The sequence below is a fragment of the Malania oleifera genome, chromosome 11 (genome assembly GCF_029873635.1).
Source record: "Malania oleifera isolate guangnan ecotype guangnan chromosome 11, ASM2987363v1, whole genome shotgun sequence".
In the NCBI taxonomy this organism is placed as follows: Eukaryota; Viridiplantae; Streptophyta; class Magnoliopsida; order Santalales; family Ximeniaceae; genus Malania; species Malania oleifera.
This window is the reverse complement of record NC_080427.1, coordinates 69,791,024-69,863,112: the sequence shown is the minus strand read 5'-3', so window position 1 is coordinate 69,863,112 and position 72,089 is coordinate 69,791,024.

The following is a 72,089-nucleotide window of genomic DNA, read 5'->3' as shown; positions in this document are numbered from 1 at the left end:
AATCATCCACGCAGTTTAAATGTTTGCTGGAATTTAAAGAGAGTAAGGGAAAGAGAGCGACACTGGGTTTTTTATAAGGTTCGACTTATCCCCACCCTGCATCCTCGCCTTAGGCAAACCACCTAAGGATTCACTAAACCAGTTCCTTTCCGGGCAGAACAAAATCATTACCCACTACTTTAATGGGCTAAAGAACCACCTCTCCAAGTGATACCCCACACTTGGTCACTCCTTCAGTAGGCTAGAGATGCACCTCCCCAAGTGATACCCTACACTTCGTCAATGATCCAACAACCTGGAATCATCAAAGAAACAAGAAACAAGAGTTGCGTATAATAATGCTTTCACACAAAGCAGATTAGTACAATTTCAATCACTATGCACTTCAATATTCAAATACCAATATGAAATAGAATTAGAGCTCAAGATTAGATATCACAAATTCCTTCTCTAGATGAATATCAGCAATAGTTCAGTAGAATTCTCCTAGCAAGAGTGTGAGCAAGAGTGAGCTTTGTGAGAGATTGAAAGTAGGATGCTTGATTTCTTGATTTTTGCTTGGTTATTTGATTCCTTGGGGTTAAAGGAGTATTTATAGACTTTTTAGGGTGAGTTTCCTTGTTTCACTAGTTACTTGGAGTGTCCACCAAGTTTTTATAATGTTCACATTTGAAAAACTAAGTTTTAGGATTTTCCCATTGAAGTTCAAAATTTGAATTTCCGTAGGGTCAGTCGGCTGGATAAGCGATTAGGTAAGCATTTTATATAGGATCAGTCGACTGAACAGGCGGCTGAGACCTTTCTGTTTGCTAGAAATTAATTCCATTGAATTGTCAGTCGGTTGACTGAACACAATTCAAAAGTGTCAGGTTTGTCAGTTGGCTGACTGATCATAGGTCAAAACGGTCAGTCAGCTGGGTAGCTATTCAACTTGTTATATTTTTGTAATTTGGTTGAGAAATTTTAGAGCATTCTGGTCAATTTGTTAACCAGTTAATTTTTTTCAAAACTTCTATTTTTTAAAGCTTTTAAACCTTTTGTTATTTGAAAAACTTAGATGTGACTTTTCCAAAACATTTTTTAGGGTTTTAAAAACTGGTCTCTAAGTCTTTGTTGCACCCTAATGAGCTTCAACATATTTCAAAAGATATTTTAAATATGAAGCACTTACATAAAGACTTCTTAGGACATTTGACATTCCAAGTGCTTGAATCTTCATGCTTATTTTTCTTTGAGCTCTCTTGCTTTGCTTTTCTTTGGCTCTCTTGCTTTGCTGCAAGTTTTGATATATTTTAAGCTCTTTAACATCCATGCTTTAAGCTTCATATGATCATCATTCTTTGAAATATAAGTTTTCATGAATCCTTTTAAACACTTGACCTTACTTTCTCATGGTTGAGTTCTGAAATGTCATTACTTAACCAAATATGTTAAGTTTCTCTTATTTGTTAGCATTAAAACATGATGTTAAGGCTTGTAAGGCCAACAAAATGTGTACTCATAATCATTTATAGATGTAAAACATATTTTCAAAGTTCTCTTATTATTTTCATATTCATATACACACTTTCTCAATTCTCAAAATCATATTCTCATTTTCTTTCATACACTATTCTTTTTCATATTCATATTTCAATAGCTTTCATAAGCTTTTCTTTCTCATTCTCATTTTCACATTTCTTTGTTTTTCCATAAAATCATTTTGTATACCACTTTTCATCATTTTCATATAACAATCTCATTTCATCACAATTATGTATATAAAACATAATTAAATTTCCTTGACTTCATTTCTATGTAAAGCAGTTTAGTATATATATTTCATAACCTAATTTTCCTCAACTCAAATCATATATACATATATATATATATATATATATATATATATATATATATATATATATATTTCATAATCTTATTTTCCTCAACTCAAATCATATATCCCAATTTCAATTACATTCCCAGTATAAACCTGTTATATCATATTTCTCATGCCACACAATTTTTTTCTAATATTTATAACATATTAATCACACGTAAAATACCATATTTCATTTTTTTTCACATACTTTAAATTAGCAATTCATTTCACAAAAAAAGCTATTATAATTTATTCCCCTTACCTGACTTAGTAAGAGATCCACTAGCACCCTAAATACTACACTCCACAGTGTTCGCAGCTCAAGAGCCTAAAATTCACATTTCCCCAAAATAGTCAACTCAACTCCTAGAACAATTCTCATCTAACACTTCCTAGGTTCCAAGTACTCCAAATAACACATAAAACCCTTGAAAAGTAAGGTGTAGTCTCAAGAGGGAGGGGGGGGGGGGTGAATTGGATTATAAAAATTTCTTTTAATTTTTTAAGAATCCTTAGCCTTCTTTTATTTCTTTGAACTAATTCTTGACTTGTTTGTTTAATTCTTTAATCACTCAAGAACTTAGTTCTTTTAATTCAATCAATCAACACAACTATGTAAACAACCAAGCAACCAAACCAATCATTTAAGTAACCAAGCTAATCATCCACAATTTGAAAACAAACAACCAAATGATTTTCCAAGCACAAGTTACCTGCAGCACAATTTAGATTGATGGAAATTTGCAAGATTCAACACTCTTTGAAATGTAAACACAAACTACTCAATATCAAATTTTAAACCATTCAATCATAATATAAATTTTGTTGTCAGCCCTGTATATAAATTTGAATTAAGCCCTATAGTGAATGATAGCTTGTGTTTGTTGATGTGAAGCTTTGTATTAATTGATTTTCTTAATATGATATGTAATATAAAATCCAATCAACACAATATCCACACTCTTCCCAACATTCAGAATTTAAATAAACTCTCAATTAATTTATCTTTCGGATGTTAATCAAGTAACGTACTCCCGTATGGTTTCCGTAAGATATGATTTTAACCAACATACTCCCTTTTGGTTTCCGCAACCCAAATCAAAATTAAACTTTAAGTTTACTTGATTCCTAAATATACGTAGTATATATTATTTTCAATTTACACCATCCATGCAATTTAAATATGTACTGAAAATAAAGAGTAAAGGGAAAGAAAGGGTGAGACGGAGATTTTTATAAGGTTCGGCTTATACCCAGCCTACGTCCTTGCCTTTGGTAAGCCACCAAAGGATTCACTAAATCTGTTCCTTTAATGGGTGGAACAAACCTTTACAACACTCCTTGGTTAAGGCTAGAGCCCACCTTCTCCAAATGATGTCCCCTCGTTCGGTCACTCCTTAATTAGGTTAGAGCTCACCTCTCTAAGCAATATCCCATTGCTTAGCCAATGATCCAAAAAACCCTTGGAGTCGTCAATCTACAAGATACAAATCAAATATTTGTGTACAAAGAATTGGTCACACAAAGAGCTGATTAGTACAACAATTCAGAACTATAATATACTTCAAAGGAAATAACAATATGGAATTTAACTTTAAGCTCAATGAAGTATATCACTAATTAATTCTTTCAATGACTGAAAGATTTAGAATTTGTAGCACAATTTCGGTGGAAGAAGATTAGTAAAAACTCAGTTGAATTCGTGCAAGTTGGGAGCAAGAGAGCCTTGAGAATTTAAGAGCAATTTAAGAGAGATTTTGAATTTTTGCAGAGTTTAAATTCTTGGTTGCCATTGATTTAATGATATTTGAGGCCTATTTATAGACTTTAAAAGGTATGTAACTTGATCCCCAAGTGACTTGGAGTATTCCCCAAGTTTTCAAAAATTTTGAACCCCAAGCAACCTCATTTAAAAATTTGACCGTTATGAAAAAATTCAAAACAACCGCGTGACAGATGATTGTCTATTTTTGGTAGTCGTCTATCCAGTTAAACCAAAGGGACAATAAGGTGGCTGTCGGCTGTCCAAACACGAATAGACACCTCAAAGTACATTGGCAGTCAGCTATCCAGTTCTTGACAGTTGTCTATCAGGTTGTCAGCTTCGAGCACCCTTCAGTCGTTTGATCATAACTTTTCTGTGTAACTCCAAATTTGACGTTCTTGGTGTCAAATGAAAGCTAAGAGAAAATCCTAAAACTTTTGTGTTGAACACATTTTAAAATAAAGATTTTTTGATGGAGAAACATGTACAATAATGCGGATGTAGAAAAATTGACAACATTTGAGAAATCCTCTTTTTGGTGCTTTTCATTCCAAAAATAATTCTAATCTTTTTGAAACAATATTTGACTTTATAAAAATATTTTCCAAGTATGTTCAAAGGTATATAGGTTCAAGAAATTAATCTAAAAGTTTCATGCATCCATATTGAAATTCTTTTAAGTACTTACATGAAATTTCCTAGACTCTTTCAAATTTTCAATCCTTGAATTCCTTGAGGTCTTTATGCTTGCTTCATATTTCTTTAAGTTTTCCATGTTGATCGCTTGGGCTTTCATTCTTGAATCTTTTTCTTTAATATCAATGCTCTCATGATCTTCAAGTTTTAATCCATGCCTCAAGCTTTGATATAATCATCCTTCTTTGAAATACAAGCTTTCATGAATTCTTTAACCTTCCATTCATCATTAAGTCCTGAAAATACATCACTTAAACAAAGCATGTTAAGTTCTACTTATTTGTTAGCAACAAAACAAGATGTTAAGCCTTGTAAGGCCAACAACGCTAAAATGACTTACTTATCATGATTTTGGGGTGGTGCCCAAGAACTCCAAACCAACAATCTGCTCCAGTTAAGTTGTAGAGAATCTCCCCATGAGCCCCGTGGTAACTTCTGATCATCGATTTAGGTTAGAATCGGGCCAAAAATGAAGAGAGAAGGGGGAGAAACCGAACCTAGAGAGAGAGAGAGAGAGAGAGAGAAGAAAGAAACGATTTTCCATGCTGAAATCCGATTTTAGCATATTTATAGATCATTGGCCACATGGCTTCGTCGACGAGACATGTGGACTCAACGACAACCCACAGAAGGGCATTCATTGACGAAGGTTAAGGGTTCGTCGACGAAACCTTAATAGCCTGAATTCTCTGATCTTGGTATCTCTTCGTCGATGAGATACGTGTCCTTCGTCAATGAGGCCTAGAGGGACAAGACCGTTGGTTCATCGACGATCCCTTTTTCTTCCTTTTTCCTTCTCTTTCAATTCTTTTCTTTTATTATTTTTGCAACTTAAATTTTTCGAGTCTCTAAATTCTCCCCTCCTTATAAAATTTCGTTCTCGAAAATGTTATTTATCACCTTTCCATCCTTAAAGAAACATCCCAATTTTATTAATTACCCTCACTTATGGTAGAGGAATACCATGGTCATAGGAAAAAGGGTTTTGGGAGATTATAATCATGTATACCAAAAGAAAATTCCCCCAAAACCATTTAGAATCAAGACCAAAACACTACCTATCCTATTCTATACAAATGAAAATATATATACCTTGTTATTCACTTTCCTTTTTCCCAGTTCAACCCTTGGTCTCACTGAACAGGTGTGGGTATCTATGGCGCATTTGTTCCTTTAACTCCCACGAACCATCATGTACTACATGATTGCGCCATAACACTTTTACCAGTGGAATCTTCTTTGTTCGCAGCTTTTGTTCCTTCCAGTCTAAAATATGCACTAGCAACTCCTCATAAGATAACACATCATCAAGTTCCCGTACCTCATAAATTATCACATGGAAGGGATCTGGGACATATTTCCTTAACATGGAGATGTGAAATACATCGTGAATTCTAGCTAAAACCGATGGTAATGCCAATCTATAGGCAACTGGACCCACTCTTTCAAGAATCTCGAATGGTCCAATATACCTAGGGCTCAGTTTATCCTTCCTCCCAAATCTTATAACTCTTATCATTAGTGCCACTATTAGAAATACATGATCTCTTACGTCAAACTCCAACTCACGCCGGTGAGTATCAACATAACTCTTCTACCGACCCCATGCTATTCTGATCTTGTCTCTGATGAGTCCGACTTTATCATGAGTCTGTTGTATTAGCTCTGGCCCCAAAATTTGTCTTTCCTGAATCTCATCTCAGTATAATTGGGATTGGCATCTCCTACCATATAACGCTTCATATGGTGCCATCCCAATGTTGGCCTGATAGCTATTATTATACGCAAATTTGACCAATGGCATGAACTGTATCCAACTACTCCTGAAGTCCAACACACAAGCTCGCAGCATATCCTCTAATATTTGTATTGTCCTCTCCGTCTACCCATCTGTCTGAGGATGAAATGTTGTGTTGAATATCAACTGATAACCCAAGGCCTTCTACAAACTCCTTCAAAACTGAGATGTAAACTATGGGTCTCGGTCCAATACTATGGACACTGGCACGCCATGCAGTCTAACTATCTCTTAAATTTACAAATCCGCTAATCTTCTCATAGAGTAGTTAATTCTGATAAGTAGGAAATGGGCTGTCTTCGTAATTCGATCTATGACTACCCAGATGGCGTCATGTCCATGTAGTGACGACGGTAATCCTGTGACAAAATCCATCGCTATATATTCCCATGTCTACTTAGGGATGTGGAGTGGCTCCAATGATCCCGCCAGTCTCTGATCCTCAGCTTTCACCTACTGGCATGTCAAACATTGCACTACAAACTCAGCGATCTCTCTTTTCATATTGCTCCATCAAAAGACTCCCGAAGATCCCTATACATTTTAGTGCTACCAGGGTGTACAATATACAACGATCGGTGCACTTCCTTCAGAATAACATCTTAGGTTCTGTAGGTACACACAACCTGGTATGAAACCTCAGAGCCCCATCATTTGAGATACTGAAGTCTACCTCTTGACCATTCTATACTTTATCCATAACTTCTACTAACTCTGCATCACTCCTTTAAGCAGCTTTAATCATTTCCTGTAGGGTAGGCTATAATACCAGATTGGCAATAAATACCTAATGATCGCCCTCTACAAGTTCTACACTAAACCTTTTTAAATTCATCTGAATCGGATGCTGCATCACCACTGCAGATACTGATGAACTTACTGATTTCTAACTTAAAGCATCAACCACCACATTTGCTTTTCCTGGGTGGTAGCTAATGGTGTAGTCATAATCTTTTATCAGCTCCAGTCATCTCCTCTACCTCATGTTTAATTCTTTCTATGTAAATAAATATTTTAAACTCTTATGGTCAGTGAAAATATCACATCTACCCTCATACAGATAGTGTCTCCAAATTTTTAACGCATAAACCACCACTACTAACTTTAGATCATGGGTAGGGTAATTCTTCTCATATTCTTTCAATTGTTAAGAGACATTTTCTACCACTCTCCCCTTCTGCATCAGCAGAAATCTGAGCCCTTTATGTGATGCATCACTATAAATTACAAAACCCTCTTCTCCTGAAGGAATCGTTAACACTAGTGCAGTGAGCCATTACTTTAACGCCTAAAAGCTCCATTCACATTCATTAGTCCACTTGAATTTCACACCTTTCCTAGTCAATCTCGTCAAAGGACCTGAAAATTTACGAAAACCCTTAACAAATCTATGGTAGTACCCAGCCAAACCCAAGAAACTTCTGATTTCATGCACATTTTTCAATCGTACCCAGTCCACCATTGGCTCGACCTTGCTCGGATCCACCAAAATGCCACCCCTGGATATCATATGTCCAAGGAAGGTAACTTGCCTCAGCCAGAAATTGCACTTCTTGAATTTTGCATACAACTTTCTTTCTCTCAGTACTTGAAGCACTATCCTCAGATGTTCCTCGTGCTCCTTTGGGCTCTTTGAATACACTAGTACGTCATCAATAAATACCACCAAAAACTGGTCTAGATACTGGTGGAAGACCCCGTTCCTTAGATCCATAAACACTGCAGGAGCATTTGTCAATTCAAACGGCATAACCAAAAATTCATAATGGCCATAGAGAGTCCTGAATGCTGCCTTCGAAACATCTTCCGCTCTAACCTTCACCTAATGGTGCCAGACCGTAGATCTATCTTTGAGGAAATATGTGTCCCCTGTCACTGATAAAGAAAATCATTGATATGGGGAAGTAGGTACTTATTCTTGATGGTCACTTTATTAATTTCTCTGTAGTTGATGCACATTCTCATCGACCCATATTTCTTCTTCACAAACAATATCGGCGCTCTCCAGGACGACACGCTAGGCCGAATAAACCCTTTGTCTAACAGTTCATACAACTGTTTCTTTAATACTTTTAATTTTGCTGGTGCCATTTTGTACGGTGCTTTTGAAATCGATGTTGTCCACGAAATTATATCAATTGTAAACTCTACCTCATGATAAGGAGGTAGTCTTGACAAATCCTCGGGGAATACATCTAGAAAATCCCTCACTATCGGGATATCTTCTAACCTCAACTCCTCTTCCAACACCTCCTTCACACAGGCCAAATATCCTTGACAGCCTTCCAACAATAATCTTGTCTCCTGTATGGCAAATAGCAACTATGGTGGGGCGCGCATACATGATCCCAAAAATCTAAACTCTTGTCTCCCTGGAGGTCTGAACACCACTTCTCTTTGATGGCAGTCAATACTGGCATAGTGGGCAGCTAGCCAGTCCATCCCCAGAATCACTTTGAACCCATACATATTTGAGACCACCAAGTTAGCTGATAAAGACCCTACCTGAATGTAAACTAGAAAATTCTTGAGTACCTTCTTACATAACATTACAACCCTAGACGACATAGAAGTGGACAAACTGATATCTAGCGACTAAGTTTCTATCCCATAATATTCAATAAACTCCAGGGCGATAAAGGAGTGAGTCGCCCCTAAATCAAACAAAGCAGTAGTTGTACATGACATAATTGAATTAGTACATGTCACAACATCTCCTGCTATCTCACCATCTCCCGGTGTCAACGCATTAACTCGTGCTAGGGCGGTATTCCTCTGCTGACTGCCTCGGGTACCTGGTGACCTCCTCGATATGGTTTAAGAGTAGGCGTATTTACTGGCAGTGCTTGGCAATCTCTCACCATATGTCCAGGCTGATTACGTTAGTAACAAACCATCTCTCTAACTTGGCACTCTCCAAGGTGTCTTCTAAAGCATCTGGGACAGAGAGGAGGCATTGGTCTACCCTGAACCGCTCGATCTCCCATTCTCGGTCTCCCACCTCCTCTACTATTATGTCTCCTCCAAGGGTCTCGGCTGGACCCTACCTAAAAATTTGACGGCGCAGTTCTCTTTCTCTGATTCTACACTATAGCGCCCCTTTGCAAGCCACTCTCAATCACTGTGGCTCTATCAACAGTCTCTATAAAAGTCTAGGCTTGGAAACCTACAACCTACTCATATAATCCCTAGTTTAGGTCCTTATCAAATTTTCTTGCCTTCTTTTCCTCATTTGGCATTAAGTACAGGGCAAACCGGGATAGCTTAATAAATCTGGTTGCATATTGGTGTATTGTCATATGCCCCTGAGTCAAATACAAAAACTCTGCCACCTTTGCCTTTCTGATCGTAGTAGGGAGGTAACACTTGAAAAATAACTTACTGAAGTGGCTCTAGGTCACCGCTACAAGCTCAGGTCTCTACTTCTCTAATAGTCTCGCCTTTCCAGTTAATTTGAACGTAGCACAGGGCACTTTCTTTTCCTCTGTACAAGGAAGCACTGCCAATATGTCCTCAATATCCTAGACCCAATTCTCAGCTACTACTGGGTCGACCCCTCCAAAAAACAATGGAGACTTCATACATGTGAACTGCTCAATCGTGCAGCTCCTTTCCCCTGAACCTCTAGCCATCTGTGCCATCACCCGCTGGGCGACGTTACATAATACTGTATCAGGGTCCCTGCCTCCCATACTGGAAGGCCCTGCATCATCACCTTCAGGATGTGCACTACTACTTTTAAGCTCCATCCTGAAAAATGATACAAAACAATCTTAAAATTCTATCCTTATAATGCCGTTAATACACTTAACAAATTAAAATCCATAAAATATCCTGCCATAATCATTTAACATCCTCAATTCCAATTTAAGATTCAATTTTACCATATAGAAGCAAAAACCAGAGATAGTATCCATAGTTTTCCTGAAATCATCACCCTAGGAAAATCACAGAAACAACCACGAAACTCCTTCCTCCAGGTCACAAGATAGAACCCTAAATTCCAATCTTATCCTCCATAATGACTGACTCATATCCCGGTCCACCCATCCTCTATTCTCATCAAAAACCATCCCTATACTCTGGTATTGTATTCCGCTGTTTTACTAAAGTCTACAGAATCTAGCAACCTAGGTTCTGATACCAAACTGTCATGACCCAACTTTTTCATACCATTTTTCTTATAAATAATAAATAATCATCATCATTGTCATATCAAAACCCTGATACCATATATCATCAAGACTCAACTCGAAGTGGGATACCGGGTAATCAGTCCATCATATAAAAAAAAACATACCTAACAGTGGAAGTCCATATTTACATATCATTCAGAATACAAATAACCAGAACATTAAAATCCATAAACATCTCCAAAAGTCCATAACCTAATCTAGGGAATTACACAAACACATTCCCCTACACAAAATGCTTACCCTGTCTATCAAGGTACTAGCTCCCCTATATCTCGGAGGTCTATCTCCTGGCCTATTACGATTCCCTGAAATATTTAAATATTTGGGTGAGACAACTCTCAGTAAGACGGAATAAATTATTCACAGTGTGTGGCACTATGATTTCAATTACATCATAACACATTCGACTTTAATAAATATAATAGCTAGGAGAAAATATATAAATGTGTACTTATAATAATATATAGATGTAAAACATATTTTCAAAGCTCTCTTATTATTTTCATATTCATATACGTACTTTCTCATTTCTCAAATCATATTCTCATTTTCTTTCATACACTATTCTTTCTCATATTCATATTTCAACAACTTTCATAAGCTTTCCTTTCTCATTCTCATTTTCACATTCTAGCCCATGGGTATCCTCATATAAATATCTCAACGTGTCTGTAACCCATAAATATTCATTATCGTGTTTGTAATGAGTAATTATAATCCAGCACATGAGAATCTTCCAGTAACAAAATCCATAACGTGTTTGTAACTCATGGCTGCCCTGAGGATATTCTCCACGCCAAGCTTCCCCCCATGGTCAGGGTTGCGCAACCTGAAGGCTCGATCTAAACCGCGGTTGGCCTATTTGGTTAGATCAAAACAATGTAACCACATGTTTGTAGTACGATTGGCCTGCCTACTCCTGCTCTGGACGCCAGGTGGCAAAACTACCCTTCTCACTGGCCTAATCGACTGCCACGACACACTCTCCACGAGACTATGTGGTTGCACTAACACCTCGCTAGCAACGGTACCGTGCTCTCTATCAATAATATCCCATTAGGGTAAGCATTTCCACATTTTGAATTCACATTTCGTTATTCTTAGTTTAGTATTCACAATTCAGTAATCACCTTCAGTATTCACATTCATTTCATTACATCAGTGGTATTCTCATCATTTTCTGTACACATTCCATTCTCATAATAAATATCTCATTTCTCGTATTTCAATATTTCTCAGTAAAAACATATCAATACCACATTTCATTATTTCCTAGTAAATTGCACATCAATATATATCACATTTCTTAATTTTTCCATAAAATCATTCTTTATACCAGTTTTCATCATTCCATATAACAATCTCATTTCTGTGTAAAGTAGTTCAGTATATATATATACATAATCTTATTTTCCTCAACTCAAATCATATATTCCAATTTCAATTACATTCCTAGTATAAACCTTTTATATCATATTTCTTATGCCATACAATTTTTGTCTAATATTTATAACATATTAATCACAGGTAAAATACCATATTTCATTTTTTTCACATACTTTAAATCAATAATTCCTTTCCCAAAAATAGCTGCTATAATATATTCCCCTTACCTGACTTACTAAGAGATCCACTAACACCCTAAATCCTACGCTCCACGGCGTTCGCAACTCAAAAGCCTGAAATTCACATTTCCCCAAATTACTTAACTCAACTCCCAGAACAATTCTCATTTAGCACTTCCTAGGTTCCAAGTACTCCAAATAACCCAAAAAACCCTAAAATAACTTACTTACCTTGATTTTGGAGTTGTGCCCAAGAACTCCAAACTAAAAATCTGCTCCGGTTAAGTTATAGAGATTCTCCCCACGAGGCTCGTGGTAACTTCTGATCGTAGATTCGGAGAATCGAGCCAGAAGTGAAGAGAGAAGGGGGAGAAATTGAACTTAGAGAGAGAGAGAGAGAGAGAGAGAGAGAGAGATAGAGAAGAAAGAAACGATTTTCCATGCTGAAATCCGATTTTAGCATATTTATAGATCGTTGGCCATGTGGCTTCGTCGACGAGACACGTGGACTCGTCGACAAACCAAAAAAGGGCATTTGTCAATAAAGGTGATGGGTTCGTTGATGAACCCTTAGTAGCCTGAATTTCCCTGCTCTCAGCATCTCTTCATCGACGAGACACGTGTCCTTTGTCGATGAGGCCTAAAGGGACATTTGTCGATGAAGACTATTGGATCGTCGACGAACCCCTGCTGATCTCCCCTTTTCCCTTTTTCCTTCTCTTTCATTTCTTTTCTTTTATTATTTTTATAACTTAAATTTTCTAGGTCTCTACATTCTCCCCTCCTTATAAAATTTCATCCTCGAAATTGCTATTTATCACCTTTCCATCCTTAAAGAAACATCCCAATTTTATCAATTACCCTCACTTATGGCGGAGAAATACCGTGGTTACATAAAAAGGGTTCTGGGAGATTACAATCATGTATACCAAAATAAAATTCCTACAAAACCATTCAGAATCAAAACCAAAACACTACCTATCCTATTCTATACAAATCAAAATATATATACCTTGTTATTCACTTTCCTTTTTCCCAGTTCAATCTTGGGTCTCACTGAACAGGTGTTGGTATCTCTGGCGCATTTATTCCTCTAATTCCCACAAAACTTCCTCTAATGCATGATTGCGTCATAAAACTTTTACCAGTGGAATCTTCTTTGTTCGTAGCTCTTGTTCCTTCCAGTCCAAAATTTGCACTAGCACCTCTTCATAAGATAAGACATCATCAAGTTCCAGTGCCTCATGACTAATCACATGGGAGGGATCTAGGACATATTTCATTAACATGGAGATTTGAAATACATCACGATTTCTAGAAAAAACCAATGGTAACGCCAATCTATAGGCAACTGGACCCACTCTTTCAAGAATCTCGAATGGTCTAATATACCTAGGACTCAGTTTACCTTTCCTCCCAAATCTCATAACTCTTTTCATTGGTGCCACTTTTAGAAATACATGATCTCTTGCGTCAAACTCCAACTCACGCTGGCAAGTATCAGCATAACTTTTCTGCCAACACTGTGCTGTTCTCATCTTGTCTCTAATGAGTTTGACTTTATCATGTGTGGCATAAAGGCTAGATCTAAATTGCGGTTGGCCTACCTGGTTAGATCAAAACAATGTAACCACGTGTCTGTAGTATGATTGACTTGCCTACTCTTGGTCTGGATGCCAGGTGGAAAAACTACCCTTCTTACTGGCCCAATCGACTACCACGCCACACTCTTCCCAAGACCGTGTGGTTGCACTAACACCTCAATAGCAATGGTACCATGCTCTCTATCAACAGCAACCCATCAGGGTACTGATTTCCACATTTTGAATTCACATTTTCTTATTCTTAGTTCAGTATTCACAATTCAATAACCACCTTTAGTATTCACAATTCAGTATTCACATTCAATATTTAAAATTTAGTATTCACATTCATTTCATCACATCATTGGTATTCTCATCATTTTCTGTACACATTACATTCTCATAAGAAATATCTCATTTATCATATTTCAACATTTCTCAGTAAAAACATATGAATACCACATTTCATTATTTCCCAGTAAATATATATATATATATATATATATATTTATATATCACATTTCTTCATTTTTCCATAAAATCATTTTGTATACCACTTTTCATCATTTCCATTAATAATCTCATTTCATCACAATTACGTGTATAAAACATAATTAAATTTCCATAACTTCATTTCTTTATAAAGCAGTTCAATATATATATATATATATATATATATATATATATATATATGTTGGTCTTACAAGATTTAAAATCTTATTTTGATGATAACAAATCAAGAGAATTTAATATGCTTTTAAAAGTTGTGATGTTTCAGGAATCAAGTAATCACAAGAGTACATTGTAAACCTACAAACAAGTGATTCAAAGAAAGCTCAAATCAAAGTTTGACAAAGCTCAGATCAAAGTTTGACGAATACTATGAAAACTCAAGGAATGTTGAAGTTCAAGACAAGATGAACTCCAAGCAAAGACATACATGAAGATTTCAAGAATTGAAAGTTTTGGAGTCTTAAGGAAGTCTTATGTAAGTACTTCAATTTAAAGTTCAATATGAATGCATTGGAGCTCTTTGGGAATAATAAAGACCTAGAGACCTATTTTTAAGACCTTGAAAAATGTTTTTTCAAAGTTATAAATTAAAAGGCCCAAAGAGCAAAAAGCGTTTTTGAAATAAAAGTCTTAAAAAACAAGTTTTTGAAATGCTTAGGTGCCTAACTTAAAACAGACAGACAACTAACCTTTTTATCTTTTTTAAGATTGGCAGATAGAAGGGTGCCAGGCTCCTCAACTTACCCTGACAGGTGCCCGACCTTGACAATTGAGGCACATACCTTGTTTTGCTAGGCAATTGACTTTTTAAACAAAACTGGATTTGAACTAGACAAACGCCTGACCCTTTTAAGACAGGCAACTGCCATTTGAAACTTTTTTAAAAGTTCAGTGCGAAAAAGTTTCTAAATTTGGTTTCTTGGGCTCTAAACTTCATGCAAACTTGGGAAATACTCCAAGTAAACTTGGGGAACAAGGAATACAACTTTTAGCCTCTATATATAGCCCCTAAGGCAAAGATTTTAATATACCAAGAAATTATTCAACAATTAAATACTCTCAAGTGCTCTCAATTCTCAAAGGCTATCTTGCTCATATCTTGCCCACATCTTCCTGATATTTTCTATTGAATTTTTGCTGAAATTCTCACACCGAAATTGAGCATAAATTCTGAATCTTTCAATCATAGAAAGATCATACCGGTGATAAGTTTACTTTGAGCTTCAATTTCATTGCATATTGATATTTACTTTGAAGTATACTTTGTGCTTAAAATTATACTAATATACTCTTTTGAGAGTGTCATTGTAAACCAAATTTTTTTTTATTTCTCTTGTAGTTTTTGACGGTTCCAGGTTGGTTGAATCGTTGTACTGAGCGTGGGGTATCGCTTAAAGAGGGGGATCCACCCTAAAGGAAGGATTGTAACGGTTTGTTCCACCCGCAAAGGAACGTTATAGTGGAATCCTTGGTGATGTAGGATGGGAATTGTAATGGCTTGACCTACCACGTGGGCCTGTGGTGCCACTTAAGTGACGTTTGTGTACCTGGTATCATAATCATTATATAATTGCAGTGGAAATAGATCAAATAGTATCCAAAATCTTTTTCCAGATTTCTATACTATTAGTGTACACCAAAGTCTCTCTAAACTCACAATACAAACTATAGTACAATACAAGAACAAACTCAGTATCTATACACCCATAATACATACTCCGGGCTTCAACCCAACTCAATTACAAAACTGTTCTTACTAACACTCAAAAAAATTTAGCGGGTTATCAACCGCCTCGAAGTTCTGTAACCTCGACCTCAAGATGGTTCTGAAAAGATAATTTGTATAATGGGGTGAGACACCTCTTAGTAAGGAAGATTAAGTTAACATCAGTGTGTGGTCAGCATGCTACCGAGTTTATAGAAAATATTCCTCTTTCATTTAACCGAAAATAGCATTCATACATTATATTCACTCTATACTACTGAAAATATTCGTCTCATTTCCATGGTATAAAGAAGTTAGTAATTAAATAATATCATTTATATAAATGTACAGATATGCATAAAAGACACTCCTTGGGACTAACGCCATTTACTTCCCCCATGGCACAGGTTGTACGGCCTGAAGGCTAGACTTATGCCTTGAGGGATATCAACCTAGACTGAGTCAAAACATACATCTGCATCTAATCTCCGACTACGCAAGCATTTGCAACTTGCTTGCAGGAATCCGTTTGCCCTACCACATCCTGAAAGTCTAGACTTTTAGGGAAGGTACCCCCCTACTGAGGCTAATCAGTTGAGACTACCCTACACCTCCTCGCGAACAGTGTGGGTGTACATGGTCTAATACTGAATCTATTGAATTAGGTGTAATCCCAAGAGGGGAGGTGAATTGGGTATTTTAAAATTCTTTTAATCTATTTACCACTTAATCCCTACATGTATATTTAGCAATGAGTTCTTATTACCCAATTAATTGTGTGCAATAATATTCAACCTACACATGCAATACGAACAATTTAAATATAGTGCTAAAAGTAAATAATAAAGGGAAGAGAGAAGACAAACGCAGTTTTTACGAGGTTCAGCCAACTTGGCCTACGTCCTCGCCTTGAGCAACCACTCAAGGATTTCCTAAAATCCCTGCTCCTTAAATTAGGACGGAGCCTCCCTTACAATCTGCTGCTTGCAAGAGGCACAACTTCCTCCTACCCCGCTACTTGCAAGAGATACAACTCTCTTCTCAACCCCGGTTCACACACCGAACTGTGAATACAATATAATCTGTAAAAACACTCAAAAAATGCTTCCAAAAAAAGCTTGTGAGTACAGTTCAAATTCCTAATACATTAACATATGATAAAATCTAAGGCTCAGAATGTATGAAATGATATAATCATTTATGTATGATAGGATTTAACACACAAACTCCTTTTTATCAATTCTCCCAAAAATGATTGTATAAAAATAATGCTTTGGAGATCTTAGGTTAGATCTTTGAATATAAAGATAACTTTGTAGATTGCAAATATTTGACACATACTTTGTCAAAGCAATATTTCTCTCAAGAGTTCGATCTCAATGTGATCTTGGTAGTATTTGCCCTAATATATATATATATATATATATATATATATATATATATATATGTGATGAGAATACCAAGTATCAAATACTTAAAATATTATTTTCAGAAAATATCCTTCAATATGTATAAATCTAGTTATGCACTTCTTAGGATATCTAATCAACTAGTTTAGAAGTATCCCAAAAATCACGTCTTTAACTTTGAACACACTTGAACGATCACTCTTTAAACAATGGCCAAATAAAAACTTTCTTAAGTATTGATTTTGTCAAAAATGATCTTTATATGAATGTGAAAACTCAATGTCAAGTTTCTCTAAAGATATCAAAACAAATGGTGATATGAGATTCTCTAACAAAACTAAATGTAATAACCAAACCTCAAATCAAGTTGAAGTACAAGATGTATAATAGAGATCCCTTTAGATTTTCTAAGGTGATTTGCCCAAAGAAGATGTGTAGAAAGTAGAGCGTAGGCAAACATACAGCAATCAGCTCAAGTATCTCAGTTTTCTTTTCAACAAGATGTGTTCTTCACTTTACGTTGATCTTCTTGTGTTTAACCACCGTACTAGAGTTTAGATAATCAGTATTTATAGTGTCTTACCCTTAGAATTGATCTATACTGTTGGATCAAAAGATAGCTCACGTGTTTACACAATAAAAAATTAAATTTTTAATCTTTCCAGCAAGTTCAAACATTTGAGGTCTAGGGCCTAGACGACCGAAGTCACTTTTATCCTTAAAAAAAATAGACTGGACATAGGGTCACATGACTGAGGTCAAGGTTCAGATAACCAAAGTGTCGAGTTTAGACGACTGAGGTCAAGGTTTAGTCATCTGAGGTGCTTCTGCCAGTTAATGTTTTCCACCCAAAAATCTTCAAATGACTGAACTTATTCTTCAGACATCTAAGGAAATTCTTCAGCCAACCGAACTTAAAGTTCAGTCAACCGAAGTACCCATTTTCTGAATTTTTTGTTTCTAATTTAAAATTCTCCTCTCCTCTCCTTCTTGGGTCTTTTATAAAACATATTTTTCATGATTTTAAAAGTATTTCTAATTCCATGAAAGTCCCCTAATGATATACATGAAATGGATGAATCCTAAAGTCTTTTTAAGTTATGTTGAGCCTCAAATTAAATCATACAAAAATGTAAGTACATGAGATCTAAGTACCCATTCCCAAGATGTTCTTAAACTTTGCCGCTAGCATCTTGATTCTCATACTCTTTGAGTTCCATGGATTTTGCCGAGATTAGTGTGCTTTACTTTAAGGCTTCCATGACTCATTATCCTTCCATGCATGCTTAATATAGTTCTTGTTCACAAACTCAATGCACAGATCAAATACCAAATGATTTGTCATTATCAAAATTGGATTGGACTCAAAGAGTCAACAGAATCACTAGTAAAGGTACTGTGCCAATAACATAACTAGTCCTCAGGGTTCCTAAAGCATATCATGTAATTTAAGTAATAAAAACTGTATTTCAATTTATCTTGTCATCGACGATGCTCTAAACTTTGTCGACAAACCACAGAAGAATCTTCGTCGATGAAAATAGGGGATTCGTCATAGAAGTTCACTAAAATTCCTTTTTTTTTTTAAATTTCCTTTATTTTTTGGGTTCAGGTTTCTACATTCTCCCCCCTTATAAAAATTTTGTCCTTAAAACTTGCTAACTGATCATATTCTTCTCTCACCATCCACCTCTACCGAAGAGTCGGTAGCCACCAACATAGCGGCCCCGTCCCAAATCTTTTAACTACCCTAACTTATGGCAGAGGAATACCATGGTTACATATATTGTGTCAGAAGATTACAATATTCATACAAAACATTCCCAGAGACCATTCATAAATTAAAACCTTAAATAACTAATAAACTAAACAAACCCACCTTACCTGACCTGCAATTTAAACTAATACTTACCTGAGCAACTGAACTGGTCCAACTACCAGTGATCCTTATTGAAAAGCTGTGGGTATTTCTGATGTATTTCTGACTCTAACTCCTAAGAGGCCTCCTCCATTGCATGATTATGCTACAACAACTTTATTAACAGTATATCCTTGGTACGCAGTTCCTGTATTTTCCAATCCAGAATCTGAATTGGTACCTTCTCATATACTTGAGCCTCCTTGATCTCCAAAGATTTATAACTTATCACGTGTAAAGGATCTGATATGTACTTTCTCAGAACTGATACATGGAAAACACTATGAACCCTAGATAATGCTGGGGGTAACGCCACTCTATAGGCAACTGGCCCAATCATTTCCAGGCTCTCAAATGGCCTAATGTACCAAGGGCCCAGTTTGCCTTTCTTCCTGAACCTCATCACCCTTTTCATTGGAGCAATTCTCAAGAATATCATATCACCAATCTCGAATTCTAGCTCCCGTCAGTGAATATTCGTATAACTCTTCTGCCAACTTTGTGCTGCTTTAATCCTCTCTCTAATAATCTCAACTTTTGCAAAGGTCTGCTGAACTAACTTCGGCCCCAAAATCTACCGCTCGCCTACCTCATCCTAATACAACGGAGATTGACACTGGTGACCATACTAAGCTTTATATGGTGCCATCTCGATACTGAGCTGATAACTATTATTATATGCAAACTTTACGAGGAGTAAATACCAAATCCAACTATCCCCAAAATCTAGTACACGTGCCTGCAACATATCCTCCAGAATTTGAATGGTCCTCCCGGACTATCCATCTGTATGCGGGTGAAATGCGGTATTGAATATGAGTTGAGATCCCAAGGCATCCTGTAAACTCTTCTAGAACCGAGAAGTGAAACGTGGATCTTAATCTGAAATAATGGAAACCGAGGCAACATGGAGTCATACAATTTCTGGAACATAAATCTCCGCCAGCCTATGCATAAAGTAACTGATTCTGATCGGGATGAAGTGTGTAGTCTTAATTAGTCAATCCACAATAACCCATGTAGCATTCTGCCTATGCATCACCGAAGGCAACCCTGATACAAAATCCATTGAGATATGCTCCCACTTTCACTTAGGAACATCAAGTGGCTAAAGTGGTCTTGCTGGCCTCTGGTGCTTTGCTTTCACCTACTAGTATATTAGACACTACTCTACAAATTTGGCAATTTTCCTTTTCATGTTGCTCCACCAGAATGATTCCTGCAGATCTCTATACATTTTCGTACTTCCAAGATGCACAGTATAGAGAGCGATGAGCCTCTTCCAATATTGTTTTTTTAATATCTGGATCATCAGGCATGCATAACCTGGTGTGAAACCTCAACATCCCATCACCAGAGACATTGAAATCTACATTCAATCCCTCCAGTATCCCACTCACAATATCTACCAGCTCTGCTCTTTTATTTGAATTGTCCTGATCTTTTCCTGTAAGGTTGGTTGTACTACCACGCTTGCAATGATTGCCTGATCATTTCCTTCCACTAATTCGACACCTAACCTTTCTAGATCCATCCTAATCTCATGCTGAACCCCAACTATTGAAACCGATGGAGGCACTAACTTCCGACTCAAGGCATCAACTACCACATTAGCTTTTCCTGGGTGATAACTAATGGTACAGTCGTAGTCTTTAATGAGCTCAAGCCATCTGTGTTGCCTCATATTCAATTCTTTCTGAGTGAAGAAGTACTTTAGACTCTTGTGGTTGGTGAAGATCTTGCACTCTTCACCATATAAGTAGTGTATCCAGATCTTTAGCCCATACACTACTGTGGTGATCCCGGTACGTCCTCTGGAAAGATGTTGGAGAACTCCTTTATCACTGGAATATCCTCTAGCTTCAGTTCCTGCTCTCGTGCTTCTTTCACAAAGGCAAAATACCCCTAGCAGCCATCTCAAAGCAACCTCTTTGCCTGAATTGCTGAAAGGATCTGTGGTGTAGAGTGCACACATGATCCAACAAATTTAAATTCTTGCTCCCATAAAGGTTTGAACAATACCTCCCTTCTGCGGCAGTCAATGCTTGCGTAGCTGGATGCTAGCCAATCCATCCCCACAATAATATCAAATCCATGCATATCAAATACAAATGGACTAGCAGGTAGCTTTCTTCCCTGAATTTCGACTGGGTAATCTTTGATTACCTTGTTACACACTACCACTGACCCTGTCGGTGTGGCCACACCCAACAGAACATCTAACGGCCACGTTTCTATCCCACACAGTTTAATGAACCCCCGAGACATGAAAGAGTGCGTTGTACCTGAATAAAAAAGCACAACAACTTTATCTGAAAGCACATAAATGTTACCTATAACTACATCTCTTGTGTGCTCGGCGTCACTTGGAGACATAGAATACACCGGTGCCTGGGCAGTGCCCCTCTGGTGACCACCTCGGGGTGCCTGAGTACCTCTCCCATACTGATGCTATAGAGGTGTAGCTTGCGTACCTCTCCTATAATGATGTTGTGGAGGTGCGTAGTTTAGTGTCACCGAGTAGTCCCTCATGTGATGTCCTGCCCCACTGCACCGATAATAACCCGTCGATCCAATCCTACAATTGCCCCAATGTTTCTTATGGCACTTGGGACACGTAGGATATTGGAAACTCCCCTGAGAGCCTCGAGACCCCATCTTCTGTCGCTGGATCACAAAATTACCAGGCCGCCTCCATGAACTCTGACTAGAACCAAACAGAGAACCCTGAGACAAAGGCCTCTTCTTCTCATTTACTACTCTTTCTCCCTCCTAAATGCTAGCTTCGACTGCCATAGCCCTATCCACCAGCTTAGTAAAAATCTGCGCCAAAAACGCCACTACCTGAGCGTGTATACCTCGCCTCAGATCCTTCTCAAACAGCTAAGCCTTCTTTGGATAATCTGGGACCATATGCGGAGCGAAATGAGACAGCTCCACAAACTTGGCCGCATACTACTGCACAATCATAGGCCCCTAGGTCAAATAAAGAAACTCCTCTGCCTTTGCCTCGCGGGTGGCAGTAGGAAAGTATCTACTGAAAAAAACCTCTCTAAAGCAGCTCCAGGTAATAGATGTATACCCTGGGCACTGCTTATCCACCAGCTTGGACGACCTCCATTGCCTCTTTGCTTTCCTAACCAATTTAAAGGTGGCAAACTGAACCTTCCATTCCTCTATGCACTCTAGCACACCTAACAGCTCCTTTATCTTTTGAACCCAATTCTCGGCTGCAATTGAGTCCGCTCCTCCTAAAAATACCGATGGATTCACCTGGGTGAACTTTTGGAATGTACAGCCTCCATCAACCACTCGCTAATCCTGCTCTCGGGAATCCCTTTAGATTTCATTCCTAGCCTGACGTGCTAAACTACGCAACACTGTCGAGGCATCGACATCATCCTTACTAGAGGTATTCATATGATTTTCCCCTCCAGCCATAACATCCTTTCCCTTGGGTTCCATCCTAAACATAGGATAGAAACCGATTTAGAAATTCCACATTTATCAAGGTTGATGCAAGTATGGAATAACTAATAATTAAAGCTCACCAATATGCAGTTAAAAGAACATTTATACACTTTAGCTACAAAACTAGTAGGGTATCAGCCCCTACTCATAACACTGCCACTACGTACATACTCCTCCAACCCAATGCTCCCAAACTAAATTTTTGAGCTCCAATCTCTCTACTGAAAAATGAAACCAATGATGGATATGCCATGGTTTTCATGAAATTGTCACTCCAGGAAAAACATAGAAAACCATTGAAAGATCACTGTCTTTAAGCTTCTTGACTAAAACCCAACCTAACCTACTCGTTCTTTTCCTTAACTTATCTCAACTTATACTCTGGTAATTATTAATTGTCAAAGTCTGCAGAACCTAGAAAACCTAGGCTCTGATACCACCTGTAGCGCCCCGACCCGCCACGTGGGCGGCCCGGGGTGCTACTTAATTGATGTCTGAGTACCTAGTACCATAATCATTATATAACTGCAGCGAAAAAAAATGAAATAGTCTCCACAATATTTTACTAGAGTTCTATACTATTGGTATACATCAAAGTCTCTCTAAACTTATAATACAAACCATAGTACAATACAAGAACTAACTCGGTATATGTACATCCATAATACATACTTCAGGCTTCAACCTAACTTAATTACAAAAGTGTTCTTACTAACACTCAAAAAAATCTAACTAGCTATCAATCGCCCCGGAGTTCAGTAACATCGACGTCGAGATGGTTCTGAAAAGATAATTTGTGTAATGGGGTGGGACAACTCTCAGTAAGGAAAATTAAGTTAACGTCAGTGTGTGGTCAGCATGCTACCGTGTTTACAGAAAACATTCCTCTTTCATTTAACTGAAAATAGGATTTATACATTGTATTCACTCTATACTGCTGAAAATATTCATCTCATTTCCATGGTATAAACAAGTTAGTAATCAAATAATAGCATTTATATAAGTCTACAGATATGCATAAAAGACACTCTCTGGGACTAACACAATTTACTTCCTCCATGGCATGGGTTGTTCGGCCTGAAGGATGGACTTATGCTCTAGGGGATATCAACCTAGACTAAGTTAAAACAAACGTTTGCATCTAATTTCCCACTACGCAGGCATCTGCAACTTGCTTGCGGGAATCCGATTGCCCTATCACATCTTGAAAGTTTGAACTTCCAGGGAAGGTACCCCCCCACTGAGACTAATTGGCTGAGACCACCCTACACCTCCTCAAGAATAGTGTGGGCGCACATGGTCTACTACTAAATCACTAGCAATGGTACCGTGCACATAACATAACTGGTCCTTAGGGTTCCTAAAGCATCTAATGCAATTTAAGTAATAAAAACTGTATTTCAATTCAATTCATATAAAACCTTATTTATAAAACTAGGCCCTCGTGGCCATCATATAAAACTATGCCCTCGCAGCCATCATATAAAACTATGCCCTCATGGCCATCATATAAAACTAGGCCCTTGTGGCCATCATATAAAACTAGGCCCTCGCGGTCATCATATAAAACTAGCATTTTCAAAAACAGTTCCAGTATTTCACAAACATTTCAGTATTTCACAAACATTTCATAACCAAGTTTATCCATTTGCCACACAATTTTCCGTATACAGCATATCCTATTTATAGTATCAAACTATACTTTCCACCGTTCGTTTTTACTAAAAATACCATATCATATATCGTTGGTTTGAAAAGAGCATTTTGAATGATTGGTTTTTGAAATGAGAATTGAAAACATAAACATTCAAATATAGCATTTTATTATGCTCAATTTTAATAAAGCTTCTGACTTAATTTACTCCCCTTACCTGGATTACAGGAAAGCCTTCTAACACCCGTAATCCATGCCCTACGACGTTTAATGCTCAAAACCCTAAAACATATTTTCCACAAATTAATCATATCAACCACATAATACTTTACATTAAATGCTCCCTAGGCCTCCTTTACTCCAAAACAACCATGAAACTCCAAAATATCTACTTACCCTGGTTTTGGAGTGGTGCTTGGAAAGACCCCATTTAAGAATATACTCTGCTAGACTTGTAGAGAATTTCCCTCTAATCCTCGTGGTAGCTTTTGATTGTCGATCTGGGTAATAAACGGAGAAGAAACCAAAGAGAGAGAAAGGGTGAGGGGCTGACTAGAGAGAGAGAGAGAAAAAGAGAAATTTTGATTTCTTAACTCTTAAGCAACTAAAATATCTATTTATAGGCCATTGAGTCGGCCAACTTCGTCGATGAATTGGCACCTTCGTCGACAAATAGCAGAAAAATATACACTTAAACACTTTGACATAAGAATTTAATTATCCGAACATAAACACAATAAATCATGCTTTATTTCACATGTTCAAGGTTTTTAAAAAGGTGTATGACTTGTCTAGTAATTAAGTCTCAATTGGTTCTTTCACAAAGGAATTAAGTTATATGCTGAAAAGTTGCTATTTCAAAGATTCAAGAATAAAAGCTCTATGTTAGCAAACTAATATTCATACAATTGATTTTAACTAGCAAGTACCAATATTACAATCTATGGATCAAATGAACCATTCAAAGATGTGATTTTAATCTACTAGCAAGGGTTCACAAGATCTAGAAAATGATTCAAATACAAGTACTGAAGTTACCAAGGGATTGATTTGGATGACATAACGTTGTTCCACACGTAGTTAGGTCACATCGTAGGTTCTTCGTACAAACTTTGAATCACAAGATGAACGCAACAATGAAGTGTAGATGATGATCTTTGTGTGGGTGTATGAAGGTGCTAGTCGTGTGGTGTTGATGGGGGCCGTGAGAGTATTAGATGAAGGAGGGGTTGATGGAGTCATTGGATAGTTTAGTGGTCTCTCACCACTTGATCTCTGGAGAGAACACCGTAGCCTCACACTACTCACTCACAAGGAGAAGGACAAGCTTTACAAGCTCATGCAAAGAAATGTTTCTTCTATATTCAACTTCAACTTCATAGCTTGTTTTTACAATAAGAAAGCTCTTTATAGGCATAGCCTGAGAGACAATGCATTAAACACTCAACAAATCTCGACAACTTTCAACAACTATTAACCTAACACAACTAATACTTACTGAAAAATAAGGAACTCCAACACATAAGCACACAAGTCAAGCCTAGTTATCTTGCATTATTACAATTCAAATTTGAAATTTAAACATATTCCAAAAGGAAGGCCAAAACTGTGTGGGGTCCATTAGAGCTGTGTGGGGCCCATTAGGCTATATAGACCCCCCATGAATCTCGGACATGAACTTGCTTTGGCATATGAACTGGGGTGTTCATGCACCGAAGGTCCCCAAGTAGACTTCAAACAACCAATCTGCGAGGGACCCATGAAGTTGTGTGGGGCCAACAAGACTGTGTGGGGTCCACATGGGTCTTATATTGGACTGTGCTTCAATACTTTACTTAGGTCTTTAAATACAATCTTCAAGCACCTAATAGTCTTGCAATAACATATCCAAGAAAATTTATAAAGTCAACATAATAATAACAAAGTCTTCAAGTCTTCCATCCAAATAGTTAGATGGTCTTCAAGTAAGATCTTCAATTAATCTCATGTGTTCCTGCAAAACTGATATAAACAGAAGTGGACATTTGGAGGTCGTCCACATGTCACCATGTCAGCAAAAGAGTGGACATCGGGAGGTCGTCCATGTGTCACCAAATTAGCAAAAGAAAGGGGTATGGTATATTGATCCCCATCACTTGGGTTGCTGCCTAAGGCAAGGACATAAGCTGGGTATAAGCCGAATCTCATAAAAAAACTCGGTCTCACTCTATTTCCCTAAACTATCTTTAATTTTATGCATATATATAACTGCGTGGTTGTTAATTTCAAATCTATAAATTGTGTGGATTGGATATTAAATAAACCAAAAATTAATTTGACTTTGGGATTGCTAAAATGAAACGGGAGTATGTTGGTTGATCAATACTTTTTGCGGAAATCATAAAGGAGTATGTTGATTGATTAACACCCAAGACTCATTAATTGAAAGTTTATTTAAAATCTGAGTTTTGGAAGAGTGTTGGAATTTTCAATTGTGCTTCATTAAAACATGGCTTTTATCAAACTCTACTTTGAGTTACTCAATCACTAAATCTTGGAAGCTTTGACGAATTCATTCTTTAGTGTGGATCTTATTTTGGTAATCTTGTTGAGAGGATTGAATTATTCAAAAGCTGAAAGCAATACATTGTGAATCATTGGTTTATGTTGATTAAATCAATGTATTGGTTGGGTGTTAATTGACATTACTACAAGATCAAATTGATTTACTCATTCTTAAAGTTTTAATAGTGAATATTGATTTCTAGCTGATATAAGAATTCAAATTATCCTTGTTTGAGTACTAAACTTACAATAAGTTGAGAGCCTATAAAAGGAGTTAAACAAAACTTTTAAAACCCAATTCACCCCCTCATTACGTGCCTAAATTGCGTAATTAAGTATTTTAATTTATGCATTGAGGCTTATATTATTAATTAAATAACTAATTACTCTCAATAATTTAACAATGTATCCTATTTATAATATTTGGGTTTTATTGAGTAATTTGTGAATTTTTGGTATTTTTTTTTTTATTGCAAGGCAACAATTGGAAGTTAAAAATAGTTAGTACTTCGTAATCTGTGCGTAACTCTCTCATCTAACCTTTGATTCAAATGATTAAAGATGCTGTAGAAATATAAGAAAAACTCTACAATTTTCATTTTTTGAGTTTTGAGAGATACTAGCTGCATCAAGGTCAAAATCGGACGTGAATTTATCATATGCTATTTTTATGGACTATTTCGGCATTGTTTCGTAATCTGGGTGTAACTTTCTCGTCCGAGCTCCAATTGAAATGATTCAAAGTTCTAGAAAAATATGGGAAAGATCTCTACAACTTTTGTGTTTTAAACTTTGAGAGCTACGAGTTCTAAGATAGTCAAAATCTGGGTTGAAAGTGAAAAACCGACCATGTGTTAACAAAAGAAAAAAAAAATGAATAAAGGCCCATTAAATGATGTGACCACATGAGAGTGCTGCATGGCCCATGTGCTCGTGTTTCCTTGGGGTGTGGAATTGGAGCTAAAGGGCTGGGGAGTTCCTTTTTATTGGGGTTGATTTTGAAAAGTCAAGGGAAGAGTAGGTTAGGTAGGGTTTGGAAAAAAGTTTTTTTTAGTTTTTCTTTAGGTGGGCTTGACAAGAGGCAGCAAGGGGTAGCCACAGAAGATAAGCAACTCCACGGATAGCTCTCCTTTCCTCTCTCTCTCTCTCTCTCTCTCTCTCTCTCTCTCTCTTTCTTCCTTTCATTTCCTTCTCCTCTTGTTCTCTAGTTTTTTCTTGCATTTAAATACTTGGTTGTTCATTGTTAATTTTCAGTTACATTTTAATTAAAGTTTTGAACTTTTAAAATTCTTGTTGGGTTCTTAGTTTAGATTCAATTTTTTTTTTTCTCTTCTTATTTAATATCATTATTAGAATTAATTTTGGTTGGGTAATTTTTCATTGTTAAAGTTCAGTTTGGTCTCTTAAAAAAAAATTCTTTTGAATTAAATTTTGTTTGGTTCTATTTATTTTAAGTTCAGTTTAATTAAAGTCTAAGTTGTTATTGCATTTTAGTTTATTAAGTTCGATAAGTTTTTCTAATCCGTTATTTAAGTTTAGGTTAATTTATTTTTGTTTAAATCTATTATAAGATTAAGTTTAATTTTGTTTACGTTAATTAATTGGGTTAGGTTCAATTGTTTAGTTTGTGTTTAATTTAATGGTTGAATGCTTTAGTTAATTAATAAAGTTTTGATCTTTAGGCTTTTGTCCGAAATTTCATATGTAGGATTTATTTATTGTCTAAATAGGATTTAATTACCATCATTCGTTTCTTGTTATTCTAAGTGTATTAGGTTCTTATGTTATGTTTTAATTTTAAGTTCATAAATAAAAGTTCACGTTGTTTTAATTTCGTCACAAAATATCAAACGTCCTAGGAAATCGAATCTGAACTATGTTCAGTAAAATTTTCTTTTCTTAATTTCTTTTGGAATTACACGAGTTTGGAATTAAAATGCATTCATTGAGGAGACAATCTAGCCCCTGGGCTAATTATTACATGACTGAACTCTTATACTTGGGATAACTTTTGAGCTGCTCATTTTTCGAGTGAGTCAAGTTTTTGGCGCCGTTACCGGAAAATGTCAGTTTTAGTTTCAAACTAGTGTTTTTTCCATTTTTTTAATTTTTTTCATGAAAAAGAAAAAGAAAAAGAAAAAAAAGAAAAAAAATTAAGTTTTGAAAATATATATATATATATATGTATATATATATATATATATATATGTATATGGCTGCTTCTGCACCACGCACGCTTATGGATTTTTTGCACCTCACACGAACCACACAACCATCTTGCATCATATTGCCTGAGAATACACAGAACTTTAACATTAACCTTGGAATGATATCTATGATACCTCAATTTTATGGGATGGAGTGTGAAAATTTGTATCAATATTTAATTGATTTTGAGCTTGCATGTGTTACATTCATAGATGGGGTTGCTACTAATCAAGCAATTAGATTGCGTTTATTTTATTTTACATTGAAAGACAAGGTTAAGACATGGTTTAATTCTCTTAGGCCTAATTCTATCTCTTGTTGGGCTGATATGCAAAACAAATTTCTGCATAAATTTTTTTGTTTACAGAGAACTCAATTTTTACTAGAACAGATCAGTCGATTCATGCAAGGAGTTGATGAGACATTTTATGAAAGCTGTGAGAGATTTAGAGATGTGGTTAACATGTGTCCCCACCATGGATTTGAATCATGGCGTCTGGTCAACTATTTATACACTGCATTGACTCTTGAATTGAAATAGTTCGTTCATACTATGGGTTCAGGATATTTCTTCGACAAGGAGTCTGATGAGGCATGAGATTTTATGGATCACTTAGCTGACTATGCTCAGCAGTGGAACACTTGGATTGACAGAAGACTAATTGCAGTTCAACCATTGAGAGCAATACATGGGTGGAGAGTGGTATGAACTCAAATATGATTTTTATGTTGAGGCACATATGGCTGAACTCACCAAAAGAGTAGAGGCTATGCAGATGGAAAAGGGGAATAGTACAGAATAACTTTGGAATCAACCTTCCTAGTCCTATGCACCCGTTTATTAATCGTCATATCATCAGGCTGCCTTTCAGCATCAGTATTAGCGACAACAGATATCTTAGAGCTATGCACCTTCAGGATTTCAATCTGATGCAACACCTGCTCCACCGGAGAAGTCTCTTGAGGATGCCTTCCAGCAATTCATGCAGATTCAAGTAACAACTAACAATCAGTACACTTAAGCCATAAATGAATTTTGGTACACCATTAATGAGATGAGTACGCAGTTGAATATTTCAGAAAAAAGGGAATTTCTGTTAGAACCTCAACCTAATCCTCAAGAATACTAGCACCAACAACAATAAATACATAATGTTTCTCTTGAGACAATGGAGACTGTTATTACTTCGAGAAGTGGAAAAGAAGTTCCCCAACCTAAGATACTCATTGACAGACCAACAGTTGTCTCAACACCTAAAGTTACAACTGAGATAGATGAGGTCAAAGAAAAATCAAAGGAAGCAAACCCAGAATTGAAGAAGTCAGCTAACGTGGAGACCGAGACCAGTAAGGAGTACACACCTATGGTACCTTACCCTCATAGAGTGATAGTCGTGGAACCATCATTCCCTACTTGACTAAATGTCAAGGAGTGCAATGTTGAAGCAAACCCCCGCAGTGATAAGGTGATGGGTACACCCGATAAAGAGGGTGAATAGACTAGTGAGAATTTAACTTTCAAAGAATCAGGTAAAATTTTTAATATTGATACTTCTGAAGAACCAAAGGTAACTATTCTGATAACTTTGCCTCAAAGACCGGTTCTTAAAGAAGTAAAATTCCTGGAAAATATACTGAATAAAGATCCTTTCTTGTTAAAACAAAGAAGACAGTCTGCACATGTTTTATCTGGTACCTTAGTACGTATTGATTTATTTGAGGCCAACTTTTGTGTAAGTAACAAGATTGATTCATTGTGGCGACTCAAATTTGGAGACTCTCCAGTTCAATTTATAGACCTGCAGCCACCAGATAAAATTCCTCCAGAGCTTCTGCTAGACAAACTATGATGCTTTTCTTTCCCTTCTTTTCATTTTGTTTTACCTTGCTTTATTTTTGGTTTATTTTCAGGTACATTTTTTAGTAGTTTCAGTTCTTCTTTTCCATTACTTCTCCACCGTGGTATGCTCTACTTCCCCTATGCTTACATATTGAGGACAATGTTCCACTTTAGTTGGGGGGATGAGAAAATAAAAAAAAAAATTGAATATGGATGATTAGGCTATGATTAACACTGACTTATACCCTTTACATACTTGCATATAACCTAGGAGCTACACACTTAAGTTGTATAGTGGGTTATTTATGTGTAGTTTATCTTTATATGGCTAGTCTAAGAATTGTGACTCTATGTAGGTTGATTAGTAGTTCATTCGTGTTAATCTGACTGTATAAACTCTTGTATTTACATGGTATCTCATGAGGCTGCAAATACATGTTCACATGACTTGTAGCACTTAGGGTTCCTTGTGAGCACTAAGAGAGCATTTGTAGTGACTATGACACCTTGTGAGGTACTGTTGAGCCATTTATCATTTTTTTGAGTTTTTGACGTCAGCTCAGAGTTCATGAAACTCAACTTTCCTTTTTTTTTTTTTTTTTTTTGGGATATTTTTTGTACACTAGTCTATGTTTTTGACTTGTTACCCTAAAAGTGACATCCAGTGGGGAGATAAAAACCTAGGTCTTGTAGCTTACTCAAAATGTAAAGACTAAGCCACCCCTAGAAATAAACTTAGTTCATGGATTACCGTTTGAGCTTAATTTACATGGGCAGTATAAAGATAATAAAAGAAGTGTAATGATTGTCTTAATTAACCAAGAAAAGATAGAAATTGAAGAATGAGTAGAAGAAAGAAAAAAAAAAAGAAAAATAGAAATGCTCATGAAGTGAAAGATTAATACCTGCTCCATAAAAATACCACAAAAGTCAGGGACATGACACATGTTCTCCATATATGAAGACTTTTCAATCACTTAATGCCTCATAAATATTCATGCCTAATTTGTGAATAAGTTGATCTAGGGTGACCTTGGTTGGATATGACGAGTAGGTGAGAAGATGCAAGGGTGAAGGACCCGACACCTCACAAATAGGCTAGATCCTTTTCAGACTAGTCCACTCCATACATTTAGCATTTTTTCCTTACAATATGTAGGATGTTTGATCGTGACACTCATCCTCACATATGACGAGTGAACCCATCTTTTTTTTTTTTTAAGTATTTTTGAGGGTATACTAGTTAAGTTGAGTCAAAACGACCATTCTGTAGGTGTCCATTGGTATCTTGGGTGTAACGAGTCATACACATTACACATACCTTGAGATTTCATTTGTTTATACTTGAATTTATATGACTACATTAACTCTAAATTGTAATTGTTGGTTAACTCTATATGAGTATATTGTTCTTAATGATTATCTAATGATGAAACTTGCATAAATGACTTACTTCGGAGTTACATAAATTGTGTACGAAAGAGCTTGTGTGTAATTTGGTGATATTCTTGTATGTGAAATGGTATATTCGTGTTGCATGTGCATTCATTTAATATTCATTGAAATTGGTGTTTGTGGGTGTCGCCCTAGAAACCTTCACGAGACTACAACTCGTCCACTAGGATCGACCTAAGGGTTTAAAGCCTTGTTGCATTTGGTAAATGCAACCGTATTTCCTACGAAAGAGGAGGTAGATAGGATTTGGTAGTTTTCTTAGTTTTTTTAATTTTATTTTGTTAGGGACTAGTAAAACTTTAGTTGGGGGGTGTGATTACGCGCCTAAATTGCGTAATTAGGTGTTTTAATCCATGCATTGAGACTTATATTCTTAATTAAATATAAAATTACTCTCAATAATTTAACATTGTATCATATTTATAATATTTGGGTTTTGTTGAGTAATTTATGAATTTTTAGTATTTTTTTTATTACAGGGCAACTATTGGAAGCTAAAAACCGATAATACTTCATGATCTGTGCATAACTCTCTCATATAACCTCCGATTCAGATGATTCAAGATGCTATAGAGAGATAAGAAAACGATATATAATTTTCATGTTTCGAGCTTTGAGAGATATAGGCTGCATCAAGGTCGAAATTGGACGCGAATTTACCATACGCTGTTTTTATGAACTATTTCGGCATTGTTTTGTAATCTGGGTGTAACTTTCTCATCCGAGATCCGATCGAGACAATTCAAAATTCTAGGGAAATCTGAGAAAGAGCTCACAACTTTTGTGTTTTAATATTTGAGAGATACGGGCTCTAGTATAGTCAAAATCGGGATTGAAAGTGCAAAATCGACCATGTGTTATCAAAAGAAAAAAAAAAGAATAAGGCCCATTAAATGATGTGACCACGTGAGAGGGCTGCATGGCCCATGCGCTGGTGTTTCCTTGGGGTGCCAAATTGGAGCTAAAGGGCTAGGGAGTTCCTTTTTATCGGGGTTGATTTTGAAAAGTCAAGGGAGAGTAGCTTAGGTAGGGTTTGGAAAAAAAGTTTTTTTTAGTTTTTCTTTAGGTGAGCTTGACATGAGGCAACAGGGGGGAGCCGCAGAAGATAAGCAACTCCATGGCCACCTCTCTCTCTCTCTCTCTCTCTCTCTTTCTTCCTTTCTTTTCCTTCTCCTCTTGTTCGCTAGTTTTTTTTTCTTGCATTTAAATACTTGGTTGTTCATTGTTAATTTTTAGTTAAATTTTAATTAAAGTTTTGAACTTTTAAATTTCTATTGGGTTCTTATTATTAGATTCAATTTATTTTTTTAATCTTCTTATTTAATATCATTATTAGAATTAATTTTGGTTGGGTAATTTTTCCTTGTTAAAGTTCGGTTTGGTCCCTTAAAAAAAACTTCTTTAGGAATTAAATTTTATTTGGTTCTATTTATTTTAAGTTCAGTTTAATTAAAGTTTGAGTTTTTATAGCATTTTAGTTTATTAAGTTCGATTAGTTTTTCTAATCCGTTATTTAGGTTTAGGTTAATTTATTTTTATTTAAATCAATTATACGATTAAGTTTAATTTTGTTTACGTTACTTAATTGCGTTAAGTTCAATTGTTTAGTTCGTGTTTAATTTTATGGTTGAATGCTTTAGTTAATTAATAAAGTTTTGATTTTTAGGCTTTTGTTCGAAATTTCATACGTAGGATTTATTTATTGTCTAAATAGAATTTAATTACCATCATTTATTTCTTGTTGTTTTGAGCGTATTAGGTTCTTCTTTTCACCTTTTTTCAATGGTTCTACTTCTTTGTCATCTTGATTCAACTCTCCTCTCTCTTCTTCTTTTCACCTTTTTTGTGGATACTAACACAACTCCTCTTCCCCACACCCCCCCCCCCCCCCCCCCCCCCCCCCCCCCCCCCCCCCCAGCTTCAAATTAGTTTTTGTTCCTACAAATTTACAAGTACAATTTTGATTACATACACAATTGTGGACAGGTCCAAACACGACATTTGGCCCCATTTGCTTTTAGGCTCGGCACATCATTGCTATCAGCCACCAGCTTCCTCCTTTAATCTTAATTGCGATTCCCAACATCATCACCATCCCAACGTGTTGGTTTGGTAACCATATGTAAAGTTGATAAACTCCAATGTGCCGACTTTGGCCCCAAGCCCCCTGCCCCCCTTTTGCAAATAAATATCAACTATCTAGTCGGTGGTATCTATCTTGTAATCAATGCAAAAATGATATATTGGTCCACGTATTTGCCAGAATATCTTTGTTTTTTACAAATCTCAAAAATACATTGCTAAATACATGTATTATTTTGTTTTGTAGATCTGATTTCGGCGCTTGATCTTATATAATATGTATTTTAATTTTTTTTTTTACAAATTTTATATTTCATTTTGAATTTTTATTGGTCCTAAAATGACACTCGGTCGGATGAATCGGCGATAAAAAAATTATTTGTTTATCAACTTTACATATGAAATTAGTTCATGAAAAATATGATTTGTTTAGTATATGTGCCAATGTTGTGATATTAAAAATGGACAAAACACCATAGTAGAAGTAACATGGCATTTTTATAGTGGGTTCGGTTGACCGTGACCCTACATCCACTTCTCAAGCGGTAGGACAACCTTTCCTTACAACTCTCTCTCTCTCTCTCTCTACTAAAAAGCCAATTCAGTGCAAGCCTACATTGGTAGTGTTTACATTGAGTTTAAAGGGCCCATTTTGTTGACTTTTTGAGTTTGATCTCTAATTTTGATTATAACAAACTGCATATTACTAATGTGTGTGCCTAGTACTTGAACAAGTCATTAATTCAGTACACACACATGAGAAAGGATTGTTGGAAGCCTGAAAGACTTAAAGATCATACTCCTAGTATACTTACTCCATGGAGAATTCGAAGAGCAGAAGAAAGAAGAAGAAGATTCTTATTGTAAATGCATTTTTGTTTTAAATTTGGTCTGTAATAATTTATATCGGTCTGTAATAACATGTCATGCATGTAGGTAATTGTAGGCTTAACAAGACCGTAGTCTGACCATTGGGAGCCAAAGGACCTTAGCGCACCATTCGGTCAACCTTCGGGGACGCCGAATTTTTGGGACTATCTCAAAACGGCCTTAGAAAAGACCTTAAGTCCCTACACATATGCACAAACAGTCCCCATAATAACTTGCTCAATCAGGCGATCAACGTGAAATGAAATTGAACATAATTGGCATATTTGTGAGAGGTCGGGTGACCAAACCCTAGGTGTTTAAATCACCTCGGCCGCTCGAACCGTTGGGATGTTAACGGTTTGACCAAGCTTCAGACGACCGAACTTAAAATCACCCTATCGCCCCTGGGTGACCGAACCTTTAGAAAGTGACTTTTTACCAACTCGGGCTACTGAACTTTTCAGTTCAAAATAGGCCTTGGGCAACCGAATCCCTCAATTCGGTTAACTGAACGTATTTTCGGGCACCCGAACCGTGCACTAAAACTTTTTGACTTTTGTTTAGCCAACCGAGTTTGAACTCGAGCACCCGAACCATTTAAAAGGCCTTTTAGGGCTGAGTCTATTCAGGCGACCGAACCATAGTTCAGCCACTTGAATCATCTCAGGTTACTTAATATTTTACGGAGATTAAAAGGATTAAACAGGGTTAATTTTTATAAATTGATTTAAAACATTCCTAATAATACCCTACATGTCCTAAATGGTCATAATTTGACCTTTGTCTATAAATATGGGTTCATTTGTGAGGATTAGCATTAGATTAGCAAAAATCCTCTCTATTTTCAAAATCCTATTTTGCCCAAAAAATCTCATTTCTTCATTCCCTTGATACATTTTAGCATTGTGAGAGTATATTAATTGTTCTAGTGATTGTTAAATATTACTAATACTCCCATTGCCTTGATTGTTTATTGATATTGATTTTGGGGGAGTTTAGTTAAGTTTATCCCATATATTTGAGCATTATAAATCTTGTGTTGGGATAAACTAACAAGCTTAAGGATCTTTACATTGTCATTGCAAAATTCCTATAGTTTTGATTTTGTTGTGCAAATATTTTTCCAAGGTATAATATTTTCAAACTACTCTTGTGCTTATTTCATTAAAGGAAAATATTTTGAGTTAGTTTGAATATTTGATTAGCGTCTTTGAAACTCTAATTTGTCATTTAGATTTGATATAACTTGTTTCAAAGATATAACTTGATTAGAACACTCTTGAGCATACTTGTTATCACATCTTGTTGGGTGTTGCTTGCACAAAGATACACATCACTGAGCTTACAATTTCCTATATTATTGATGTGTGGTTGATTGAGTATATTATGCGTATTGAAGTACATACCTTCTTAGTTGAGAAGCACATTTCCGTGTATGTAAATTCATATTTTTTTTATTCCAGGTGTGGACCTGAAGAGGGAGACTAGCCCTGTTGAAAACTCCTGGATTGGCTTAGACCCGGTTAGGAAAGGTAAGTGCACCATCATAGTAAGGTGTAGGTTGAGGTCAGCCCCATGAATTGACCTGGTTGTAACCGGTGTCGTTGCACCCGTTAAGTGAGTATTAGTGGAATCCTAAGGCTTGCGACCTAGAGGCGGGGATGTAGGTTGTATTGGCCGAACCCCGATAACATATCGTGTGTGCATTTTATTTTTCCATAATTTATTTATTGCACATGTATGTTATATTGTGAATGTCGCACATGATTTAATTTCCACACGTTTTATTTTTCTGCGCATTTGGAACTGTATAGACAGACCATAGATTGTGAATAGAATGCTGTTAGATTAGCTAAACCTAGGAATAAGTTTTAAAATTCCAATTCACCTCCCCCCTCTTTGGAATACACCAAAGCTAACACATTTAGAGTTGTCAACATATGGTGACTTGTATAAACCAAAGTAAGTAACATAACAATACGTAGGCTGTATTACTTACCCATTTTATTAAAAATGGAGTTGCCACTTTATTTTATTTTTTTAGAAATGTAAAATAAAGAAAAATCATTCTAATTTCAAAGATCCAATTCAGGATTACCGTTGGGAATATGGAATGAAAACTTTCTAATCTCTTTAATTTGAAATTTTGCAAAAGCATCTTAAAACACCCATTATAAGAATGGTTGCAACATCTACCCTATGTGAGTGTGTGTGTGTGTGTGTTGATAGGTCCATACCCTAATAAAGCAAGAGTTATAGAGCACAATTTTAGGTTCCGGTTTCTCCTCCATTACTCACCTGCTGGTGGTTCTTCACAAAATTAGGAGAAAAATTCAAATGTGATTGTAGCAGTTTTTCTTGAGTGTTTAATCCTCTTCAAAGTATAAATAGGTGCATTGTGAATGTAAAGATCATCAGAAAATAACAGAGTTGTGGGAAGTGAGTGGGAAAACAGAGAGAGATGTGAGAGTTGAGAGAGTTTTGAGTGAGAATTTTTATGTCCTTCTCATCCTCTATATTTTTTAGAAAATACATACTTAACTATTTCTCCTATGGACGTAGGTTGAAATTAGTCGAACCACATATATCTCGGTGTTCTTTTATGTGTGTTTTTATCTCAGTTTTGTTCAAGTTTCCTAACAAGTGGTATTAAAGTTGTGTTAGAAGGTGTCCGACAAGTTTTTCCGTAACCTTGATTCGGTCGTATCATCGTGTAGTTCACAACGAGACGGTCACAATAGTGAAAGTGGCATAAAAAATGGACTCCGAATGAAGTCACATGGGCCTCCAAAAAATCCAGAATCATACTCTGTTTCTCAAAGTCATCATTGCTACAATCACAGGGGCTGAATGTTGAAGAAGGAGCAGTGTGTTCCTCTGCCACGTCACCACCAAGGTGCCACAGCACCTCCTGCCACATCATTAGCCACGTCACGGCTAGGCCCCACGACCACATCATCGCTAGGCCCCACTACTACGTCATCACTAGGCTTACTGCCACATCATCTCTAAGCCCCACTACCACATCATCACTGGGCCCCATTGCCACATCATTGCTGGGCCCCACTGCCACGTCATCATTTTGTAGTGATATATTGTGCTAATTACGTGTCTCTATGAAAGTAAGCTTAAGCAATCCATTGTGACCCTCCACTTCCCTAGGAATTTACTTGGTGTAATTTAGCACAATCATCATTAGGCCCCACTGCCACGTTATTAGTGCCACCTTAGTAAATGGCGTCATAACGACTAGGGAATATTCTGTCAGTTAGGGAATACTTCGTTACCGAGTCAACCCACTTCGAAACGAGTTTTTGGTCTGAGTCAGCCCATTTTAGGTATGTTTTTTACAAGGTCAGACTTGTTTCTAAGGTTTTGGGCCGTTCCGAACACAACTGTGTAGTCAATTTTGTGTGATTTCACTCCAGTTATATAGTTTGAGCAAGTAAGAACCAATAACTTAGGTTCATTCTATGGAGGTTTCAGAATATGGAGCCATGGTCAAATTGGAAGTATCAAATTATACTCTATGGAAATCAAGGATGGAGGATTTCTTGAGTCGCAAGGATATGGTAGATCCATTGGTAAATGAAGGTAAGAGGCCTGAATCATTTTCTGTTCAAAATTGGAATAAAATGAATAGGAAAACTATTGATTTTACTAGACAATGGATAGACCACAATGTATTACATCATGTTGCCCAGGAAACCAAAGCTTATACCCTCTAGAAAAAGTTGGAGGATATGTATTAGGCTAAGACAGCAAGAAATAAAGCTCTTCTCATGAGACGATTAACAATCATGAAACCGAATAAGCGGAACCTCTATAGCCGAGCACACTAGTGAGTTTCAAAACCTGGTGAATCAGCTTGTCAATGTAGAGTTGAAGCTTGATGATGAAATTCAAGCCATATTACTTCTTAGTTTTCTACCAGACAATTAGGAGATGTTCGTAGTATCCCTAGGAAATTCAACTCTTGGAAGCAAACTTACCATGTCATTAGTCAAGGATGATTTACTCAGTGAAGAAGCTAAACAAAAGGAAGCATGCATGGATCAAACACATGCCCTTGTCACCGAAAACATAGGAAGACCTCAAACAAATGTGTGAAGTAGGAGTAGAGGTAGAAGTAGAGGATGGTCTCAGAAACGTGATGGAAAAAATTAAAAAGGTAAATATATTTGTTTTCAATGTGGCATTGCAACACGTGTTGAAAGGAAATGCTGCAAATTTCAAAGAGATCAAGGTCAAAGCAGCAGCCAGCCGAAGAAGGAAGGGGGTGAATCTCTAGTCATCTATATGGGTGACGTATAACTTCTCTCAGCTAATGAAAAGACGTGCCTTCACGTAGCAAGTCAAGATACTGAGTGGGTGGTAGACACAACAACATCATACCACGCCACTCGCCATGGTAATTTTGTTGAATCTCTAGGACACTCATGCATGCACACATATGTATATATATATATGGTTATATGGAAAGTGTGATCACATAAGTAAATAGAACCGAAATGCACTAAAAATGCATGTTCCGTCGACCGTACTGCACAAGTACAAATATGTCGGTCAACCAAACCGGTGACCAAGTCAACTGTTTGACCACTACCCGGTCGACCGAGCCATGCCTAGTTCATTCTACCCGGTCGATCGAACTTCCTCTGAGTTAACCATTTGACCATACGGTCGATCGAGCCCAAATCGTAAGCCAACCACCTGGTCGACCGAGTTCCCACGTGTGTCTAGCCAACGCTTCAGTTGATCGAACTACTTAGTTCAAAACCTCACAGTCGACCGAACCGCACAGAAAGGAAAAATCACCTTGGAACCCTGTTGACCGGTCGACCGAACTTTTAGTTCAAATCTTTCCCAATCGACCAAACTTGCACACTCAGTCAACTGAACCTTGCCTTCGGTCAATCAGTGCTCTCGGGTTGCCCTATTACTTTTACCGCGGTTAAAATATTTAAACGGGGTTAATTGGGTTAAGTTTAATTAAAACATTTATAATAAATCCCTATATGTCCTAGACGACTATAATCAAGGGGTAGTCTATATATACCCCGTCATTTGGAATAATTAGTATCAGATTAGCAAACTTGATTATTGAAAATTCTTTGAGTGCCAAAATCTTTCTTGCTCACTTCCCAGCATCCCACACTCATACTTACCTTGCCATATTGCCAAAAATTCATTCGTAAGTGTGAGTTGAGTGTTCTTGTCTTATAGGTTTGCTCTCTCAAATTTGTGATTGATTGAAATTATTTTTGTTGACTTAACTGGAGTTTTCAATCCTATTTTGATGATAACAAAATGAAGGATGCTTTAACATATGATGTTAAGTGATGTGTTTTAGGTAAAAGAACTCTCAAGGTTGATAAGTTGAAGCTCAATGCTAATCTAGTGAAAGCACCTCAAAATATTGAAGGCAATGAATAACAAATGAAGAAGCTTAAGGGCAAGCAGACTCAAAGTCAAAAGTAAACCTCAAAAGGTTGAAGGAGGCTGAAGGATTTAAGAAGACCATGATTAGAAGAACTGTTGTAAGTACTTCAAAATCAAATGTCATTTAGATATGTGAAGCTCTTATAAAATCAAAAGAAACTAAGAAACACTTTGTTTTAAAGAGCTTAAAACATGTTTTTGAAATTAAAGTAACAAAGGCCTTAACGGAAGGAAAGTGTTCAAAATAAAAAGTGAGTTTCTGATAAGCAGTGCACCTGACAGATGACTGTCTATCTATGGACAGATGACTGGCAAGTTAGAGGGTTTAATAAAAGTATTCTGGGTTTAAATTTTAATTATGACAGATGACTGCCATGTCATGGCAGATGACTGCCACGTGGAGTAAATTTTAGATCTCAAAGGGAAGCTTCTTGTTAAAATTTTGAATTTCAAAATTTAATCAACAATTTAATGTTTTTTCAAAGTTTACCTAATTTGAAATGGACAACATCTTTCAAAATTTTGAATTTCAAAATTTAATCAACAATTTAATGTTTTTTCAAAGTCTACCTAATTTGATATGGACAACATCTTTCAAAATTTTGAATTTCAAAATTTAGTCAACAATTTTAATGTTTTTTCAAAGTATACCTAATTTGATGTGAATGTTGATCTTTCAAAATTTTGAAATTCAAAATTTAGTCAACAAATTAAATGTTTTTTCAAAGTTTACCTAACTTGATGTGGAAGTTGATCTTTTAAGTTGCCTATAAATACCTCTTTGGGTAATGAAAAAACACAATACTTGAAAACACAAGAAAAGAGAGAAATCAGACAAAATTTGAAATTCATCTTGTGCTGAAATTCTTCTAAAGTTCTTCTTTGCTCACATCTTTTGCTGGAGAGGAATTCTACAATTCTGGTAGATTGAAAATATCAAAGTTCGGTTCTGGGTTGCAATTCCATTTCTCTTTTAAATGAACCATTAGTGACTTCTAAAAACTTTAGAGCTTCATATATTCTATTTTGCTTTGGTTTTTTTTAAGTACAATTTACATTTCAATTTGTACAACCTGCTCTAAATTTTGGGAGTATTTTTTGTACGCAGAATTTATATTATATTCTTGTAGATTGTGACGATTCTAGGTTTGCTGGATCGTTGGCTAGGCGAGGGATTATCGCTTAGAGAGGTGTTGCTCTAGCTTTCTGAAGGAGTGTATAATTTACATTTCAATTTGTACAACCTGCTCTAAATTTTGGGAGTATTTTTTGTACGCAGAATTTATATTATATTCTTGTAGATTGTGACGATTCCAGGTTTGCTGGATCGTTGGCTAGGCGAGGGATTATCGCTTAGAGAGGTGTTGCTCTAGCCTTTTGAAGGAGTGTATAAAGGTATTGTTCCACCTGGTAAAGGAACAGGTTTAGTGAATCCTTTGGTGGTTTTGTCAAAGGCGAGGACGTAGGCTGTGTTGAAGCCGAACCTCGTAAAATCCTGTGTCTCACTCTCTCTTTCCCTTACTCTTTATTTTCAGCATATTTATATTGCGTGGATGGTTTAAATTTGAAATCATATACAGTACGTTTATTTGGAAATCAAACAAACTTAAAGTTTAATTTTGATTTGGGTTGCGGAAACCGAAAGGGAGTACGTTGGTTAAACCATACTTTGCGGAAACCATATGGGAGTACGTTACTTGGTTAAAACACCTAAAGAAAATTAACTAAGAGTTTATTTGAATTCTGAATTTTGGGAAGAGTGCGGATGTGTGGTTGTAAATCATATAAAAGAAGCAAATTTATTTAACAAGCATATCATTCAACTACAAGGCTTGATTCATATTTATAAGGCATACATAAACAAACAACCATCCTAATTTCTTACCACTATATATCTTGGTTTGGTTGTTTGCCTTCAAATTGTGTTTGATTAGTTTGGATAGTGTGGTTAATTGAAAGGTTGATTGATGATTTAGTTGTTTAAGTGCTCGTGTTGTTGATTGTATAAAAGAAACCAAGTTATTGTTTGACAAAATTAAACAAACAAGTAAAAGAATTAGATAAACAATAAAAGAAGTTAAGTATTCTTAAAAGGAATTAAAAAGAAAGTTTTTAAATTCCCAATTCACCCCCCTCTTGGGAAGCTATCCTAATTTCAATTTTGTTTGAGAGCAAGACCTCGAGTTTTCTTAGGAGACTTTATTAATAAGTCTTTCCTAAGAAGACTTCACTTGAACTTCTGAGTATTACACTATCATTGCAATATTTAAGAAGTTCTCATTCAATTTTGGTTGCTAAAAATATTTTCAAATATCTCGTGTGTTTCATTTTGAGAAAAGTTCTTGGAGAGATATTTGTTTATGTTCTAAAGATCTTTGTTGCAATATTCCTTGAGTAATATTATTTTTTGAACACAGAGATCAAATCCTTTTGCAAACAAAATCTCTACATCTCCTGAGGCTTATATGTTGAGAAAAATCATTTGTTAAGATATCTGAAGTGTGGCAAGTATCTTTGTTTGAGCATTGTGAATGAATATATTGTGTGATACAAAGATCATATTATTTGCACTCTCACGCCCTGATTGCAACGCTTGCATAAATATTTGAGAGTAGACATCTTAGACCACATTCAGCCTACTTCATTATATCATTTGGTGGTGTATGTGATTGTTTATATTGGGTACATATTTGCTTTACATGAAAGCATAATCACTATACCAATTTCATTATTGTGAACATACTGTTGTGTTTTTAGGCGTGGTCTGAGGGGGTGGTAATCTAGCCAGGTGAGGATTGGTTGTAAAGGTTGAGGTCAGCCCTATGCTAATTGACCTAGTTGTTTAGGTTCTGCTCCACCCATTTAAGTGTGCATTATAGTGGTATTCTTTGTGCTTGTTAGCCAAGGTGGGGACAAAGGCAATTTTCTGAACCTCAATAACACTTCTGCGTGTCACTTCTTTTTACTGCTTTCTAGTGCATGCGTAATTAATTAAACTGCGTTATTTAATTTTGGTACATATTATAATTGATTTACCTTACTTGCACTAGATTGACCATAGGGTTGTGAATATACTGCTATTAGGATACTCACCTAGGGCATTAATTTTAAAAGTATTGATTCATCCCCCTTCATGGGATCACGGTAAAGCTAACTATTGGTATCAAAGCCATGTAGCATAGACTAGTAATTATTTTCCAAAAGATCTTATATGGCTCATAGCTCCATGAACCCTTTCCTTGAGGAACCATCGTCCACATGACCTCTGATTTTTCAGTGGTGTTAATTACACCTTCTCGAAACAGAGGATGCTTATCTACCTCCAAAATAATATTGATTGGAAGGTGTGGAGGATCGTCTCCAAGGAAAATTATGTTCCTATGAAAACAGACGGTATAACTAGAGTTCCTAAAATTGAGGAAGAATATGATGATGAGGATATGAAAGCTATTAGTTTGAATGCCACTGCTATGAACATTCTGTATTGTAGTCTTGATGTAAATAAGTCTAATAGAATTATGGCATGTGTTACTGCAAAAAGAAATTTGGGATAAGTTAGAAGTCACATATGAGGGTACTAGGGATGTGAAGGATAGTAGGATAAATATGTTGACTAGTGAATATAAGGCCTTTAGGATGAATGTAGGTGAGTCCATTCAAAGCATGTACACTAGATTCACAGACATTATAAACTTACTGCATGCATTAGGGAATACCTATCCCACATATGAGATGATTAGGAAGATCCTTATAGGCTTGCCTCTTGTTTGGGAAGCCGAGGCTACAACCATTTTTGAGGGTAGAGACCTTAAGACCATGACTCTAGATGAATTGATAGGTTCCCTGATCACCTATGAAATAGCTATTAATAAACACAATAGAGCGAAGAAAGTGACTGCATTGAAAACCTCCACTAACACATTTAGTGAATGCAGCGAACTTGACACTGATGATGGTATAGCCATGTTGACTAGAAAATTTAGCAGATTCTTCAGGAAGAATAGAAAGCCATACAAAAGATATAGGGAGTCTGCATCTAAGAAGGGAGAGTCTAACAAAAGAAAAGAAAAATCAAATGCTCCCACATGTTACAATTGCAACAAAGTTGGGCACATCAAGCCAGATTGCCCACTACTGAAAAAGAAGACTAAGAAAAAGAAGAAAGCCATGAAGGCAGTCACCTCTTGGGATAAATTAAGCGGCAGTGACTCAGAATCAGACCGCAATGACTCAAAGGTTGCTAATCTGTGCTTGATGGCACACGATGATAAGGTATCATCCTCTTGTTCATTATCTTCATATTATTCATCTGATGATTGTGATTCTGATTGCATGCCTACGTTTTGAAAATTACAATGTGAATATATTCATGAATCTAAATTGTTGAGTAAAAAGACCAAATAAAATGATGATTTGAAAAAGAAATGTGAAAATTGGTGAAAATTATTTGGTATTGCAAAAACCTCTCATGCTCCGATTTTAAAAGAAAAAAAATGTGACTATTGCTGAGCTTGAGAGGAAATTGGAGGATAACTCCAAAATTATTTTTAAATTCACTGAGGGCAAATGCAATTTTGAAAAACTACTTGGTGCTCAAAGAAATTCTCTAAGTAAAGAGGGTCTAGGTTTTAATGGCATTGAAAACGTTTGACGACCTAATCTTTATTTGGGACATTTCACACGTGAATCAAAATCTCAAGTCCCACCTAAAGATCCTAAGTATAGAATGAAATGTTTTAAATGTAAACAAATCGGGCATATTCAATTTGATTGCCCACTTAGGAATAAGCATGTGAAAACTAGAAGAGTGTGGGTTGTTAAGGGTGATCTGGTTACTAACCCCCATAGACCCATCAAAATTTGGGGACCAGCATCAGTTACTTAGTCTATTTTTCAGGTATGTTTAAGATCGTCCTCCTCCAAGGATAGGTGGTATCTGGATAGCAGGTGCTCACGGCACATGATCGGTGACAAGGAAAAATTTGCGTCAATCATTCTCGAAGATGGAGGATATGTGACATTCAAGGACAATGCAAAGGGGAGCATCATCAGCGTAGGTAAGGTTGGTAAGGATCCTTCCTTTGTTATTGATAATGTTTTATTAGTTAATGGGCTGAAGCATAATTTATTGTAAGTCAGTTGTGTGATAAAGGATATAAGGTATCATTTGAAAATGATAAATGCATAGTTGAAAATAAATCAGATCACAAAGTGCTTTTTACTGCAGATTGCCATGAAAATGTTTACACTACTACTTTTGATAACTTAGCTTCATAACAAGTAACTTGTTTTTCTGCAATAAATGAAGCTAGTTGGTTATGGCATAGGCGCTTAGGACATGCTAGCATGGACTTATTGTCAAAACTAGTAAGAAAAGAATTAGTAAAAGATTTGCCTAAAATGTCATTTGTGAAAGACAAAATCTGTGATGCATGTCAAATGGGTAAGCAAACAAAATCTAGTTTTAAGAAATATCCACCACTAGACCACTTGAAATGCTTCACTTGGATTTGTTTGGTCCTAATTCTGTGCAAAGTCTTGGTGGTAAATCCTATGCTTTTGTCATTGTTAATGACTTTTCTAGATTCACATAGGTGTTATTTCTTTCGCAAAAAAATGAATCATGTGAACAGTTTACCAAGTTTTGTAGGAGAATTCAAAATGAAAAAGGCTATAAGATAACTCATATAAGAAGTGATAGAGGCATTGAATTTAAGAATGAAGGCATAAAAAATTATTGTGACCTAAAGGGCATATCACATAACTTTTCTGCACCTAGGACGACCCCTCAATAAAACAGTGTTGTAGAAAGAAAGAATAGGTCATTACAAGAAATGGGTTGAACTATGCTGAATGAACATAACTTACCTAAATATATTGGGCCGAGGCCATAAATACTGTTTATTATGTCATGAATAGGGTGTTGATTAGACCGTCAATTAATAAAACCTCTTATGAATTGTGGAACAACCATAAACCTAATATTTCTTATTTTCATGTTTTTGGTTGTAAATGCTTTGTGCGTAGGGATAATGAACATCTAGGGAAATTTGACTCTAAATTTGATGAAGGCATTTTCTTAGGCTATGCTCTTAATAGTAAAACATATAGGGTTTTCAATAAAAGAGCATTGACTGTCATTGAATCTATCCATGTTGTCTTTGATGAATCTAATCCATTTTCTAAGAAAGATGATGAAAATGATATTGATATTAGAAAATTCTTAGATAAATTATCTATTGAAAACAACGCAAGTGAAAATTCAGAAGTAAATGATAAATCATCTGAAGATAATGAAAATGAAATTCAGAAGTTGCTTAGAGATTGGAAATTTATTAGGAACCATCCTATATATCAAATTATAGGTGAGCCATCCCGTGGTGTAGGCACAAGATCCTCTTTGAAAAACCTAGTGAATCATTCTACTTTCTTATCCCAAGAAGAACCTAAAAGTATTAAAGAAGCTATAGAAGATCCTAAAAGTATTAAAGAAGCTATAGAAGATGAGTCTTAGGGGATGTCCATGCAAGAAGAACTTAATCAATTTGAAAGAAGCAGAGTATGGACCCTAGTTTCTAGGCCTAATGATCATACAATTATTGGAACCAAATGGGTATATAGCAATAAGAAAGATGAGAATGGGGTAGTAACTAGAAATAAAGCTAGACTAGTTGCCCAAGGTTATAATCAAGAGGAGGGGATCGAATTTGATGAAACATATGCTTATGTTGCTAGGTTAGAAGCCATTCACATGCTAATTGCTTATACTGCTTTTAAAAATTTTAAATTGTTTCAAATAGATGTTAAAAGCGCTTTTTTAAATGGCTATATTAATGAAAAAGTATATGTAGAATAATTACCCGGTTTTGAAAATCATAAATATTCAGATCATGTTTACCGGTTTTTTAAGGCCTTGTATGGATTCAAACAAGCTCTTAGAGCTTGGTATGAGAGACTTAGTGGTTTTCTGCTGGAAAATGTGTTTACCCATGGCAAGATTGACACTACACTTTTCATCAAATCCAAAAAATGATGATATGCTCCATATTCAAATTTATGTGGACAATATCATTTTTGAAGCCACTAATGATGAGTTATGTAATGAGTTTGCCAAATGCATGCAAAGTGAATTTGAAATGAGCATGATGGATGAACTTAGTTTCTTCTTAGGGTTGCAAATTAAACAAGCTGAATATGGAACTTTCATATGCCAATCTAAATATGTCAGAGACTAGCTAAAGAAATTTAATATGGAAGATTGTAAAATTCTTGGTACTCCTATGAGTTGTTCCGTTAAACTTGATAAAGAAGAGCAAGGTGTTAGCTTTGGTGTATTCCCAGGAGGGGGGGTGAATTGGGTATTTAAAAATTAATCCCCTAGGTTTAGCTAATCTAGCAGTATTTTACAACCTAGGGTCTTCCTATATACACACACCCAAATTAAATCATTCGCTATAACATACACGTGCTGAAATGTAAAGTGTGGAAAGTATAAAGTACACACACGATATGTTATCGGGTTTCGGCCAACTGTGCCTACGTCCTCGCCTCTAGCTCGCAAGCTTGAGGATTCTGCTAATTGCTCACTTAATGGGTGGAGCGGCACCGATTACAACCACGTCAATTAGCACAGGGCTAACTCAACCTTTACAAACTCTCCTTATGGGGGCGGAGAAGGCCCTAAGTCAAATTCACAGGGCTGGCCCCAACCTGATCCTTTTGGGCTAGATCAAACCCCCTCAGGCCATGCCTGGAAATACAACAATATTCCGTTAATCAAATGGTATAGTGATTGTGCTTTCATGTAAAGCAGATATGTACCCCAATACGTGCAGTATACTTAATCAATCACATACACATCAACAATGTAGGTCATGTAAGCTCAGTGATGCAAATGGTTGTGCTAACAACACTCAACATGACATAATTAGTGATATGCTCAAGAGTTTTCAAAACAAGCAGTATCTTGGAATCTAAACAAAGCACAGTTTAGTAGAAAATCAATATTCCAAAGATATGAAAGTGATAATCAAACTAGTTCAAGTAGATTTTCCTCAATGAAATGCGCACAATACTAGTTTGAAAATGTTTTGCTTGTTTGAGAAATATTTGCACAACAAAAATCCAAGCTATTGGACACTTGCAATAATAATACAAATATCCTAAGCTTACTTCGTTTATCCCAGTACAAGATTTATAATATCAAAATTTGTGGGACAAACTTAAGTTAAAACTCCCCAAGAAAATTATAACAATCAATCAATCAAATGGGAGTATTAGCACTATCTAATAAACACAAGACCACTCAATAAACTCTCACAATATCAAGATGTATCAAATGAATAAATATTTGAGAGTATTTTGAGCAAAATGGGATTTTAAGATAGAGAGGATTTTTGCTAATTATTTTTGGCTAATCTCACACTAATCCTCACAAATGAACCCCTATTTATAGACAAGGTAAAAAATATAACCGTTTGGGACCTATTGGGTATTATTAGAAAAGTTTAAAAAGGCTTGAGCACATTTAACCCAAATTATCTTGATTTTATTGCGGTTAAATTAATTTTAACCCGCTGAGGTTCGGGTGGTTGACCCAAGGTTTGGTCGCCCGACCAGACTCAGTAATAAAAGGTGTTCAATGTAGTTCGGTCGCCCGGATTCAAGTTCGGTGACCCAAAACTAAGTCAGAAACATTTCTTCGTTAATTCGGGTGCCCGGTTATAGGTTTGGTAGCTTGAACTTGTGTGTTTGGTTGCTCGGAGCTATTTTTGAACTAAATCACTCGGTCGCCCGAGTTGGTGGAATGTCCTTTTCAAAGGGTTCCGGCGCCTGTGGAAGGTGTGTGCAATTATGTTCGGTCGCCCGAGATCCTAAGTCAACTGTTGACTTTTCAATAGTTCGGGCGCCCATGGAGTTTTGAACTTCTAGGGTTCGGTCGCCCAAGCTCTCTCAAAATTCTTAGCAATATTCAATTAAGTGCATGAGTGTTGGGACCTAGAGTCTTACTAAGGTCTTTTCAAAAGCCGTTTTGGGATAGTCCCGAAAATCCGGCATCGATCAACCGGCCCTAAAGTCATTCAGCCCCTATAGTCATTCTATGGTCATTTTGAGCTTACAAATCCTACATGCATGACCTGCAGAGAGTATTACTGACCGTTCCTACTTAAATATTATAGACCTTATAATAGTGAAATGAATTACACCATGAAAATCGTCTTCAGGGTCTTCAGGCTTCACTTCAGGTTACCGCATGCCATTATATGAGTATTTGCCAATAAGAACTTGCACACAAACTTGGCAACCATTAAATACCTGAGTATTTGTCATAATCAAAATAGGGTATGACCCATGGGGTCAACACAAGGAATCCCTGTTGAAATGAAATTGTATCGTGACATGATTGGGAGTCTTCCATATATCACTGCTAGTAGGTCTGATATTATGTTTAGTGTGTGTATGTGTGCTAGGTTTTAGGCTGCTCTTAAAGAATCTCATCTATTAGTTGTTAAACGAATCCTTAGGTATCTTAGTGGAACAGTAGAGTTAGGCTTATGGTATCCTAAGCATACTACCTTTGAGATTGTGAGTTATACTGATGTTAACTTTGTCGGTAGTAAGGTTGATAGAAAGAGTACCAGTGGCACTTGTCACTATTTAGGATAATCACTCTTTTCTTGGTTCTCAAAGAAATAAAATTCAGTTGCCTTGTCCACAGCCGGAGCATAATATATTGCGGCTAGAAGTTGTTGTGCTTAAACTCTTTATATGAAACAACAACTTATGGATTTTGGGTTGCACTATGATACAGTACTGATTAAATGTGATAATAATAGTGCAATCAACATCTCTAAAAAACATATCTCACATTCACGAACTAAACACATTGAAATTAGACATCACTTCCTTCGTGATCATGTGCAGAAAAGGGATGTGGCTTTTGAGTTTGTCTGCACTAATGAGTAGTGGGCGGACATCTTCACTAAACCACTTCCCGAAGATAGGTTCATACAAATTAGACGTGAAATAGGGCTTATGCATAGTAGAGATGCTTCCTAGAAGTTTGCATAAATTCAGGGGGAGCTTTCAAATAATTTTACAAGTCTAACAACTAATATAACTATTGATATCTTGTATTGGCTTAGACTTTGTGAAACTCGATTATTGTTTGTAATACATAATTCCCATATCTACTGTATGATGATGATGGTACTTATGTTTTATTGTATTGATCATATTGGAACTGTTTGAGTTGTGTAGTTGTGGATAAACTGTTAGGTCTAATTTACTCAAAATAGGTTGTTTTTATACATGATTTTTTTTTTTTGGAATGTCCTATTTACAAATGGAATGCTACCAAAATTTTTCAAAGATTTTCCAAACTTATTGTGTATAAAAATGATTTTTACCCATTGCCTAAAGCTATAATTTTTATGGCCCTTTTTACTGTTGCCAAAAGAGGGAGATGAAGAGGCAAAAATTGGGTTGCATATAAGAAAAATAATCTGCATTGACAAACTTATACATAAGCATAGTGTTAGGGGGAGCCATCTAAGGTTATACCCATTTTTTGCATGATGTATTTGTCATCATCAAAAAGGGGGAGAATGTTGACCTTATAGGTCACACTCGATTTTGATAATGACAAATACTTGTTGTATTTGATGGATGTTTGAGGATATGTGCAGGTGAACTGTTAGCAAATCAATATGATGGCACAAGAAGTAGAAGTTGAAGGCCCTGAAGACCTTATTTATATTGTATTTAAATTCATTAATCATTATGGGTCTGTAATAGTAAATAGGTTCCGGGTTGTAATAATTTTATGCATCACCTGCATGATATGATACGTAAGCTCAAAACGAAAAAGGCCTAGAATGACCCTAGGACACTCACACATGCACATATATATATATATATATGGTTATATGGAAAGTGTGATCACATAAGTAAATAGAACCGAAATGCACTTAAAATGCATGTTCGGTCGACCGTACTGCACAAGTACAAATATGTTGGTCGACCAAACCGGTAACCAGGTCAACTGTTTGACCACTACCCAATCAACCGAGCCATGCCCTGTTCATTTTACTCGGTCGACCGAACTTCCTCTGAGTCAATCGAACCCAAATCATAAGCCAACCACCTGGTCGATCGAGTTCCCACACGTGTTTAGTCAATGCTTCGGTCGACTGAACTACTTTGTTCAAAACCTCACGATTGACTGAACCACATAGAAAGGAAAAATCGCCTTGGAACCCTATTGACCGATCGACTGAACTTTTAGTTCAAATCTTGCCCGGTCAACCGAACCTTGCCTTCAATGGATCAGTTCTCTCGGGTTGCCCTATTATTTTTACCGTAGTTAAAATATTTAAACGGGGTTAATTAAATTAAATATAATTAAAACATTTATAATAAATCCCTATATGTCCTAGACGGCTAAAATCAAGGAGTAGTCTATATATACCCCCTCATTTGGAATAATTTGTATCAGATTAGCAAACTTGATTAGTGAGAATTCTCTGAATTCCAAAATCTTTCTTACTCACTTCCAAGCATCCCACACTCATACTTACCTTGCCACATTGCCAAAAATTCGTTCGTAAGTGTGAATTGAGTGTTTTTGTCTTATAGGTTTGCCCTCTCAAATTTGTGATTGATTGAAATTATTTTTTTTGAGTAAGACCTCAACTTTTCTTAGGATACTTTATTAATAAGCCTTTCCTAAGAAGACTTCACTTGAGCTTCTGAGTATTGCACTATCATTGCAATATTTAAGAAGTTCTCATTCGATTTTGGTTGCTAAAAATATTTTCAAATATCTCGTGTGTTTCATTTTGAGAAAAATTCTTATAGAGATATTTGTTTATGCTTTAAAGATCTTTGTTGCAATATTCCTTGAGTAATATTAATTTTTGAACACGGAGATCAAATCCTTTTGCAAACAAAATCTATACATCTCTTGAGGCTTATATGTTGAGAAAAATCATTTGTTGAGATATCTAAAGTGTGGAAAGTATCTTTGTTTGAGCATTGTGATTGAATATATTGTGTGATACAAAGATCATATTATTTGCACTCTCATGCACTGATTGCAACCCTTGCACAAATATTTGAGAGTAGACATCTAAGACCACATTGAGCTTACTTCATTATATCATTTGGTGGTGCATGTGATTATTTATATTGGGTACATATCTACTTTACATGAAAGCATAATCACTGTACCAATTTCATTATTGTGAACATACTGTTGTGTTTCCAGACGTGGTATGAGGGTGCAGTAATCCAGTCCGGTAAGGATTGGTTGTAAAGGTTGAGGTCAGCCTTGTCCTAATTGACCTGGTTGTTTAGGTGCCGCTCTACCCGTTTAAGTGAACATTATAGTGGTAATCCTTGTGCTTGTTAGCCAAGGTGGGTACATAGGCAATTTTCCGAACCTCGATAACACTTATGCGTGTCACCTCTCTTTACTGCTTTCCGGTGCATGCGTAGTTATTAAATTGCATTATTTAATTTATGGTTCATATTATAATTTATTTACTTTACTTGCACTAGATTTACCATAGGGTTGTGAATATACTTCTGTTAGGATACTCACCTAGGGCATTAATTTTAAAAGTACCAATTCGCGCCCCTCTTGGGATCATGGTAAAGCTAATATCATGGTTGTCACTTGGGGACACATTTGCGGTACCCTATACATGACCTGTGTGAAAGTGATGATAGACAACCTCAATGCAACTGAAGACGGGGCATCACCAAATTTGTGGCACGAGAGACTCGGACACATAGGAGAGAAAGGGTTGTTCGCATTAGCAAGGAAGGCAATCATCAATGTGTCTAAAGGTACACCATAAAACCCTTGTGATCATTGTTTATTTGGGAAACAACATAGAGTATTGTTTAATTCCTATACAACAAGAAGATCAAAGTTATTGAGTTTAATACATTCTGATGATTGTGGTCCCATGGAAGTAGAAACTTTAGGCGGCAACAAATATTGTAGCACCCCAAAAATTAGCTCTGATACCAATTGCGATGACCCAAATTTGCTCTGATACCAACTATAGTGACCCAAAATTTTATGCTCTGATACAAACTGTAGTGACCTAAAATTTTACAGCAGAAGATCTCAAATATATTTACCAGAGTACTAAAAAACAAACTCATCATATCAATATCTCTAATAGCAAATTTAATACATCCCTAAAAACTCTAAAACATTAAAAACGTTACTAATTAAATATCTATTCTAAATAACTCTTCTATCCTACCCACGCTTCCGCTACGATATTCTGATTTCTGTTATGCTCTTTAAGGTATCTGAAATGTAAGATAATAATGGGGAGAGACACCTGTCAATAAGTATGGACTAGATTATGATCAATGTGTAGCTAAAATGAACTTTAGTGTAAAAATAATTTAATAATTTAGCTATTAAACCCAAATTTGTAAAACAGTGAACCATAGATTCTTAAATATACGTATTTCCTTCAAATAATAATTTAAGCCTATCATATGATCATGATCACATAAATACACAAATATGTAGAACTCATTTTTGCCCATGTCATATTTAACCCCCATGATCGGGTTGTGCGGTTTGAAGATTGGACTTAGCTGGTTGGCCACCAACCAACCAGACTAAATTAGAAGTTTATGTCTATAAGATCAGTTTGCCTGTCACATCCTCACACACATTCTTATACTCAGGCCAAACTGACTATCCACCGCCAACACTTTCATAGTAGTTTGACTGCACTAATATTCATTTATAACTATGACCATCAGGGTTCTTAAAACATATTATACAATTTATACAATTAAATCGTATAATAATCTGAACATTTCCCCAACATCAAATTTATAATGAAATCACATAAATATTTTCAATAAATCACATAATAAGCATAAAACCACAAAAATCCTAAATTTTCTCAATTATGCAATAATATAAAATAAACTCATGCCACACGATTTGTATAATAATTATAATTATAATAAATTATCAGAGAAAATGTATAATAATTCACAAATTTAATTTAACACCAATATAATCAAATCCCCATAACATAATTTGGCCCAAACATACGGATATAATTAAAATAAAATAATCAATTTAAATTAGGCATATTTTAAACTAAAACCTAACATAATCTAGCCCACTTACACTAACCCTAGAGTGGTGCCTATGGAGTGCATATGATGAGTTTTCTCCGATTAAATTATTGAAGAAAGGAGCTGGGACTCGGGAATGATATATGTTCTTCAATTTCGCAGAGAAATGGAAGTGAAATTGAGAGAGGGAGAGGGAGGGAGGGAGGGAGAGAGAGAGAGAGAGAGATTGATGAGAGAGAGAGAGAGACTGTGAGATATCAAAGGGGGGGAAAATTTGTCTTCCTGAAGTATTAATAACTAATCCATATATATATATTTATAATATAATATTATAATATTATATTATATTAATATATTATTATATTATATTATTTAATTAATAATTATTATTTAATTAGTTAATTAATTACTTAATTATTTATTTATTTTTCTATTTATTTATTTTTATTTTTTAACTAATTCTGTATAAATAGTTTTAGGGTCATTACATTCTCCCCTCCTTATAAAACTTTCTTCCTCGAAATTTTGGTAAATAACAAGGAGCGAAGAATTTCCCTTAAAAGACTCTACTATTTAGCAGAGGAATAAGAGTACTTGCGAGTAAGACACTATAATCCTAAATAAAATCTCTCTTTATTGCATAACACTAGAATAGGGTTAAAACCATCATAGCCTACCCATTCCTATTGTAAGAACCCGACCCGAGATAAGTGTATTAAATAAATGAGGAAAAGAGAAGGAAAATTTAAAAGGTGAAAATTTGCAAGGCTCATCTATGAGGCTTTCTTGCTTGTCGAAAAAATCTCTTGTTTAGCTCGACGACAAGATTCAGTACCTCGTCAAAGAGGGGATGTCGAGAGATTTTGAGAAATTATGAAATCTCAAGCTTGTTGACAAGGCCACCTTGGCGTTGACGAACTTCCTTCTACAGCTCGTCGATGAGGACGTCGTCTCGTTGATGAGGCTGGCTGGGTCAAAGGGTTATAAATATCTTTTTAACTTTGCTTAATAAGGAAGAAATCAAAATCCTCTCTCTATCTCTCTCTCTAAAACTCGAATTCTCTCCCTCTCTCTAGGATTTCTAGCCGTCAGTTGCCGAAATCAACGATCCGATGTTACCACGTGGATCAGGAGAAGAATCGCTACGTTTTTAAGGGATCGAAAATTCATTTCGTGGATTTTGGGGTTTTGACCCAAAACCGAGGCAAGGGTCCGATTTCAGTTTCGTTTCGCTATGTGTGTAGTAGGAAGAATTATAGTGAAGTATAGTTGTTGGATATTTAGGTTTTGGGAGCTTGGTTCGTAGTTTTGGAGTCGTAGAGTTTGTATTTTAGCATTTTGGAAAAGGTAAGGGGATTTTATTTATATCAGTTATTTTTGAAATCGGGATCAGTAAACTTGTAGTTTACGATCGTATGTATGTTTTGGTTACTTATTTGGAAAAATCTATCAGGTGAAAATATGAGATTTTCTGGTTACAGTTTTTAGGAAAATTGGGGGTTTCGGGCATCATCTATGTTTCTGTTGGAAAAATCGTATGTTGTATTAAATGGTAGTAATGAGATTACCATACCTATATTTGTAACTAGCTTCCTAGCATTCGAAAGCGTGGGTGTTAGTTAGCTACGTAAAGTACTTATGTAAGTACAAATTTTCTAACTGGGTTGTCATTGTTGGGTTTTGTAGACACCCAGGGTATGTACAGTATTTTGAAGCATAGACTCTTGTCATGTATAGACTCTGGTATGGTACATTGTACGATATGATGTATGTATAGAAAGAACATTTTTGCTGCATATTTGATGTGCATGGATATGTATGTGATTGTGTATAGAGTTTACGTGTACCCCACGGGGACGAACCCTTGTTCAAAGTAGCATCATGTATGTTTTAAACGATATAGAGCCATGTTAGGTTACTAAAATCACACCTGGGACCCATCCGCGGGTTCAGGGAGTGACAGTTTTGTATTAGAGAAAAACCAGGTTGTTAGGTCTTGTAGACTTGGTTAGTTGTAGTTATGTGTGCATACCAAAGTATAGGAGGTAGAAAATGGGTAGAGTAGGTTGAGGGTTGTTTCGTTGCTAGACTAGGACTCATTGGTGGTGTTCTGTGTTTTTCCTGGAATGACGATTTTTGTAAAATCACGGCAAACCATTGATGGTTTCGTGTCGGTGTGATAGGACAGATGTAGACCCATGAGAGTTGTAGTTAATATGATTAGCTTTCAATGATAGTGTTAACTATGGATGATATAGGAATTCTAACTAATTCCTATCCTACTTTCAGAATGGAGCCCAAGGATAAGAACTTGGATAGTGGTTCTGAGGGGACTGCGAGTGATGAGTCGCCTTCCGTGCCTCGGGGTTTGATGAGGTAGGTTATGTGAGAGATCGGGTGAAGTGTTAGGAGACGTGAGCACTCTCCTAGTGCTACGGGTTGTACCATAAAGAGGTTCACCTGCTTGCACCCTCCGACATTTACGGGAGGACCCGATACGATAGTCGCAGAGAACTGGGTGCAGAAGACCAAAAAGATATTGGAAGTTCTACACTGCACTGACCAATAGAAGGTTCTCTATTCTACCTTTCAGCTAGAAAGAGAAACAAAAAGATGGTGGATGGCTGTGAGTCTGCTTGAGAAGTAAAGAGATGGACCATCTAGTATGACTTGGAGCCACTTCAAGGAGGTATTTTTTGAGAGATACTTCCTGGCTTCCACTCGTGATGCGAAGGCTGATGAGTTCTTGAGCTTGACTCAGGGAACCCTGATGGTGCAAAGATATGCTGCCAGATTTGTTGAGCTATCTCATTTCGCACAGTATTTGATCTCGAATGAGTATAAGAAGACTCGAAGATTCAAGGAGGGTCTGAAGAAGGATATCCGTAGGCTTGTTGGGATGCTGCAGATTCGAGAGTTTTCTATTCTGGTGGATAAAGCCACCATAGTTGATGCTGACCTTTAGGGGGATGATGTGTAACAGGAATAGAGGAAGAGGCAAGTACTTTTTGGTTCTCAAATTGGTCCTTGATAGGGACAGTGGAAAAAGAAGAAGAACTACAGTTCGGGTTATCGCCAAAATACCAAACGACAGGGTTCTCAAGGGGAACCATCCTATGCACCATGCACCAAGTGTCATAAATGGCATAACGGTGAATGCGAGTAGTTATGGGGTAACTGCTACAACTATAGAAAATCGGGCCACATATCCCGAAACTGTCAGGCATAGAGGAGTGATATGCCTGCCCAGAGCTAGAACCGTGGGAGTAATTAGATGACTCAGGGGAACTATCAGGAAAACACAGATCCGATGAGGGTGTACTCACTTACTCCAGCAGATGCGGAACATGCTGGGAATGTGGTGACATGTACCATGTTATTACTTTCGAATAGAGCTTTTGTTTTATTTGATTCGGGAGCAACCCATTCGTTTATATATGCTAGTTTTGTGAAACTATGTGGGGTTGAAACCCAAGTGATGGATGAGTGGTTGTCTGTAACTATACCGACTTGGAGTATAATGATTTGTACTAAGATGTTAGGAAACTGCCCAGTGGTTATTCAAGGAAGGCTGCTATTGGGGAACCTAGTAGTATACGACATGTGTGGATTTGATGTCATACTAGGGATGGATTGGCTATTCTCTAGTTATGCGGTGATTGATTATCGTAGGAAAGTAGTAGTGTTCAGACCTCCTAGGGAGCAGGAGCATGAGTTTGTGGGACTGAGTGTGCGTTCGACGCCATAGATTCTATCGGCTATACAGGCAAGAAGGTTACTCTTGGGGGGTTGTTAGGGGTACTTAGCCTATGTGAAGGAACCACCTTGGGATGATTTGAAACTTGAAGATATTCGAGTGGTTAATGAATTTTCGGATGTATTCTCGGAAGACTTACCCTATTGACCTCCTGATTGTGAGGTGGAGTTCGCTATTGATCTGCTTCCAGGTAAGGCGCCGATTTCTAAAGCTCCATACCGGATGGCTCTAGCTGAACTTAGAGAGTTGAAGGAGTAGTTGTAGGAACTACTAGACAAGGGCTTTATCAGACCAAGTGTTTCTCCCTAGGGAGCTTCAGTGTTGTTTGTGAGGAAGGATGGGTCGATGCAAATATGCATTGATTACCGCAAAATTAACAAGGTAAAAGTCAAGAACCGATACCCATTGCCTCGTATAGATGATTTATTTGACTAGCTACAGGGAACGCAAGTCTTTTCAAAGATCATTCTACGGTTAGGGTATTATTAGGTGAGAGTTAGGACGGAGGATGTTGCGAAGACTACTTTACGAACTAGATACATTCACTACGAGTTTTGGGTCATGCCTTTGGGTTGACTAATGCTCATGCGGTATTCATGGACCTAATGAATAGGGTTTTTAATGAATACCTAGATCAGTTAGTAGTAGTTTTTGTCGACGATATTCTTGTATATTCTAAGAGTTCGGAAGAGCACGGAAACCATCTGAGGTTGGTACTTCAGGTTTTATGGGAGAAGAAGCTGTATGCTAAGCTGAAGAAATACGACTTCTCGCTGAATTAGGTCACGTTTCTAGGCCATGTCGTGTTGAAGGGTGGTATCTCAGTTGATAGTGGTAAGATTGAAGCAGTGGTCGACTAGGTGAAACCAAGGAGCGAACACGATGTTTGGAGTTTCCTAGGACTAGTTGGATATTACTGGCGATTTATGGAGGGATTCTCTAAGTTAGCTGGCCCTCTGACATGGTTGATGAGGAAGGGTGTGAGATTTTATTGGACTAACGAGTGCGAGCAAAGTTTCTAGGAGTTGAAACACCGACTAGTCATTGCTCTGGTTTTAACCATCCCATCTGGGGATGGTGGTTATGTCATTTACAACAACGCATCGCTAAAGGGCCTGGGATGTGTGCTGATGCAACAAAGGAAAATAATTGCTTATGCTTCTCGACAGCTCAAGGAGTACGAGAAGAATTACCCCACGCATGATCTGGAGTTGGTGGCAGTAGTATATGCGTTGAAGATTCTGGAGACACTACTTGTACAGTGAACAATGTGAGATCTTCACGGACTATTAGAGCCTCAAATATTTTTTTACATAGAAGGAGTTGAACATGAGGCAGAGAAGGTGACTTGAACTGATAAAGGACTACGATAGCTATCACCCGGGGAAGGCTAACGTGGTAGTCGATGCTTTGAGTCGGAAGTCAGAGCATGCTTCAATATATGCAATAGTAGGTCAGCATCATATCAGATGGGATCTGGAAAGTCTTAGCGTGGAGTTGGTGGATGGTAATCATCATGCTTTCATAGCTAGCTTGGTGATCCAGCCAGCATTATTTGAGAGGATTAAAGCTGCTCAGGCTTGTGATGTGGAGTTAGTTGAGATCGTGGAGAAATTACAGCAAGGGTTGGCTGCAGATTTTAACATCTTCGAGGGAGGTGTATTGATGTTTGGAAATAGAATGTGTGTTCCAAACGATGAGGGGATAAGGAGGATGTTCCTGGAGGAGGCACATCATTCTTTGTATACGGTACATCCAGGCAGTGCGAAGATGTATCAGAATTTGCGCTAATCCTTCTGGTGGAGTGGCATGAAACGGGAGATTGCTCGATTTGTAGAATAATGTTTGACGTGTCAATAGGTAAAGGCTGAACATCAGAAGCTGGCAGGGCCTTTGCAGCCATTGAGCATCTCAGAGTGGAAATGGGAACACATCTTTATGGACTTTGTTACCGAGTTACCACCAGCACTATACGGGCATAATGCCATCTGGGTAATCGTGGACAGGTTTGTAACGACTCGAAGAATAATGGAATTGAAATAATAAAGAGGGAGGGAAATGGAATTAGTAACAGAAGGATAACCCAAGAATTTTCCTAGGGCCTTGTCGACGAACACAGGGGATTCGTCGACGAGGGTACATGAGGACCTCATTGACGAGGAAGCATTTCGTCGACGAGAAAATACCAAGGAGGGTTTTGGCAATTCTAAATTTCGTTGACGAGGGGTGAAGGTTCGTCGACGAGGTGACGTGTCTCGTTGACGAATCCATCTTTGTAAATAGTGCAAAAACTCGATTTTATGCAAAAGAAAATCAGAAAATCACTCCCTTTCTCTCTCCTTACAATTTCCCTCTCCTCTCTCTTCGATTTTGGCTCCGTCGTTCACCGGATCAACGCTCTTGGGGAAGTTCTCTCCAAATCTTTTGGAGCGGATCATTGGTGGAAGCGAGTTGAAATTCATCCCTGAGTTGAGATAAGACATTTTATGCCAAATTTGGTCTTTTCATAGTTATAGGAAATGCTATTCATGTGAAAATACTGAAGTTTAGTTATAAGGATTGTTGAATTCAAGGTATTGAATGGGAAACCTTGCGGGTGCAGGACGAGTGAAATTTTTAGGGCGTTTTCTTTAGTACCAGGTAAGGGAATAAACTAAAGTAGTTATTTTTTCATGCAAATTAGTATTATTTATCAGCAAATTAATTTTCAGGAAAGCATGTGTTATATTTGAATATTATTGAGAAAATGTATATTTGGGAAAATACTGCTATTATACAGGAAATGAAATTTTAGAATGAAATGGATGATTTTACTCAACAATGTGTGGCATGAACATTATTTTACGGGACAAGTATTATGTTATAGCAATTTTATAAGTAAAGCATGTTTTCAAGAATTATGAAATAATACAGTACATTATGATTTTGAAAATACATGATAATTGATTTATTTATTCATAATGGTTTTTATGAAATGTTCGGCGCGAGGCCGTATTTATGAAATTATACAAAATGCTACCAATTCCTTTATGTTAAATGCTATATTATCATGTATTATATGTTATTAGAAACCAGATGTTAGTTTAGTTTAGTTTCAGGAGCACGGTACCATAGCTATATAGATCAGATATCTATGTTCAGATTGGTGCAAACCACGCCACAAGGGAGTAGGAGATGGACAGTCGATGTGACTTTCAGTATAGAGTTGTAGATGTCCACCTGGCAGTCCGGACCAGAGTGTGGCGGGCCCATCGTACTTATAGACATTTTTTACTTGGCAGTGGTCAGCCAGCCATTGTCGGGTCCCACCTTCGGGCTGCACAACTCGTCATGGGGGGTAATACATGACATCAGTTAGCTATTCATCCTGGGTATGTTTTCAGTATTATCAGCTATAATAGACATTTTGTGAATGGTATGATTTATTAGCAAATACGAAAGTATATGATTAATTCAGTATGTTATGATGAATGTTTACACATATATGAAATGTATTGTATATGTATAATTACATTAAATGTTTATGTTGCCACACAAGGTATTTAGTTTATTTTCCCTTACTGAGGTGTTTCACCCTCGAGCATTAAATGATTTTCAGGAAACCCAGAAAGACCAGCGGAGCGTGGCTGCCGCTAAGTTTATTGAGTTACCCCGCTAGGAGGGTAAGTTGAACTAGGATCAGAAGTTTTTGGATATGGGATCCTAGAGATGTTTTTTTATTTTTGGGAGATTGTATATAAACACAATATTTTTAGATATGCTTGACTCTAGTATCATGTATTTTGTGGTTATGAGTTTGTGATTTATATTTACTGCTGCTTAGGTTCCACTGCGCATGACAGGTGTCCTCAAGACCCATGGGTTCGGGTTGACTATTTTATTAATTATGTTTTAATATATGATAAGATAAGCAGGACGTTACAGTTTTGTATCAAAGCCTAGGATACTAGGTTCTATAGACTTTAGAATGTAGCAGTAATAATACCAAAGTATAGTATAAGGGAATTTGAGGTTTAGTTTTGTAGTCTAGATGCAGGACTTCCGTGGTGGTTTGTGTGATTTTCCTGGGGTTACGATTTCAGGAAAGTCATGATAAGCTATCGTCAGGTTGGGTATCTAGTTTTCTAGATTGAACCTTGAATTAAAATCAGGAGAGATGAATTCATTAGGAGTATATACTATATTGGTTGGGTGATATGTATAGTGAAGGGGTTCTGAGTTAAGTTATTTATTTTTCAGGATGGACTCTGGTGGTAGTAGTGCCCATGCTAGTGCGAATGAGGGTGTTGGACCCTCAGGCGCTGTGGGTGGTGATTAGGATGTCGTCTTACGCAGCGTGGCAGAGCAGGTTATGGCAGAAATTACTAGGAGTTTGAAGGAACAGGGTGGTCTGTCGGCAGGCCATGGTAGCTCAATCGAGAAATTCATTAATATGAATCCTTTGGCTTTCTCAAGGGGAACAGATCCTACAGTCGTTGAAAATTAGGTGTAGGAGATGGAGAAAATATTTGCAGTGCTGCAGTGTTCAGAGGAGCAGAGGGTGCTATTTGCTACATACAGATTAACTGGAGAGGTCGATTGATGGTGGTTGGCGGTGAAACTCTTAGAGCAGTAGAGGACAGTATTTGTGGAGATGACATGTTAGCGGTTCAAGGAGATATTCTTCGATAGGTATTTTTTGGCTTTGTCCAAGGAAGCTAAGATAGAGAAGTTCCTAAATCTGAAGTAGGGACAGCAGACCGTACAGTAGTATGTAGCAAGGTTCATTGAATTGTCTCGTTTCGCCCCGTACATCATACCATATGATGTAAAGAAGGTACGACAATTTAAGAGAGGCCTGAGGAGAGAAATACATAAGCAGGTGTCGATATTGAAGTTACAGGATTTTACTGAATTGGTGGATAAGGCCACTATAGCAGAGGTTGGGGAGCAGATGGAGACTGAGGAGCAAAGACAGAAGAAGAGATCCACACCTTCTGGTTCTCAGCAGGGAGTCGACTGTGGTTTATGGAAGAGAGGTGGCTACTACAGAGACCGGAGGCAGGAGACCAGGAATCGAGGTTTTTAGGGTGTACAATCATCTCTAGCTTGCCCGTCTTGTGGGAAGAGATACCTGGGGGAGTGTCATGCCAGGTTAGGTATCTGCTACCGGTGTGGGGAGCTAGGGCATATGATGAGGGATTGTCAGGATTAGATTAGTGCTGCTTCTACTCCTAGACCTACTCGAGGAGGCTACCAGGCGCCACGTGGAGGCCAACAGCGGAATATGGCCCCAGCTAGGGTTTTTGCTTTGACGTCGGGTGATGCTGAGATAGCCAGTGACATGGTGACAGGTACGATTAATATGTTTTTATTTAAAGTTATTACGCTATTTGATTTAGGTGCCACACACTCGTTTGTATCTTCGAGGTGTGTTAAATTGTGTGGGGTTGAAACACAGACATTAGATGTTGAATTCTTAGTAGTTACACCGACCGGATCAGAAGTGAGATGTAGTAGGTTGCTTCGTGGTTGTCCAGTTGATGTTCAGGGGAGGATTCTATCTGCTGATTTGGTAGTGCTAGACATGCATGAGTTTGATATTATTTTCGGCATGGATTGGCTAGCAGCTAATTTTTTCATTATAGATTGCCGTACGAGAGAAGTGATATTCAGACCTCTAGGGAGACCAGAATTCAGATTTACAGGGTCACAATTGTAGTCTCTACCTCAAATGGTCTCAGCTATTTAGGCGAGGAGGCTACTTCTGAGTGCTTGTTAGGGATTTGTGGCCTTCATGAAGGAAACCATAGGGAATGAAGTGAAGCTCACCAGCATGCCAGTAGTAAAGGAGTTTACTGAATGTGTTCCTAGAGGAATTATCAGGTTTGCCACCTGATTGAGAGGTAGATTTTCCTATTGATCTACTTCCAAGTACAACGCCGATCTCTAAAGCAACGTATCGAATTGCGACAGCAGAGTTGGTAGAATTAAAATATCAGTTGTAGGATTTACTTGATAAGGGCTTCATACAACCTAGTGTATCTTTGTGGGGAGCTCCAGTACTATTTGTGAAGAAGAAGGATAGATCTATGAGGATGTGCATGGATTATAGGGAGATTAATAAAGTGACAATCAAGAACAAGTATCCTCTACCCCGTATAGATGATTTGTTTAACCAGCTTCAAGGTACACGAGTTTATTCTAAGATCGACCTCAGGTCAAGCTACCATCAAGTAAAGGTAAGGGCAGAAGGTGTATCGAAGACGGCTTTCAGGACCAGGTACGGGCATTATGAGTTCCATGTTAGATCATTTTGTTGTTGTTTTTATTGATGATGTACTAGTCTATTCGAGGAGCTATGAGAAGCACGAAATACATTTGAGGCAGGTTTTGCAGATGCTTAGGGAAAAGAAGTTGTATGCAAAGTTCAACAAATGTGACTTATGGCTCGAGAAAGTTGTGTTTTTGGGACATATTATCTCAGGAGATGGAATTTCCTTGGATCATAGTAAGATTGACGCGGTAGTGAATTTGGCTAAACCAAGGAACGTTTAGGAGATCAGGAGTTTCTTGGGGTTAGCCATATATTACCGTTGTTTTGTTGAGGGGTTCTCAACTCTATCAAGGCCACTGACACGACTGACTAGGAAGAATGCCAGATTTGAGTCGGACGACAGCTGTGAGCAGAGTTTTCAGGAATTGAAGTAGAGGTTAGTCATAGCACTAGTGCTGATCATCCCATTAAGGGGTGAGGGTTATACTATTTACAGTGATGCATCCTTGAAAGGAATTGGTTGTGTATTGATGCAGCATGGCTGGGTAGTGGCATATACGTCTATACAGTTGAAAGAATTCAAAAAGAACTACCCTACCCACAACCTTGAGTTGGATGTAGTGGTACACACATTCAAAATTTGGAGGCATTACCTGTACGATGAGTAGTGTGAGATTTTCTCTAACCACAAGAGTTTAAAGTATTTCTTTACTTAGAAAGAATTGAATGTGAGACAGAGAAGGTGGTTAGAGTCGATTAAGGATTTTGATTGTACTATTAGTTACCACTAAGGGAAAGCAAACGTGGTAGTTGATGCACTGAGAAGGAAGTCTTGGGAATCAGCGTTGGCAACTATGGAGATCCAGCATCCGATCATGATGGATCTAGAGAGACTCGACATTGAATTGATTGAGAGCAATTTTTCAGTATGTATAACCAACCTAGTGGTATAGCCTACTCTGTAGGAAAGAATTAAAGCTGTTCAGAAAGAAGACCTAGAATTAGTAGAGGTAATATATAGAGTGCAGACTGGCTAGGGAGAGGAATTATGCATTTCAGATGACGGGGCTTTATGGTTCCGTTCCAAGCTGTGTGTTCCTGCTGATACTGGGATCAGGAATACTATTTTGGATGAGGCTCACAGATCATTGTATACAGTTCATTCCGGCAATACGAAAATGTGTAGGGATCTGCGAGAGTTTTATTGGTGGAGTGGTATGAAGAAAGAGATTGTCGAGTATGTAGCCCAGTGCTTGATGTGCCAGTAGGTAAAAGCTGAGCACCAGAGACCAACAGGTTAGTTGCAACCGTTATTTATTCTAGAGTGGACGTGAGATCATATATCCATGGATTTTGGCTCAGGGCTGCCTTCGACATCGCGTGGCCAAAATGCAATTTGGGTGATTATAGATTGGTTGACTAAGACTGCCCATTTTCTCCCTATCAAGATCAGCTATTCCCTGAACCGTTTGGTAGAAATTTATGTTCAGGAGATAGTTCGTTCTCATGGGGTGCCTGTATTTATAGTATTAGATCGAGACCCGCATTTCACATCACGTTTCTAGAGAAGCTTATAGGAAGCTTTAGGGTCTCAGTTATCATTTAGCACAACATTCCATCCTCAGTTAGATGGGCAGATTGAGAGGACGATACAGATACTAGAATATATGCTCTGAGCATGTGTATTGGATTTTGGGGGTAACTAGGCTCGGTTCATGTCATTGGTGGAATTCGCATATAATAACAGTTACCAGTCCAATATTGGCATGGCACCATTTAAGGCTTTATATGGTAGGAAATGTCGTTCTCTGTTATATTGGGACGAGATGGGTGAGAGGCGAGTTGTGGGACCAGAACTTGTACAACAGGCATACGATAAGGTCCAGCTCATCACGGATAGAATTAGTGCAGCTTAGAGCCGACAGAAAAGTTATGTCGATAATCGTCGCAGGAATTTGGAGTTCGATGTTGGTGATCATGTATTTTTGAAGATAGCTCCATTGAAAGGGGTTATGAGGTTTGGTAGGAAGGGTAAACTTAGCCCTAGGTTCATCAATCCATTTGAGATTTTAGAGAAAGTGGGACCGATTGCCTATAGGCTAGCTTTGCCTACACTATCCAGGATGCACGATGTATTCCACATATCTATGTTAAGGAAATACATCCCAGATCCTTCTCATATTTTCAGTTATGGTGAGTTAGAGGTCAGTGATTCGCTAGTCTATGAGGGAGTACCAATGCAGATTCTAGACAAAAAGGAACATAAACTACGTAATAAGAAGATTCCTCTAGTAAAAGTTCTATGGAGGAATCATGTAGTAGAAGAGGCTTCTTAGGAGCTCGAGGAACAGATCAGACAGAAGTACCCACAATTGTTCCAAGAAGTTCAGATGTAGTTAGAAAATGTAAGTAAATATGTAGTATTTCTTTTGCAGGTACATGTAATACTCTAGTTAGTAAGTGGTATTTTAGTTTTGGGGGAAATTTTCTTTTGTATTTGTAATCTCCTAGGACTTGGAATGTAACCACAATATTCCTCCACCATAAATGAGAGTAAGTAATAAAATAAGTAGACCATTTTTCCTTTAAGGGATGATGAATTATATGAATAGTATATTTCGAGGACGAAATTTTATAAGGACGGGAGAATGTAACGACCCGAAAAATAATGGTATTTAAATAATAAAGAGGGAGGGAAATGGAAACAGTAACAGAAGGAGGAAGCCGCGTCGATGAACACAGGGGATTCGTCGACGAGGGTATATGAGGACCTCGTCGATGAGGAAGCATTTCGTCGACGAGAAAATACCAAGGAGGGTTTTGGCAATTCTGAATTTCATCGACAAGGGGTGAAGGTTCATCGACGAAACTCTTCAGGGACTTGTCGACGAGGTGACGTGTCTCGTCGACGAATCAGGCTCTATAAATAGTGCAAAAACTCGGTCTTATGTAGAAGAAAATCAAAAAATCACTCCCTCTCTCTCTCCTCTCTTTTTGATTTCGACTCCATCGTTTGCCGGACCGACGATCTGAGGCCACCACGACGCTCCTGGGGAAGTTCTCTCCAAATCTGCTAGAGCGGATCATTAGTGGAAGCGAGTTGAAATTCATCCCTAGGTTGAAGTAAGGCTTTTTATGTCAAATTTGGTATTTTCATAGTTATAAGAAATGATATTCACGTGAAAATACTGAAGTTTAGTTCTGGGGATTGTTGAATTCAAGATGTTGAATGGGGAACCCTGCGGGTGTAGGACAAGTGAAATTTTTAGCGGGTTTTCTTCAGTACTAGGTAAGGGAATAAACTAAACTAGTTATTTTTCCATGCAAATTAGTATTATTTATCAGTAAATTAATTTTCAGGAAAGCATGTGTTATATTTGAATATTATTGAGAAAATGTATATTTGGGAAAATACTACTGTTATACAGGAAATGAAATTTTAGAATGAAATGTATGATTTTACTCAACAATGTGTGGAATGAACATTATTTTACGAGACAAGTATTATGTTATAGCAATTTTATGAGTAAAGCATGTTTTGAGCAATTATGAAATAATACAGTACATTATGATTTTGAAAATACATGATAATTGATTTATTTATTCAAAATGGTTTTTATGAAATGTTCGGCGTGAGACCGTATTTACGAAATGATCGGCGCGAGGCCATATTTATGAAATGTTCGGTGTGATGTCGTATTTATGAAATTATAGAAAATGCTACCAATTCCTTTATGTTAAACGCTATATTATCATGTATTATATGTTATACGAACCTGGATGTTAGTTTAGTTCAGTTTCACGAGCACGGTACCGTAGCTATATAGATCAGATATCTATATTCATATTGGTGCTAACCACCCCATGAGGGAGTGGGAGATGGATAGTCGATGTGGCTTTTAGTGTAGAGTTGTAGACGTCCACCTAGAAATCCAGACCAGGGTGTGGAGGACCCATTATACTTACAGACATTTTTTACTTCGCAGTGGTAGGCCAGCCATTATTGGGTCCTGCCTTCGAGTTGCACAACCCGTCATGGGGGTTAATACATGACATCAGCTAGCTATTCATCTTAGGTACGTTTTTAGTATTATCAGCTATAATAGACATTTTGTGAATGGTATGATTTATTAGCAAATACGAAAGTATATTATTAATTCAGCATGTTATGATGAATGTTTATAGATATATGAAATGTACTGTATATGTATAATTGCATTAAATGTTCATGTTGCCACACAACTGTATTTAGTTTATTTTCCTTTACTAAGAGGTGTCTCACCCCCGAGCATTAAATTATTTTCAAGAAACCCAGAAAGACTGGCGGAGCGTGGCCGCTGCTGAGTTTATTGAGTTACCCCGCTAGAAGGGTAAGTTGAACTAGTATTAGAAGTTTTTGGATGTGGGATCCTAGAGATGTTTTTGTATTTTTGGGAGATTGTATATAAACACCATATTTTAAGATATACTTGACTCTGGTACTATGTATTTTGTGGTTATGAGTTTGTAATTTACATTTACTGCTGCCTAGGTTTTGTTGTGTATGACAGGTATCCCCGAGACACACGGGTTCGGGTTGACTATTTTATTAATTATGTTTTAATATATGATAAGATAAGCAGGACGTTACGAGGTTGACCAAATCTGCTCACTTTTTACTGATGCATGTTAGATACTCTTTGAGTAGGCCAGCAGTTTTGTAGGTGTAGGAGATAGTCAGAATGCACGGAGTACCGATGTCCATTGTTTCAGATCGATACCCGAGATTCACTTCTCAATTCTGGAAGAGTTTGCAGGAAACACTGGGGACAAAGCTTACATTCAGTACAACATTCCACTCCCAGACTGATAGACAGTTAGAAAGGACGATACTGATCTTGGAGGATACGTTATAGGCTTGTGTATTAGATTTCGGTGGTAGTTGGATTCAGTTTCTACCATTAGTGGAATTTGCCCATAACAATAGCTTCCAGGCTAGTATCCGAATGGCACCGTGCGAAGCATTGTATGGTCGGAGGTATTAGTCTCCTCTATATTGGGATAAGGTCAGTGAACAACAAGTATTGGGGCCCAAACTCGTACAACAGGCTTCTGAGAAGGTTGGTTTGATCAGGGATAGGATTAAATTGGCTCAAAGTTGGTAGAAGAGTTACGTAGATGTTCACCGTTGTGAGTTGGAATTCGAGGTTGTGGGTAAGATATTTCAAAGAATCGCTCCGATGAAAGAGGTGATGAGATTCAGGAGGAAGTGCAAGCTGAGCTTGAGGTATATCGAACCATTCGAAGTATTGGAATGAGTGGGTCTAGTGGCCTACAGGATTGCGCTACCCCCAGTGCTCTCGAGGATCCATGATGTGCTTTACATATCCATGTTGAGGAGGTACGTGCTGGATCCATTGCATGTGATTAGTTACGAATCCTTAGAGATTGGGGATGCTTTGGCGTATGAGGAGATACCCGTTCAGATTTTGGACCGTAAAGTTCAGAAGTTGTGTACTAGGGAGATACCATTAGTGAAGGTACTATGGCAGAATCACGCGGTTAAGGAAGCTTCTTAGGCGTTAGAGACGAAAATACACCAGAAATATCCACAGTTGTTCTGAGTAGTAGTTTCAATAGCAGGATTGGTATAGGTATGTATGTATGTATGTAATATTCTGCTATTGTAGTAACGTTGTGTGGTTAGCCTTTGGGAGAGTTTTGTAGTATTGTGAGCTCTCGAGACAGTGTATGTATGTAACGACTGTATTCCTCCACCATAAGTGAGGGTATGTATGTATTTGGGATAGGGCTGCTATGTGGGTAGCCACCGACTCTTTCTATAGTCGGATATACGTTAGATATGTAGTTGAATTGGTAAATAGGAGATTACAAATTTCAAGGATGAAATTTTTATAAGGAGGGGAGGTTGTATGAACCCGACTCGAGATAAGTGTATCAAATAAATGAGGAAAAGAGAAGGAAAATTTGAAAAGTAAAAAATATGCAGGGCTCGTTGACGAGGCCACCTTGTCATTGACGAACTTCCTTCTGTGGCTCGTCAACGAGGACGCCGTCTCGTCGGCGAGGTTGGCTGGGTCAAAGGGTTATAAATATCTTTTTAGCTTTGCTTAATGAGGAAGAAATCAAAATCCTCTCTCTGTCTCTCTCTGTCTCTCTCTCTCTCTCTCTCTCTTTAGAACTCGAATTCCTTCTCTCTCTCTAGGATTTCTGGCCGTCAGTTGCCGTAATCAACGATCCAATGTTACCACATGGATCAGGAGGAGAATCTCTAAGTTTTTAGTAGATCAGAAATTCGTTTTAAGGATTTTTAGGTTTTGACCCAAAACTGAGGTAAGGGTTCGATTTTAGTTTCGTTGCGGTATGTGTGTAGTAGTAAGAATTATAGTGAAGTATAGTTCTTGGATGTTTAGGTTTTGGGAACTTGGTTCGTAGTTTTGGAGCCGTAGAGTTTGTATTTTGGTATTCGGGAAAAGGTAAGGAGATTCTGTTTATATCAGTTATTTTTTAAATTGAGATCAGTAAACCTGTTGTTAACGATCGTATATATCTTTTGGTTACTTATTTGGGAAAATCTATCAAGTGAAAATGCAAGATTTTCATGTTACAGTTTTTGGGAAAATTGGGGGTTTTGGGTATCATCTTTATTTCTGTTGGAAAATCGTATGTTGTATAAAATGGTAGTAATGAGATGATTGTACTGTATTTGTATTAAAATGTATTTCTTGAATTGAAAATGATATGATTGTTGTAAACTCAAATAAGTGTGGAATGAAATGTTGTATGTAAAATGTTCTAAGGTTTTGTAAAATAGTTTAGGGAGGCTAATTAGCGTACATTGATGAGTGTAGGGACATGAGTTCCAAAATTGTTCCAGGTTTTGTAAATCAGTTAGGGGCGGCTAATTACTGTATGTTGACACCATGTCTCAACTAATTACCGTGGGCGAGAGTGTCTGACTCTATATTTGAGGGTGTGAAATATCGCCTATTTGTTCCAACTGGTCACCGATGGGTGTGAGTGGACACCGTACTGGCAACAATATCACTATGAGGCTTCCGTTATTGTAGGGTATCGGTTGCTTGAGTGTGATGACACTGACAGTATGTTTGGTATCGTATGTATTGGAACAAAATTGTGAAAATACTAGAACTGTATTGTGTTATGTTTTATATTGAAATAAGACTTGTATGCCACACACTAATATAACCTACTTTCTTCCTTACTAAGAGGTGTCTCACCCTGAATATAAAAATGATTTTCAGGTCCTTCGAGTAGCCGTAACTAGCATCCTAGCGTTCGGAAGCATGGGTGTCGGTTAGCTACGTAGAGCACTTATGTAAGTACAAATTTTGTAACCGGGTTGTCATTGTTGGG